The sequence below is a fragment of the Haliotis rufescens genome, unplaced genomic scaffold (genome assembly GCF_023055435.1).
Source record: "Haliotis rufescens isolate VD_foot unplaced genomic scaffold, xgHalRufe1.0.p SCAF_5, whole genome shotgun sequence".
NCBI lineage: Eukaryota > Metazoa > Mollusca > Gastropoda > Lepetellida > Haliotidae > Haliotis > Haliotis rufescens.
Genome location: NW_025964223.1, coordinates 28,505,387 through 28,577,475, shown reverse-complemented (window position 1 = coordinate 28,577,475; position 72,089 = coordinate 28,505,387). Strand labels below are relative to the sequence as shown.

At 38.4% G+C, this 72,089-nt stretch overlaps 1 protein-coding gene across 1 annotated transcript; it reads right to left on the bottom strand.

The window, feature by feature from the left end:
• Positions 1-23,770: 23,770 nt before the first annotated feature.
• On the bottom strand, positions 23,771-49,766 carry LOC124112682 (P2Y purinoceptor 1-like). Its single transcript, XM_046472815.2, has 3 exons — positions 49,677-49,766; positions 44,490-44,556; positions 23,771-25,838 (listed from the first exon to the last, which is right to left on the bottom strand). Exon 3 carries the CDS (start codon positions 25,828-25,830, stop codon positions 24,601-24,603), a length of 1,230 nt encoding a protein of 409 aa, XP_046328771.2. The 5' UTR covers positions 25,831-25,838; positions 44,490-44,556; positions 49,677-49,766; the 3' UTR covers positions 23,771-24,600.
• Positions 49,767-72,089: the final 22,323 nt, after the last annotated feature.

Below are 72,089 nucleotides of genomic sequence, written 5' to 3'. Positions count from 1 at the left end.
GTCCGACCAAGGCCGACAACTGCAGCTGAACTGCGTCAGCGTTCCTCAGAGTGTGGGCTCAAGCGCCTGTGGCCTTCATCAACCGCCTCATCCATTCTATGTATCGATGTTGCCCGGCACATGAGATAAGGACTTGTGATGCCACTTTCTCAGAGACTAGTGTTGTGTTCCACTTTAAGAACATTTGACACTTTAATTTCAACTTTGATTATCATTTTTGCCAAGTTTGATCTTTTTTAATGTGTCTCAAAGTATATGTACATGACTCCGGCGTGTATTTGAGGAAATACGGTATATCTCTCCCATTCAATATACCGACCCGCAAAAGAAACGTCACCATCATGGTGTCTAAAAAATATATGCCTCTGTCAGACGACGGGCACTAATGTTGTCATGTGTTCGGGATTAATAATGACCGTTTTACCCTTGTGTATGGTTCTAGAATTTGGGATTCGCCAAAGTTTGAACAGAACAGACGCCGGGCCTCCGCTACAAGCCCGTCTCTAATAGACGCCGGGTCAACGGCTTGCGCGAAATTAATACACACCCGAACGTCTAATAGTGGAAATACGGTAGTCATCATGGGTGAAACCACACAGAAACGTTCCAAATGTATCCATCGTCTGCACGCTTCGGACAAAACAGCAAGTGTGTGAAAGGTGCATTCTTCCCCTACAATTATTCTTCACCAAGACTATATGGATAATAATGTGCATGGACAGGTATACTGAGTCAAATTCAAAACTTCACATGTTTAAAAGTAATCCCATATATGATATACAACGGACAAATGTATCAGAGAAGGTAATATTTAATCATTAATGTCCAAAGAAGGATTTTAATTAACGATTGTAACCATCATTTGTTCCAAGCACCTACGATATTCGGTAATAACATCAACAGTTTAAATCATAAGTCCAAAGCACGAAAATCTGATGGCACACAAGTTCAGTAGCGTGTATGGCCACAATGTGCGTTGACAACTGCCACACAACGCCTCCGCATGGACCTTGTGATGCTTGTGAACACATGATTGGGAAGACGACTCCATTGTTGCTGCAAAATGGTGCCAAGATCTTGCAAATTCTGTGGTTGGTTCTGGAGAGTGCGCAGACTTCTGCCAAGAGCATCCCAGACGTGTTCGATGGGATTGAGGTCGGGAGACCTTGACGGCCAGTCCATGACGTTGACTCCCGCATTCTGAAGGAAATTCCTTGTCAAAATTGCTGTGTGGGGTCTGGCATTGTCGTGTTGGAAGATCAAACCGGGTCCATGTGCTGCCATAAAAGGCAGAAGTTCTGGTGCCAGTACCTGGTCGCGGTAAGCAGCAGCGTTGAGGTTGCAACGGATGACAAGAAGCCTGGAACGTGCATTGCCACAGAAAGCACCCCACACTATGACACTTCCGCCTCGAAATCTGTCAACTTCCTGTACACAACACTGGGCGTAACGTTCATGACGGCGCCTCCACACCCTCGCCCTACCATCAGCAAATCGAAGATTAAATCGGGATTTATCACTGAAGACGACTTGATTCCAATCAACGAGTCCATCGTTAGTGTCGCTGTGAAATTGAGTCAGAATCGGCCCGCAGTATGGCCGTCGTGCTTTAAGGTGAGCAGTTCTCAGACGGTTTCGAACAGTTTGCGCACTCAGTCAACCCCTAAACAGTTCATTTCTGGTTGATGTAGCCGTCAAAAATCGATAACGGAGGTGACGTAAGACAATCTAACGATCCTCTGCATGTGACGTCACACGTGGTCGACCTGGCCGAGGGCGATCAGCGGTGAGTACCCGTTTGCTGTAGACGCGTCTGTAAATCATAAACAGTCCGTCGACTACAACCAATTGTCCTTGCGACTTCAGCTACGGACGTTCCCGTCTGCAACATGCCGATGGCACGTTCACGTTGCACATTTGAAAGGCGTGGCATGACAAATGGCCGTAAAGACTTTTGTTTTCTTGTGTTTTGTTTGTTAATGACTGCTAACAAGTATGGCTGAAAACACGTGCGGTATTATGGCCACGTGACCAGTTGCACGTGAAAAACCACTTTTGCCACTATAGTGCTGTGCACATGATTTTGATCGATTCACCTGCACAACAACGGGTGTTATCTGAAGACAATACGTTGCCATTACTGTTTAAATACACAATAAGGGCCCACAATGATAACTGGTCAAAATGTTAAAATTTTAGGATTGTGAAGTTTTTAATTTTGTTCAGTATAATTATTTTGAAGACCGAACTGTAAACAATGAAAACAGTAATGTAACCAGTAATATTTTCAGTGTCAACATTCTTTTTCCTTGTTCAAATATCAAGAAGCCCTGTCTGTGGCTGACATTGTGCAATCTTAATTGACTCAAGCTAAGAACAATTCAATATACCACCAGGGGTGTATTGCAACCCCACACTGTCTTCTTTCTCCCTCATAATCTGAACAGATTATTTCTCAGATGGCTTCATGGTTGATTGGATTACAACAGGTTGATCATGAGTACTTAACATGTCACAACTTTTGAACAAATGATGAATAAATAAAAAACAACAACATTAAGACCATGGATATAAAATAATAGCTCACTGACTGTGTTACACAAACAATTTTCACACCTCCATGATCACATTCCGCCATCTGAAATAAGGGTTGCATCCTGATCAGTTGAATACCTAGTTGATCCGATCGGTCGAAAAAGACGCTTGTCTGCTTTTCTTCCCTATCCGTCTAATCGGTGTGGTCAGCCTTGCATGGTAGCCGCTTGGGATGCACTTATTTATGTATTTTGTTAGGTGTATGAGACAATATTGAATGGTGGTGTTTGGAGAGGTTGCCAAAGTCGGATTTTGTGAGATGGAGTTATCTTCATGTTTTTTCAGGTATGTTATTAAAGGACGTTATGCTAGTTTATTCTTTCATTTAGTTTGAGAATCAGTTTCCTGCAGTATAAACATATGCTGATTTTAACGTGAGATGCGAATATAGACAAGCAGTTTTATGCACTGTGCCATTGTATATACTGGTTATGTGTTGACATGTCTTATCTTTTTCAACCATATACGCACAATGGCTAATGCTGTGGTAGCATTTGCCATTCTTCCACGTTCCTGAGGTACGACATGTGGTTATCATGGACGATTTACGTTCACCAAGAATTGTTGTACACTGTTGAAAATGAAAGTTGGAAAGATATCGAGGCAAATGGTTGCCAGTGTACAAATGTACCTGTTATGAATATTTAAAATGAGTAGATCTTGCTTGCGGGTTTAATGGTTAAAGATTCCTTAGAACCCACCACGCGGTCATTTTGAAAGTAATTGCAGTAGGTAGTACATCATTAACGGGAAAAAGTGCCAAATAACGGCGAATGGAACAATCATGGACAGATTTATTCGATCACTGCGGTTCCTGTGATGCAGTATATATATATATGTACACGAGAAAGTAGCGTGTGCCTTGACTCCTTTATGCCTGAAGCTATGCTACATTCATTGATCTAAGTGGTAAAGAGGGTGTTTAATGGCTTTCAATTAGGCAAGAATACATATAACGCCGCATATGTCTGACTTCACATCCCTTGATGGAGAATTCTCCATATAGAACCAAACCAACATTCGTCCATTGCAGGAATGAGAAATATCGGTTGTATATGTTGTCGTTTAGTGCTGAAGGGTGATACAAATGTATCACATTTAATTACGTTAAGATTTCCTGGCCACTATTCGGAAATAGTTTGTTTCCAATTTTTATGGACTTTTAAAAACGTTTCGTTTCAAGCAACGTTTTATGTAGTGATATGTCTCTTTAGTGGTCCTGTTATCATCAGTAATATAAACGTATGATCCTTCCATTGTTGCTTAATTACAAATTCTTTGAAGTTTTTTTAATAGACTTAGCTTCCTATGTAACAATAAGTCCCAGTTATACAATACTCCACAATTCGCTGTGTAGAGCTAACTACTACGTAGATTGCAATGCGATGAATTATAATAAAATACTATTCCTTTGCTGGAAAACAAAGAAACATACATAAAGCCCTTAGGAAATCACAACGCGGACTTGAAAATTGTGATTGTGATATGTATGTACAACCTTACATTTATTCTACAGCAAATAGTCTCAATAATGAGAAAACATGCAAAAAAGCATATTACAAAACTCAATTGTTTGCAATGTATGTATGTTTAATCGTAGATAATTCACCAAAAATAGAACTTTACAATATTTTAGCATTATCTATTTTGATTTATCTATGATTTATATTATTAATATCATAAATATTATTTTTCTTCTTTCTGTAAGAAATACAATTCTGTTTAAAGACTTGTTCTTGATAATCAAAGAAAGTTTGATATTTCCCCCTGCGACCGAAATTAAAGGCTTTCTTAAAGACGATGAAGAAACAGAAGAAACTTTTACCAGAACTTATTAGCCTCGGAATTAAAATGTTTGCAAAAGCAACAAAGAAGGCTGCTTCCCTGTCATTATTCGGGTCAGCAGCCTTTTTTTACGTCTGGGTTTAACACTGCTGAAATTCATGATTTGGGGAAAAAGTCTGTTGATAAAATTCAAAATGCGAATTACATAACTACCATGTTGCTTTTTCTATGTCAGTATTTTCACGGTCAATTTCGTATATTTCAAATATTATACTTTCGATTTCCGATTGCAGAGCGTCTTTGTTTTGAACACGGTCAAAACCTGGCAATACTTCTGAAATGTTAATATAATTCGGATAAAGGCACGTTGATACGATCCCGCTTGTGTTTCGGAAATGTTATATAATACTCCTTAATTCTATTCCTCTTTCACAAATGGTTTGTTATATCTGTATGCATTAATGTCACACCATACTTGACCCTCCCTTATCTGACTCCCACCCAAACAGCAACAACTTTTGCAATGAACCATACCTCTTTCAACATTTTCAATGCTTAATTAATTTAAATGCCCACCTTTTTAAATTAATAGCGAGAAGTGCATGTTTCTCGTGATTTTCCATTTGACCATGACACCGACTACCATTGCTATTTACATGATTTTCTCAAATTGTGTAAGTAGGCAAGTCTCAGAGCTATCCCCTAGATGGGTCAAAAGACATGTTTACAGAATTATCACTCGCAATGTAGACGTGATACCAATTTATATTCAGACTACTATGGATCCAGTTGTTAGAACAGGTGTTCTCGTGCTTTCGGTTTCCAACTTCCAACGTGTACAATGTGAACGTTTGGATATTTGCTACAGCCATCAAAATCTGCAGCCGAGGTGGCTCCACTCAGGCTCCACCAAGAGATTCAACAACAAATCTTTTACCGTTTCAACGGTAACTGCAACAAGTGATGCTCTCTGCTTCCATTTGATGCGTGTACACTATCAAGCAATTGTTTGGAGAAATGCTCATACTGCCATACCTGTGCTTCCTGCCCCGTGGACATGGGTTTGGAAACATGGTGATTCAGGAATGCAGGCCATACTGATGCCATTGAGTCCAATGTCCGAAAGCAATGCAGGACACGTCGTTGCAAATGCCAGGTTACGATGCACAGCAGTCTGTGCATGCCAGCAACAGACTGATGATCAAACTCCTTGTATAAATACGGTCAAGTCAAACAAACAGTTTATTCTACACCAGACTAAATGGACACACGAATGCCGTTTAGAAAGTGGTCAAATGTAACAAATGTTGGGATAACACTTTCTTAGTAAAGTACAGATTCTCGTACTTTTGGGTTGAGGCTCATCCGTGTGTTATCCCAAGTATAACATTTGTTACAGTCTAAATGGGGTGCAAACGTGCACGAGGGGTAAATTGGTATCACTTCCCCGGCTGCCCAGATCAATCCACCTTCAAAATATATCACTTGATACACAAGGTATTACACGTATGATTAAAAATAAACAATGACCAGTGACAACATCCTAGATATGTATATCTTTTGCTGGTTGGATAAAATAACACGAACCATTCACTAAATGGCCATTGCGATAGCCGAAGACGCATTACAATTCCGATAGAGAACGACACATATTAAAAGAAATTACCGGCCTCCGGTGGGCAGCATAAGCATTTAATCAGGGGTAAAGAGGTTGTCAGACAAAGATCACCAGTAAGAAGGACAGTTCTTCAGCAGGTGTAAAAGAGCGTTCAGTTAGGGCTCACCAGTTATCAATACTCTTCTTCATCAGGTGTAAAAGAGCGTTCATTTAGGGATCACCAGTAAGAAGGACAGTTCTTCAGCAGGAGTAAAAGAGCGTTCAGATAGGGATCACCAGTAAGAAGGACAGTTCTTCAGCAGGTGTAAAGAGCGTTCAGTTAGGGATCACCAGTAAGAAGGACAGTTCTTCAGCAGGTGTAAAAGAGCATTCAGTTAGGGATCACCAGTAAGAAGGACAGTTCTTCAGCAGGAGTAAAAGAGCGTTCATTTAGGGATCACCAGTAAGAAGGACAGTTCTTCCGCAGGTGTAAAAGAGCGTTCAGTTAGGGATCACCAGTAAGAAGGACAGTTCTTCAGCAGGTGTAAAGAGCGTTCAGTTAGGGATCACCAGTAAGAAGGACAGTTCTTCAGCAGGTGTAAAGAGCGTTCAGTTAGGGATCACCAGTTATCAAAACACTTCTTCATCAGGTGTAAAGAACGCTGAGTTAAATTAATCACCAATACACATATTAAACATAAATATTAGAAAAGCAGTCTTTTTCTAAGGCGCTAGGCTGCATCTGTGCTAATGGTTTGGAATTGGCGGACTGAGTGATGTTTTTACAACTCACCGCAGTTTTTATTACAATTTTTTAAACAAAATATCACAATACAGCCCTTCTGCTTCTAAGTATGAATGATAACAATTGAGGAAATGGTTCGGATGTATTGATTCTTTTAATATGATGGTGTTCACAATTGATCATGTTAAAGTCGAACAAACACTGGAATTCTATTATCTTTGGAATCTGATTGAATGAGAGACGGATTACAGTTCACCGCAGTTTGATATGATGGCGTGCAGAACAAAGGTTGGCCTAATCGTTTATTTCAGTTAAGTTGTCAAAAGGGTAATCAGTTCAATTAAAATAATTCTCAAAGGTCATTAAGTTTACAAAAAGCACCAAAGACCACAACATTGATTGCGACAAAAACGGAATTTGGTATCTTTTTGGCATGTAGGCTAATCACATATCAATATCATCATGGTGTGATGAGTTTGTTTTGAATTGCTTGCATATTGAGTGTCCTTGGGTGCGAAAATGTTAACATTGACTTGCTAGACACTGTTGCGCACTATGTATTATCAGAGTAAACTTCCACATACACTGACGTTATGAGGGTAATATGCCCATTTCATTATTTGGCTGTGTAGTATGGTTTGTTTGATGTTGGAGAACATGAAGATATCAGCGGAATTTCAAATGTAAATGTAAATAAAGCGTAGCGCATACAGACATATTCCACCAAAACTATTCTTAGAAGCAAGCGTGTCGCAAAATCATCAAGAAGAATCATTAAGTGCAGATGATGATACCTGAAAGAAGCTTGAAACTTATGATGCTCAGTGCCAAATATTCAAACTTTCACCTGGATCATACCTGGCTTCATCTATTAGACTTCATGGTTGGTTTAAGTAGAAGCCTCGTCCCGTGCTGCATATCCCTCTGCATGCTTTATTTTAACCTGAAAGTTACTTGGGGGTCAATTGTCATTTCACGAGTCAGTTTTAGTGACACAAACGTGACAACAGTGGCTCACTGACGACACTGATGGTTGAGGAAAACTTGTGGAATGTGCAATTCCGGTTTCAAGCATCGTAATTGAAAGCAACCGCTCGTTTTCAGAAAAAAAATGTGGAATAACGTCTACGGGGCCGTCAACCTCTTGGTATCCGGATCAAACCACATATTGCAGCTGCCAATTGTTATCTTGATAATATATCGGCAAACCATCTTTTGCCTACTTCTCCTTGGCAGGCCGGTAAAAGACCTTACTCTTACTCAATTTAAAACATCTGACACAAATAAATTGGTTTATCAACATTAATACAATTGAGATCAAAGTATTATTGTCATTACGCAATATTTACAGAAAGATCAAAGGATGGTGGCAAAGTAGCAAGTGTCCCTGACACTGGATTCAACATTATATCTTTCAGAAATCCTGACAATACCACAAGTTTCATTGCTGAAGCAACAGCTAATCTAACAGCCTTTGCAATACATTCAACATCAGTCCAACAGTAAACATATTTTTCTGATTCCCACTCATGTCTTCAGGCACTGGGAGATGTATCTCTTAATCACCCATATTTACTTCACATTTTAGAATGGTACAATGCACTTTATACTGGCAAATGAGACAAAGTATTTTGTTGGTTTCCCAGCCATGTCGGCATAGTTGGCAATACAAAAGCTGACGAAGCAGCTAAGGTTGGTTTTAAAATGTCTGCTTCTCACATTCTGATTCCAAACTCTGATTATGTGTTGATTGGACTGTTTTAGTTTTTGAAATGGTTAGTTTTTAATCTACTATATGTGATAGTTTGCTGCCAAAACGTTTGTCCTTCGTGACTTATATTTATCTATGTAACTGTTCTCGTCACTCTTAGGCTGAAATACTGACAAAAAATCGATGGCAATTTTATTTTAATGTAATTTTTGGGATTTTCCCTCGCTGGTGTAGAATGCGTATTCTTATAAAACTGCAGCTATCTGCTCCTGAGAAAAATTAGTTACGGATTTATCAGATCCAGTCACTGCTTTTTGTGGTCCAGACATAATTATTGACTCTCAAATGCGAAGAAGCTAGAATAAAACTGACTGCTCCAAACAACATTCCCTCGCTCCCAACAAGAAGGCACGCATATGCTACTCTCTATAATGGCGGAATAGATTTGCCTAGAATGTTATATAACTACATTTGGAACCAACATGTCATAAATGTTCCGTTCCGTGTGAGTCCATTCTGTGAGCGGTTTACGATGTTGTACTTGTTCATCCCCAAGCGTTTATCTTAACATTTCTATCGACACGACAACTTATTCAATTAAATATGTCTTGCTGTTGACGTGCTTTTTCGTGGCTAGTTCATATGATTAGACGAGTCTACAAATCTACATTTAATGTCTTGGAACAAAATAAACCCTCATATATCAAAGAAATGACCGATGACCACTGGTGAGTCCCCACTGGTGCACATATTAAACTGAGAACATTCTGATAACGATTCGAATATAAACATAGTAAGAGGCGACTTTGGTTTATTATTACACAGTCAATGTTTTTAATAAAACATTTCCATACCTGTTCCAGGTAAACTCTTTTCCTTATAAATGTCTGATGTATTGCTTGTCAATCTGTTGTTAATGCTTACTTGTATTTGAGAATACATGCATGACGTGCTACTTTGACAAGACAAAGGTCATGAAATATATTGTGATCATAATCCACCATTATTTAATGAATGTTGCACTTTTTTAAGGGAATAGACCGTCTCCGTGGTCAAGTAGGTAGAATCTGCCCAGAGAACGGAAGCTCGGTGGTGCTATCCCCGGTCGCGCTTGTGGCTTCCCTTTTCGGCGCGCGACATTACAGGAATAAAACAATGTGTGGTCGGCAGTGAAACACACACACACACACACACAAACACACACACACACACACACACGCACACACACACACGCACACACGCACACACACACACACGCACACACACACACACACACACACACGTCTCTGTATAAGCGCAATAATGATGAACGCGAAGCGACCTCGTCTATTAAGCAAATGACATGTATCATGTTAAAGTGTGCATCTAATGACAGCTTTCCAGAGGATGGCCTATTCGTCTGGCAACACTCTGTGCAGCGCAGGGTGCTATGGTTGTGGCTTCGAATTCCTGAATTTTCTTTGCTAGTGATCCTGCTTTTTCAGCACAATGTCTGCACTAGTACATTTTACCAAAGTGGTCAACACCTGAGACCTGCATACCTCACACCAGTCGATACGCACAGATATAAATGGCACTCGTGAAGAGCAACCTCCCCGTGGTGAGTGCTGGGTAACGCTAAAAGCTCTTCCCCCGTGTGGAACCGGGGCAGAATGTTTCCACAGCACCCCCATTGCTGGTCGTATAAGGCGACCGAATTCGGCAACCTGTTTGCCGTGGGTTGCGCCCCTGTGTCGGCGGTGGAAGGGATTCTGGTAGTTGAGGGCACTGGTTCCAGGAACAGTGTTCTTTTGCCCAACACACTACTTTGACCCTTACTTTGCCTCGATGGGTGGTAGGATGGGCCCGGTTCTATCAATCGGCTGGTCATGTCTAGCCCTGTGCTGGAAAATTGTTTGTATAATCTACTACATTATATTGTATTTTGGCTTTGAATGTTAAACTTTTTGTAAATACGTTTGCCTAGAGTCCCATGCCAGAAGGCGGTGGCTCATGGGCCAATCTTGTAATGTCGACCTCTGAGTTCTATATGTCTCCAATTTCTTGTTATGAGCAGAACCAGCCTAGCATTATTATTAGTAGACAAATATAGCTATTCATGCCGTATTTACTGGAGTATATCACCCTTGTATCCCCAGTGTTTGCATGCCGGATCTCCGCTGCAGTGAAACACTGTCCTTGTTGACACTCCGTGGTTGGTGAGGAGCAGGGGTGCTGAATCTTACTACCTACATCATGTCGCTTACCTATTCTGGTTCCGTTAGAAATGACAAGAAAAGGAGCTTAGAGGCTGATCATCTCTCATATCATGAAGATGTTTCAGTTTCAAAACAAGAAACTTGGGCCAACTTTATAGTCATTGAATCTACAAATGGAGATCCACTTAAAATCAATCCTTTCGTTATCTCAAAGACAATCCAGTCTATCTGTGGTGAAGTTAAGAACGTTTCACGTCTCCGAGGCGGTTTGCTCCTTGTTGAGTGTGTTAGACGTCAACAATCTATAAATTTGCTAAAACAACATCAATTTGCAAACATCAGTGTCGCTGTTTCACGCACAAAACCCTAAACTCTAGTAGAGGCATTGTTAGAGACAGAGCCCGTTGTCTGGCGGACATGTCTGAGGAAGAAATAGTTGCCGAACTTAAAGACCAAAATGTCACTTCTGTTAAACGCTTCACTGTTAAGAAACCCAGAATTGAACCCAGCAACACCTACCTGTTTACATTTGCTTTGTCTACTGTACCCAAATCCATAAAAGCTGGCTATTTCAATATCGGGGTGGAGGTGTATATCCCCTCTCCACTCCGATGTTATACATGTCTAAAGTTTGGGCATGGTTCCAAATTCTGCCGTTTCTCTCATCGTTGTCACCGCTGCAGTGAGGATCATCAGGACTCTGATTGCACTTAAGATCCTAAATGTGCATATTGCAGTGGTGACCATCTGTCATCCTCTAAATCCTGCCCTGAGTGGCAGATTCAAACAAAAATCTTAAAATTAAAATATGAAACCAATATCCCTTACCATGAAGCTAAACAACCAATTCTGAGCCAGACTCCAGCAAAGTTATCTACTACTATCTCCTACTCATCTGCTGTCTCAAACAAACCCAAAACGGTTTCTATTTCGTGCCAAACGGATTTGACGTGGGTTACATCTGAACAACCAGTAAATAAAGATACTACACAATCTCAATCTCTCACTTTGGCAACATCTTCCTCCCAGACTGTGATTTGATCAAGCTGCTGTTGATATTGACGTACCTGTCGAAACGTTAAAAAAACAACGCAAACGCCCCAATCGTAAAAATGCAATCATCACAGAGCCCCTTTCCTTTAGAGGTTCCTGTAACTGTTGAGGTTCATAACTCATTTGACCCTCTGGAGATGGAGGTGACTCCGTCATCAGAACACAGACACAGGAATCCGTCTTCCTCACGTGGCCGTGAGAGATCCCCCATAGAACCTGCATGAACCAATCTCTTAATGTCATTCAGTGGAATTGTAGAGGACTTAGGAATAATTTCAATGAAGTACAGTTATTAGCACAAGTTTATAAACCATCAGCATTTAGTTTGCAGGAAAGCTATCTTAAGCAAACTGATAAATTTGAAATGCGTCAGTACAATTCATATAATTATTTTTCCCCACCAGGTGATAAAGCCACTGGGGGTGCTTTAATTTCGGTGAGGCAGGCATTATCCACGGCCCTGTTTCTCTTAACTGTAATCATCAGGCTGTTGCTGTCCGTCTTACCTTACACATAACCTTCACACTTTGTTCATTATATATTTCTCCATCCTCGAGTCTTCACCAGTCCGATCTTCAGGATTTATTTGACCAGCTCCCTAAGCCCTGTATCATCATGGGTGATCTTAATGGACATAACCCTCCATGGGGTAGTTCCAATACTAACAATAAAGGGAAAATCCTTGAAGATTTTATTTCTAATAATGACCTATGCATATTCAACGACGGCTCGAACGCATATTTACATCCTGCAACTGGTACGTATTCTGCATTAGATCTGTCAATCACAGATTCCAACATATATAATGAATTTGAATGGTCTGTCCATGATGACCTTTGTGGAAGTGATCATTTTCCGACGGTAATTACAACTGTTAATCCCACTGATGCTCCACCTTCAACACGATGGGATTTTTCAAAAGCCAACTGGCCATTATTTTAGACTATGTGTACTGACAAATTGAAACCAAACCTTTTCATGGATGTACCTGATCCATTTAAATCATTCTCTGACAAACTGAAGAACATAGCTGATGGAACTATTCCCAAGTCCTCCATGAACCCACATATTCGGAAACCATGGTTTAATGACGAATGCAAACAAGCTAGGAACGCAGGAAGAAGGCAGAGAAATATTTTCGACGCCATCCTACTGTACATCATCTAAACAATGTGAAAATAAATTCTGCCAAAGCTCGACGAACCTTTAAACAAAATAAACGTCAGTCTTGGAAGAATTATGTTTCTAAAATAAATTCACCCACGCCAATGTCAAAGGTATGGAACATGATCCAAAAAATCAAAGGCAAAGGTTCCAAAACTAGTATTCGTCATCTAAAAGATGACAATAATTTATTGACTGAAAAATCGGATATTGCAAACAAATTGGGCGAAACTTATATAAACTTATAGTTATAATCAAATAAACAACGACAAGAGAAGAAAAAAGTTAATTTTAATTCTGACAATGGCGAATACTATAATGAAGTTTTTTTCCACTACATGAACTACACACTGCTTTAGCACAAGCTCATGATACTGCAACTGGTGCTGATGATTTTCATTATCAGCTCTTAAAACACTTGCCTGAATCTTGTCTCACAACACTACTGAATATTTTTGATGATATTTGGACAACAGGACATTTTCCTCCTTCATGGAGAAATGCTATAATTGTACCCATACCAAAACCTGGCAGAGATCATACAGATCCATCAAATTATCGACCTATTTCATTAACTGGCTGTGTTTGTAAAACCATGGAGCGCATGGTAAATAATCGATTAGTTTGGTTTTTAGAAACCAATAATCTGATTAGTAACATCCAATGCGGTTTCCGTAAAAACCGAAGTACAATTGACCATTTGATTCGTTTAGAATCATTTATTAAAAATGCTTTTGTAAATAAACAGCATGCTGTATCTATCTTTTTCGCTCTTGAAAAAGCTTATGATACCACTTGGAAGCATGGGTTTTTAAAAGATTTACATGAATTTGGTCTGAGAGGCTGCTTGCCTCAATTTGTATCACAGTTTTTAACAGACAGACAATTTCAGGTTCGTGTTGGATCAACCCTGTCTGATCATTATAATCGGGATCAGGGTGTTCCACAGGGCAGTATTTTGTCTGTCACATTGTTTAGCATCAACATAAATAGTTTATCTAAAGTATTAAATGACTCAATAGATGGGTCATTGTTTGTGGATGATTTTAATATTTCATGCCGTGGTAAAAATATGCATACCATTGAAAGACAGTTACAATTGTGTCTTAATAAAATTCATAAATGGTGTTTTGAGAATGAATTTAAGTTTTCACAGACCAAAACAAATTGTATACATTTCTGTCGGAAACATAAACCCCATAAAGACCCAGAACTCTCTTTAGATGGCACTCCAATTAAGGTTGTAAAAGAAGCCAAATTTCTGGGATTAATTTTCGACCACCATTTGACGTTTTTGCCACATATCAAATATTTAAAGACTAAATGCCTGAAGGCCCTAGATTTATTGAAAGTTGTCTCAAATTCAAAGTGGGGAGGGGATCAGACAACCCTTCTTCACTTATATAGATCTCTAATTCGCTCTAAGCTGGACTATGGCTCCCTTGTGTATGCTGGAGCTTGCAAGAGTAATTTAAAAAGCTGGATTCAATCCACCATCAAGGATTAAGACTTTGTCATGGTGCTTTTAGAACTTCTCCTGTTGACAGCCTCTATGTCGAGGCTGTTGAACCCTCTTTGAAACAACGCCGTATTAAATTGTCTCTTCAATATATCACTAAATTACACTCGAACCCTTCTAATCCTGCTTATGACTCCGTTTTTCATCCCCTATATGAAGAGCTGTTTCAGAAACAAACAAAGCTGATTCCACCCCTTGGAATTCGGATGAAATCACATATTATTGCTGCAAATATAGATCTAGATATTATCTCACGATATCGTCTCTTGTCTACTCCTCCCTGGCAGCTGGTGAGGCCAGAAGTAGACGTTTCTCTAACCCGTTTTATTAAATCTGACACAAATCAACTTATATATCAACAGGAATATGTACAATTAAGAAATAATATGACACTCACCGTTCAATCTTTACTAATGAATCCAAGGACGGTGGCAAGGTGGCATGTGCCACTGTCATTGGATCAAAACATATATCATCTAGAATACCAGACAATAGCTCTATTTTCTATTGCTGAGGCCAATGCTATTCTTACAGCCTTAGTATACATTCAACGACAGTCTGCATATGAACAATTTATCATCTTTTCTGATTCTTTGTCTTTGTCGTCGGGCACTGAAAAAAGTCTCTTCTAATCATCCAATTATTTTAGATATTTTAGAACTTTATAATAATCTTTCAACTGGCCAATATGACATCGTCTTTTGTTGGTTGCCCAGTCATGTGGGCATAAAAGGCAACACAATGGCTGATGCTGCAGCAAAAGCAGCACTCAACAAATCTGTGACACCACTTTTCATTCCATACAGTGATTGTAAACCTGTGATCAGATGTTACATCCGAGATCTTTGCAAAAGAAGTGGGACACCCAAGTTGGTATCAATAAATTACATCAAATTAAGCCAACCATCGGTTACACCTACTTGGGTTGTCAGTCCAGGTTTGAAGAGGTCATAATGCGACGATGTCGTATTGGCCATAGCAGACATACACATGAACATACAATGTATACTGAAAGGTGAGGATCCTCCATTTTGTATCCCTTGTGATGAGAGAATCACGGTCAAGCATGTCCTGCTTGACTGTATTGATTTTGCCATCACAAGGGATAACTATTTCATATCATCATCTCTTAAGGATCGTTTTAATAGTATCAGTTGTCATTTAATTGTGGGATTTAAAAAAAAAATATAGAACTTATTGATAAATTTTGATTGTGTAGATAGTTGATTTAAAAAATATTGGTAGTGTTTAATGTGTAACTTAGATGGTTAATGGCTGTATCATCAAAGGGGGTTGAAGAAGTGTAAAAGTATTGTCCCCCTGAGAGGATATGTAAGACTTCATCCTGAAAGTACGTTTATTCCTACCACAGTTTTGAAACGTGGTATATTTGTTTCGTTTTAATTATGGCTTAATTGCGTACCATCGCCAGCAGCTGAAGGGATGGTGTAAATCCTGCTGGGGAGCCGTGCAGGTAGCAGAAGTATTGTGAGTCCCCACGATCCGCAGTATGGTGGCCTAACTTTGGTTGCTGGCGATCTGTAGCCCGTTTTTATGATGTATTGTTGAATAATATGTTATTCTTTTAATTGTTCTAAACTAGTTTTACTTATAAACTGTGATATGCTAGTTGTTATACTGTCCGCCGTTGACAGTTTTTTAAATTTTAATGTCAGTATTATAAATGTTCTCGTCATGATATGGCTGAAATATTGCCGATGTGACGTTAAATTTTAACTCACTCACTCAATCACAGATATAAATGAAATACTGCATTAGACAAAAAGCCCCAAAGGTAAGGGGGGTATATAGTTGTACCAAGGTTCCGTCCGTCAGTCCGTCCGAAAACTTTGTCCGCGCGATTTCTCTTAAACTCTTCAGTGGATTCATCTTAAACTTAGTACATATAATCTGTGTCATATGGAGGGGTGCAGTCGAAAGAAAAAAAATGTTTTGATTAATTTTCAATTTTTTAATGAATTTTTCAAACCCTACATCCGTCCGAAAACTTTGTCCGCGCGATTTCTCTTAAACTATTCAGTTGATTCATCTCAAACTTAGTACATATAATCTGTGTCATAGGGAGGGGTGCAGTCAAAAGAAAAAAATGGTTTTTATTAATTTTCCATTTTTTAATGAATTTTTTCAAATTTTTCAAACCCTAACATTAGCTATTTAATTTGAAACTACTGACCACAAGGCGGGTCGGGGGTATTAGTGAGCAACGCTCATTTTTTTCTTGTTTTAATAAAGCAAGGATGATAGTATCACGTGAAGGAAAGAAGAGGCACATATGGGTATTTCACTACTCGCGTGTTGATTAAGAGACGTACACCGACTGTTCCTTAAGAAATATTCTGCCATGGGGAAAAAACTGAAAAAGCTCAATCAGCCATCCCACACCGAAGAGATTCATTCTCTAAACAGAACACTGAAATCTACAAGACACCTTGTCAGAGAAATGAGGTGATAAATTCCAACATATTTCAGCATAATACTTGTAGCCCTACATCTTTAGAATCTGTATATCAGTCTGAATAATGTGAAAAGGTAAAATAAGACATTGGGAACCAACTTCATTTCTATAAACTAATTACCGCAGCTTTCCCCTGACATTGAGATTCGGTTTTGTGATGGGTGCCTAATTTCAAAGAAAGTATGTCTGAATCTAAGAATTTGTTTTAAAGGCAGAACATCAGATATAGTATTAAATGCAATGCACATCATTCTTGATGTCCACTACCATATACAGTATGCAGAGTTTTCAGACACTGATGCCTGTAACTAAAATGAATTTGACACGATGTTCAACAATGTGAGGCGTGATATCATATGACATGATTTTGCAATTCAAGTAGAACATAATAAAGTTTCCCGAATGAAGTAGGCAAAGAATCAGTATCCGTGTGATGATAAACATGCATCGTGGATTTCTAGGGCCATTTATCCCGGAGATAACAGCAGGGGTGTTAACACGGATTAGTCACTGAAACAAACATCCATGTTGATTCAATGAAATTGGAACACCCTCTTTAAGCCGAGATTGATCATTCTCCACATTACATGCCGCTTAAAAGCTTGTTTACCACCGTGCTGGCTCCAGCAAAAAATATCTTTGTCTGTACGTAGAGCGGACTTAAGCGAAGATTCTTGGTACCGTAGGCCGTTGCTAAAAGCGATTATTTACGAAAATGATTATTTATGACCAGCAATGTGGTTCAAGAAACCTATTCTAATATGTAAATAGCTGTCTGTCTTCCCATTCAAATAACACAAAATGTAAGAAAGAATTCATCTCACCGCTTTGTTTAGCATTTACCACAATTTGAAAACAAACTGTTGCTGTAATGTCTTCATCAGAATGAGATGCAAAGCGTTTGCCTGTCTCCATGTTGCCAGGTGAGCTCGAGAGGACACTTTCTTCATGTCGAGGCTCACGTACGTGAAAAGTCAACGTTAATAAATATAACGCGCTGCCGCTTCGATGTAAGGTGCGAATGTATCGACCAAATGTCTTTGGCCACGACGATTGAGTAAAATTTGGTCCAGTTGTACACTGATCTTAATCCTCTGGGCGTATTTTCTGATACTATGGGTGAGAAAAGATTTCATTTGTGTGATGTCTCTCTCTCTCTCTCTCTCTCTCTCTCTCTCTCTCTCTCTCTCTCTCTCTCTCTCTCACACACACACACACACACACACACACACACACTATTATATATATCGGATTTGAACCTCAAATATCGCCATTCAGATTGTCACGTTTTCAGAAAAAACGTCAGGAAAATGTATTTATGTGCAGTGTTCAGAAGAATGTCCGGAAGTGTGTAAAAGATAAAAGTGGCAATAATTTGCGTGTTTTTACCTGTCACGAATCTTGATACATGTCACGAATCTTCATAAAGGAAACGATACAATTATAGAAATAGAAAATCCCTTATATGTTTCCAGGTGCGATAGATGAGTCCCAACTTCGGTATGTATTTACTGTTATGTTTCGATGAAGAGATTACAAGTTCATCAAGCATGAGTTCAAGGTAAGACTAGACACATAGGGATGCTACAGTCAACACACCCTTATACTGTCTTGTAATTTCATAAAGTATTCCACCATCTAAAGCACTTTCCAAATATTATGTTCTCTTTAGCACAGAAACACAAAAACTGAAGAAAATATACTATAATTATAATGTTTACAGTGAATAAACTAGAATCCTTGATGGTGTTTGTGAATTCCTTATATGCATGTACGCAAATTAGTACACACAACTATATATCAATAATTTGATTATCTTAAAAAAGTGCCATACCCTCTACTTAAAAAGTAAAATACAAGATGTATGCGGTTTTATTGCTTAAACCTACAAGTTCAGCTGTCAGTGATTTGCAAAGTTAGTTGCGTTCATCATTCGCGTTCGATCTAACGTCTGCAAGGGGTTTAGATAAACAAGCCACATTGAAATTATGTAAACTAGTGCTGGATTGCCCTTAACGAGGATAGACTGACAAATGCATATTTGGCTTTGGGGTCTGATTATATCGCGAATCACAAGATGGTGATCAAATACATGTAGTCTGGGAGCTATGGCGGCAGGTGGTGACACATAAGCCTACGCATTGTTGATCCAATGTGACCTTTAGTGACCCATGTGAGCGTTTCATCAAGTTAGGGAGAAACTTGCTACCGTCTAGACATTGCCACAAGCGATTAAATCATGTAGGCCACATGCAGGGTCTGCCTCAAAGCTTACAATCATGTATTCCATACATGGTTTCTAATGGACATATTCTTGGTTTGGGTTTTGTCTTTTCACATTCAGTTTTCTGATTAAGGAGGAGACAGGTACACTTTTCTTTTAATCCACATCAGAAGGAAATCAGTTTCCAGCGATCACAACATTTAACATTGACTGACATTTTAACATTGACTGACATTATAACATTGACTTACAGTTTAGCAACATTATCTCGATAAGTAATTATAGGTTGTGAAAAATATTTTCCCGGGGCACAAAAGCAATTCCTATATGAACGCCGACATATTCAGCACATTCAGCTTGAATTTATTTTAAGCCCCAAAATAATACAAACAAATGTGATGTAATGATGTTAGAGACTACGTTGTCCATACTTCAATGATCAACGCCCACTATATATATCGGGGGCACGGCTTGCCCAGTCGTCCGAGGAGCCGTAATTCGCTGTGCATAGTTGCATTTCGTGGACACGCGAGAAAACATATGGTCGTTGGTTCGAATCCCGGTTCGCCCCGATTATGTTTTCAGGTTTGTCAGCACCATACCCGAATTCGCAAACGTCTGAGACCTGCATCACTTCGGGCTTTCCTCCCACATTAAACTGAGATTCCCATATAACCGGAATACTGTTCAGATCGGCGATAAACCCAACTGACTTACACTGTCTATATATCACAGAACTATGCGCGTAGGCCTTATGTGTGACAGTTTCACACTTTATCTGACTCTCTTAAGGTACTTACAAATTTACAGATATTATCAGGACAACTAACCGATGTCCGCAGGTACAATTTTATTGTATGTTACATTTCTTATGCCGAGGTTTCCAGCCTGTGAGAAATAATGTGCTGTTTTGCTCTGTTTTATTATGATAAAATAAAGCCTGTGACAAGTATCACGATTTATCTTCCCGTTCTTGCCTTATCAACGTCGGTTGACACCGATACTAATGGATCATATTTCATTCCAGAGGACTAACACAGCAAACTATTTAACCACTCTCCATAAGGTGCAAATATGGTATGTCTATTCAAGCCAAGTGAAGGAACTTAGATATGTCTTGTGGTGTATTGGAATCAAACTGTCCAATAAAACCTCATTTTACATTATAAAATCTCGACACCGTACTCTTATAGATTATATGCTATCAGATTGGCTTGATAATTGATCAGTGATTATGTTTGACAAAATACTATCAAAGTCACGCAATAAGACAAGGATGAAAGCGTATTATTTTATAAGAGAATGCTGTTTGAACGGTTATTTTTGTGTGTTCAGGCATTGAATGGTTGGCGAACTGATAGGCTGATAGAATTTGTATTTGCTACTTAAATCTTGAAACACTGTCTGAACATTTCTGAGCACCTCATCACACATAATCTTTGGTACAGGTGGGAGAGAAAACGTTTTCATTTCAATTGTGTACTACAATGTTTTCATGGCTTACAAGATGCAGTATGTACACGAATTGTGCAGGCTGATGCTTGTGTCTGATATATTTGTTGCTACACGTACATGCACTTGTCACGAAACTGCCTCAGATGTTCAGAGCTATCCGGTTCATTTTTTTCTGTTGACATAAACTATCAATGTGGATGAGAATGTTAGTTGGTGTGAGGCCATGGTGTCATATCCACTGTGGAGATCAGTCTGGCGCCATTATTGAACAAATGGAGGCGTGGAGGCGGCAATGTCAAGTCTTGGGTTTAGCTTCTTCCATCAATAGGTTCCTGACAATATGTTTGATTGATGGGTTCCGCACACGCATTTACTCTGCAAATATGAGACAAGAACATGTACAAATACTTGTGTATGGATCTGAAATAAGGGGTTATCATCATGATAAACTATTTAGAAAAGTCCATGTACAGTTTCTCAGAAAATTATTACCGGCAAGGAAAAGCACATATTTAACAATGCTCTATGAACCCCACTTTGTCTTGATGTTAAGTTTAGAATGTTAAATCGCTGGTCGAAGCTTATGTCAAACTATCACTTGTATTGTATTCAGTCTTCTACAGCGACTCAAATGTTAATTAACGAACTTATAAATGGTTGTCTTTCATTGAAAATATTCCGGATGAATGTTTGGAGATCATAGAGTTTTATATCATCTTCCTGGTTGAAATAATATGTCTCCAAAACTCTTTCTGGTACATACTAGCAATCTTGGAATGCGGATATTTCAAATTCTAGTAAATGCTCAAATATCGCATTTTTAAAATCGACATTAAAAACATATTTGATTAACATTCAATCCCCCTTATCCTTTAGATTACTATTCTCTAGGGCATCTTGTCCCCGCCTGCCAATAGAAACTGAACGATGGAATAGAATTCCGTTGAATGAACGTTTATACAAACTGTGTGTGTGATGATTATGTCATGATGGTGAATTTCACTATATTTTCAAATGTAAAAATTTCAATGAACAAAGCGAAATGTAGATTCAAAACCTGAAACAAGAACAAATATGTAACAACTCCAGCAAATATTTAATAGCCATTATATATCTAGATCTGTTCTAATGAAACTACATTTATGTAAATTTATTAACATTATCATGAAAATTGTAAAATATCCCAGTTTACTTCTGTCAGCCGCCAAGTAAAATACTGTTTGTACCTCATGTGCCGATACACTGAACTTGAGAGTCCAACAATCGAGTGACCCTGATCTTGATAGGAATTGTTATGTTTGTACACCACTATCCGTTGGGCCAAACTCATCGAAAACTTCCATTCCTTGATTCATTGGTCATATGTCAAAAAACATGCTGACATCTCTACCTTCAAAGTTTCAGGACAATGGTCAAAAATGAAAACAAATGTCATCTGAAGTTTACTGAGAAAACAGTATGTAAAATGCTGCACTTCCTCATATATAGGTTGGGCTAGGATATTTAGGCAAGAACCTACACCAATTGCACTCGGTCAGACAACGTGGCCATGTAATTATGTGCTAGCCCCTACTGGTAGTGTTCTTTCTTACCTCAGCGGCATGCATTGTTTCGCATATAATACTTTTCCAGATCACCATTAAATTGTCGACAGCCGTGTGATTAAAGGCAACCATTCGCTCATTTCTTTAACAAAACCGGAGATATTGAAAAAGAGCACATATTGAATATGTACATGTATATACCTCCTGTGCAGATTTTTTGTGGAATATGTGCCATTATTTAGGTGACATTAATCTTTTTAAAGTAACTTGTCACGAATACTATATCTGTATTTGTGGATGTGCAATGTTGTTTCACAATGAACACAGAACATCGAGTTCTCGATAATGAAATAACTCGAAATAGATGCACCTTTTAGTTACTTTAGTTAGCATATGAAGGGATATACGACCATACATGTATGCCCAGCAAACAAAATAACTTCCTTTTGGACTTCATCTCTAGAACAGTTTCAAGATTTATTTCGTAAACGATGCGACAGAAATACAAAGCCCTTTCTTATTTATTCCGCAGACCATCTGGTCGAGGGCAAGTTTTTTATGTACAATAGAATATTGTATTTCGATACTCAAGTAACCAACGTTAAAAATAACAATAATTGTTAAGTGAGGCAGAATTTGTAAAAGAATATATGCATATACAGAGTGGTTTCATGTTTCTAACAGATAAAACGATAAGCCATCATAAACAGGGAGTTAACAATGGCTGTAAAGTGATAAATCAAGGAACGATTCATGTTCATAAAGCTCGCAAAATGCTGACAACCACATTATTATTATTACTTAAGTGTCTTACAATACACTAAATGAAAGGAGTGAGTGAGTGAGTGAGTGAGTGAGTATGGTTTTACGCCGCTTTTAGCAATATTCCAGCAATATCACGGCGGGGGACACCAGAAATGGGCGTCACACATTGTAAAATGAAAGGATATACATGGACAAGTAGTATAAGAGTAATAAGATATGGTTACTCTGATGTTTGCTCAAGACTCGTAAACTGGTAACTGTAGCACATAAAAGGGTATTTGCGAATTAAAACTATTCTGTAGCAAATCGCAACAAATCACGGAGGAAAATGACTTTCAGATTGTGTATGCACTTTTTATAAATACCAGATCGGTGACTTGGTCTGAAAGAGAACTTATTACAGCCAACAGACATCTTACTGTAACACGCAAGTATTTATAGGCTCTTTAATCGTCTTTCTGATTAAAATTTACCTGGGGTTCTGGGATTTGTTTATGTCGTGCGGTACAAGTATGTCGTGTGATTTCACAAACATTGTTAACTATTTTAAGTGTCATACCATGTGTACGATAGGTGACATGTAAACGAGCAAAGTGTATTAATTTTCAATGGAGAGGACGTCGCCCAAAGACGAAACAGAAATATGGCATTACTGTATTCATAAAATCGTTTTCTTTTCAAATATATTGCTGTCGTGGAGCAGAGGGTACCATTAATTTCAACATCTAGGAGTGTAACTGTTAATTATTGCTGTAAGTCTTGTGTGCAAGATTGTGCGAGGTCTTGTGGTTCGAGTGTGGCAGGAATAACGGGCGATGAGAAACAAAAATACAGAACACGAACCGCAACGTTCCGTCTTGTAAGCATATGAATGACGATATGAAGAACTTTTGAAGACATTTTATTGCAGAAAGGACATGTATATAGTGACCTAACGAAATACAGTACCGACGTTTTGGGATATTCAAAGCATTTATTAAAAAGTCTGTTTTAATGAATATTTGCAGCCATATATGAAGCAACATAGCATCATCACTTGTCCTTCTCATGGCACTTCTCATCCATACAGTTGGGTAACTACTGATGATGTCAATGTGTCCTTGAATAAACATATGATATATACGTACTAAGGTAATAAATGCACTGTTGCTTCAATTGAAAGCTAGCTTATCTGTAGAATCAAACGCGCCATTCTACCATGACAAAACTAAACATGAATATATTGCGTGACGCGGCATGTGGGTTCTCTATATGAATGAAAGAATAATAGGCTTGAAACAAAGTATGGCGCTGTAAATACTCAGACATAAGAAAGTGATCGGTTTTAAAGCAATTATAATTTACTTGCAAATATGCCAGACATTCAAAGTATGCAGCAACGATGATTGAAAAAGATCTTTTCTATTCATATTCTATTAATTATTCCGCGGCGATACGGTCTTCTGACTCTGATTAGTCTCTGAGTAACCAATCAGAATCAAACAATATCCAAAATAATGGTAAAATAATGGTAAAACATTGATTTAATAGGTATGGTTAGACTATTGCCTTCTCTGAGGGGAGGAGATGAAGATATGACATAAGGCAACAGCGAGAATCGTATATGGACATGTAACGACATAGAATGTGTTCGTTTTATCATGAATATGTGATAATTCATATGTACACTTGGCTGAATATTGCTGAATCCCTGCATGGTGTTAGGTGACCAGCCATATGTTTCTGTTAAAAAAATATTTGGGACAAATGTGATATTAATATAGTTCTCCTTAAATATCTGACTGCATTAACCGGGATCGCATGATGGCCCCTCTTGACATAGAATCAAGATAGATTCTCTGAGGATCTGCCTCGTTTACTGAATGCTTCCTGTTACAAGCATCCTTCATTTTGTTGAAACCAGATCTTAACAATTCTCTAGTTCTTCGACGGAAACTTCCCGAGAAAACCAAATAAACAAAACATTTGATTCCAAAGTTTAGGATATAGAATACATAAAATAGATGATTCCATTTAGCTAATGTAGGATTTCTCACACCGTTTAATGTCATTGCTGTTCGCAGAATCATTACAGGGAAATTTCCGAGCACTGTCAAAATGATGACAGGAAATAGAATGTTGGTAACGCGGACTGATGATTGTGAAGACGGTACTCTGCTCCCATGTGATCCTGTCCAGAGTTCAACCGAAGCGGATATCCGGTAGTATTCGCAACCTCTTATGGCAATCAATATTGTTAGTAAAATAATGACACTATAGGGCAATATTGCGACCACGAAAGTATCAATTTTGCTCAAATTATGAAAATGAAATCGTAATTCCTTCCAAGGCATGCAGCGTAGCACATTTTGAAATTTATCTGGTCCAAAGAAATATACAACGTATGAATAACAGGCCACAGCGATGACCGACATGAAAAACATGACGAGCTTTGCTCGAAAAGGAGTACACATGGATGATTTTTTCAAAGGCCAATACACACCAATGAACTTCTCCACAACCATAGCAGCCAGGTACCATATCGACAGGAAAGTGAAAACGTAATTCAAGAAAGTCATGAATTGGCACAGTCCGTCTTGGACGATGATAGGCACTCTGTAATATCCGTATAAAGGTGTGAGGAAAAACGTCCACAGGAACCCAGTGTCCGTCACAGTCATTGCAGCCAGGTATTGGATAGACGAAACTTTCTTCAGGCGGGTGCGTGTAAATACCAGATAAGCCAAGATGTTCCCAAGAGATCCAACTGACAATATGACAGGATAGCAGTAGAAGCTGAATTTGTAAATTCCAATAATCATTGGATCAGGTTGGTACATCCTCCTTGGGATGTACAGTCTCCTGTTCGAAGTATTTTGGAAATTATAATTGATCACATTTCCTGTAAAATTGTAATCAGTATATTGATTCTCGACATCCATATCCATGGCTTCATCGGCCATCGCAGTCATTCTGGTAGAGTGGTAATGAGCAGACCTTGCAGTGTGGTACCATATCATTCATCCGTCTGCAAAGAAGAAAGATCGCAGAATGTTATACAGTAATAGGTTTGAAATTCATTGAACTGATATGAAATCATGTCAGATTCTATATGAAAGAAGTACGGCATAATACATATTCAACGTCTACATTTTATGATATTCATTTATTCAAAGTCGGTGAGAAGCAATGCTTTCGAAAGAAAGTCTCTCGCGGTTTTTATCTTACTTTTGTTGATTTATGACTCCCGTTTTAGTTGAGTGAACAACGCCTACTACATTTAAGCAATCCCCAATAACAATCAATGTCCGAGCATCAGTAATTATTCCGAAGAGTAACGCCAAATGCGCTAGAGGCCATCAAGCAGGTACCATAAGCACAGACGTTGCTGTTTATTCATTAACGTTAGCCTTAAAGTGCAAGTATCACGAAAAATAGCAATCGGTTTTTCTAACATCATAATGTAGCCAGCATCATGTACAATACGATGGCAGAAAAAAAAGTGTGTAAACGTAAACTTAGCGTTGGTGCACTTAATTAAAAGTACGTTTTTTGATACCTGTATTTGTAACAACCCAAACGAATCTTAAAAGCGCTAACGAGGAGGCGTGGCTTAATTTGCATGCAAGCTGATTGGGTATTACCACCAGGCGGGTACAGAATGCGCGATCGTTTCATAAGTTGTGGGGAGTCCTGTGTTGTATATATAATACCGGTATGTATTCCATGTAAGTCAACAGTATGGCTAGTGTGGGCGTGGTCAAGTAATCTTGGTTTAACGTGAATTATATGATTTTAAAATTGTAAGATATTTTCCTTTTCAATGATAGGTGCGCGGGTTCTATTGTAGTCTTTGATAGGCATTTAAAAGATGGAAGAACATGAATACATGACACTTTTTATGAATAATAACTTTTTTATTTTATTGTTTGTCACGACGTTTGAACAGAACTACTTCTTACATTCACATCCCATGATAACTCGAAAACTATTGTCACTGTCAAAGTTGTGATCAGGGTACCGCAAAAAGGAATGAAGTATTTTTTTAGTACGATCGATACTTCATCATTTATACACAGATCAGCGAACACAGATATTTTAAACACAGAAAAGCCTCACAACAAAATAAAATAAAGTACCGAAACACGAACATAACCGCAATTGTACAAATAGTATATTTGGCACATTGTTTTCTCACCGAATAGTGAATTCAAATGGTGATGTAAATGGCGTTTGTCACGTTTCCGTTGTGTAATGAAAGAGGAGTATATTTCAATCCTTTACTCCAACTCATACGAACGAACGTACAGTGTTCAAATGACCATTGCTTACTTGTCTAATAGTTAAAAAAGGTGAAGAAAGGGTTTGCTGTGCCGAGAACGTCTGCAGCCGACCATGACTGTGAACGGAGGCTTGCCTGCTAGAGTGCGAAGGGAGGGCGGGCTTGTCATGCGATTAAGCGAGTAATTTTGGAGGTAATTTCCTCCAAGACCTTATATGGAGCCTCTGTATGTAAAGGCTCCGCCTCCGCTGTATTTTCGTTTCAGCCTTTGAAATTGATAGACAGGATAAAAGTGCAAACGGACCTTATTTGAGCGCCGCTTTCGATGTTTTGAATACGATATTTGCATATATATACGATATTACAATGTATCCAAATGTTATTCATTCCTATGAGACTTGCACTTTAGGAGATTAGACGTATTTCAGATTTACGTATCCAGTAAAGAATATCATAAAATAAAATATTCGCGAAGGAGGACCGTCTTATACATATAGTATTTGATATCGGGGCGACATGCACGTTTATATCCGGTATGTCTAAGTGCAAAGTAAATGAACACCAGTCAGCCTCAAGGAAATGTGGATCATCTGGAAAAAACATACGTTAGTTTCAAAGACACTGCGAATCAATACCACCAGCATAGCTGCAGGGTTCCACGCCGCACGCAACAATAATCCAGCTGGACCGAGTCTGGACAAAACAATCAAATGAGCATGGATCCACGCAAATTCAGCGAGTCTGACCACCCGATAACAAGCATAAGAGGCCTTTACTGCAAGCATGGGTTGCTGAAGACCTATTCTACCCCGGATCTTCTCAGGCACTTGTAAAGGATACCTGTAAAATGGACCTCTATTAGTTTGGGTCAAGTGGATTACCCTTATGTTTAATTATTGTTTTTTTAATTATTTTATTTAAGCATCTTTTATTGTGACTTTTCGTTATAATACCTGTTAACTAGGACTGAGGCAGACAATACCAGACAACAAGATAATCCTTACAAATGGGTAATATTATTCCAATGCTATCAATATAACATATGTATTCCTTTTCAACATAGTCTAAACCAGGGGACTTTTGCGACTTGTAGTATTTAATCTATTGTCATAGTACTAGTTGTCAAGTTTCTTTAAATAATGAAAAAATATTTTTTATACATTTTATTTTGCTCAGTTTGCGTATTAAAGTGTTTCCAGACTTTATATGGCGAATGCCTTTTTTTCTTTTTTGAAAAAAGTTATTTAAGTGTTTTTTTAATAAATTTCAAATAATTGTGTCTGCGGTTTGATATGCCTTCGACAAGAGATAAACACGTTGGTGACATTAGAATGGAATCAATAAAGCTTTTATCCTAGCAGGTTGTTAATTTACCAATCAACATAACCTTGCCTAATCTACTGTTAAATATCATCACATTTATATCTTTACAAATATCAACTAACTTCAGGCATAAATTGTTATCTTTATCAGTGACTTAAGAATCTCTCACAAGTATGAGATTAAGGTGACATTTTCACTTTCAGACATTGCTCTCATTTAATATGGATCGTTCAAATATAGTGAAATGAATTTCAGGTTTTATATACGATAACTGGTGATAGGCTTTTAATGCAACATATATGTGCATGTACACGTCTTGATCAATTTCAAATGGTCATGTCACAAGAACGGACGAAGGACAATGATACTATTGATTTGGAAGATTTTTTGCCTTTCCTTCATTGAACCACTTGGATTGCACAAAGTTAGAACAAGATTATACTCTGTGTCGTCGAAAGAAATCAAACGACTCCAGTAGTTTTTACTGATGGATTTGTCTACAAACAACAAGAGACCACTTTATCGACTGGAGAGTATAGTTCTTTATATTGCTTTGAAACGAATGGTCAAACCAGAAACAGGCTACACTACAACATACCCCCCCCCCCCCCCCTCCCCTGAAGTTCCTGAAATTGAACTGCAATCAATGGAATTAATACCTTTAATGTAAGTAACATTCTCAGTCAATAATTAGTTTCCCAAAACGTCTCTATTTTCATTTTTCAGGACCCACTAACATTTCTATTTTTCAACACGAAACGAATTTCACCTAAATTGTGCAATTATAGGAACGTGTTGCAGAACCTGGACTCCGGATGTCCGTTTCACTGCTTGTAGCTGCAAAGGCTCATCATACTGCTATCAACCAGCTTTTCACATAACCACAGGCGTCTTGAGTGTTTTCGGTCAGTGTGTTATGTAATTTGTAGAATGTCTGTTATTCATATATGTACGAAATTATCGTGGGCAGCCTTCATCCAATTGGGGGCGGTCGGGAAGCCTAGTGGTTAAAGTTTTCGCTCGTCACGCCGAAGACCCGGGTTCGATTCCCGACATGGGTACAATGTGTAACGCCCACTTCTGGTGTCCCCCGCCGTCATATTGCTGGAATATTGCTAAAAGCGGCGTAAAAGCATACTCACTTACTCACTCACTCACTTCATCCAATTGGATTTGAAACCATTATGGATGACGTGCAGCATGTGCCAAAATTAAGACGAAAAAGAACATAAATCTGTTGAACGTCGTTCAGGGTGGGTTAAGTCATGGAGATTATCACGCGAGTGTGTTAGGGGTGGTAACTATCCTGTGTTAGGAATGAACATTGTATTTAGCGAGCCTTGGTGAACTAAATATATAGTGTTTATTCGTAATACAGGATATTTACCATCCCCAAGTGCACAAGCGTGATAACCTCTTTACCATATAATGTCATTCTTTCATTTTGTGATCGCAAAATCTCTTCTTATGTCTCACAAACATTACCTAAACATTGGAAGTTTTCCAAGAATGTGCGCTTTAATATATATTACGTCAGAAGGTCAGTGATGTGTCAATCGGACAATGACAACAATCAATATAGTTCCAACTGAAACCTGTTTCTTAGACAGTGGCGTAACTACATATAGGCAAAACAACAATTGCCTACACATTTTCTTCTACTAGCCTTTTGTGACAATCCATCGCTCTGTCCGCTAGACTCTAGTCTACGAGACGTCACGTCTGCCTGTCCTGTCATAACGTTGCGAACTGCAGTCAGATGCACACACAGCTACAAAACGAAACAACGTTACAATTCCGACAAATTTCGAACAAATCAAACTGTTTTAATTTTGGGAAACGGTTCCAAGCCGCAAAGGTCTGCAAGCACAGACATGGAACCTGATCTAGCTAGCCTAGTGTCCTCGCCATATTGTTTCGAAATTTATATCTACAAAGATGCCAAAACTTGTATAATGCCTAAGCTACGTCGCCCATTATAAACCCGTTTATGATAAAGTGCGTTAATAGCATTCAAATGGTTTTATGGTGGACACGTGGAGGCCAAGTCCAAATTTGACGCACCAATGACAAGAAATGATGTCCTATCCAATTTTCATTTTTGAATTGCACAATGTGCTTCCATGTTTTATCTCAGATGAACAGTTGATTTGCCTGTGCATGTGTTTGTGGGGTAGGATACCCCCACCTTTTCGTAGCCACCTGTATCAACACAATGTGACAGCGATTCATAAATACCTGTTCACATCAGTTTAGGATACATTTTATGATAGGCGTTTACCGATGACAGTGGTTAATGGTATTTTTGTAGCGTTCCCATCAGCAATAGTTGCATATTAAACGAATATTGAAACAAATTAGATGGGCAGGAGTGTAACCAAAGTGTTCTTAGTCCGCCATGAAGCCGCAGAACGAGAGCACACAAACAAACGTGACTGAGACTTCAACGAAAGCATGGATGTCCAATGACAGACAGTCCAGGGATTAAGCTTACTCATCAACCTAGACTCTCAAGAATTAATAAATACCAACTGGTTGGGGTTCAAATATGACCATAATGAATGTGACGAAGTTCGTATGGATATAAAGGAATTTCATGCAAATGTTTAATCTATTGTATGAATAAAGACGTGCATGTACGGGAACAATATTTATAATCCAAACCTGGCTTCCACAGGAGACGTGACTTGGGTGAGATCAAGCTAGGAATATCTCCTAGGAGATATCGCTGTAATGAAATTGCATCACAATGCTTTACAGACCATCGTTACCATGACGTCACAATCAAATGGCATCACTAATCTCTCTGCTACTGAAGCTGGTTAGCTTTACTGTTTATTACTGTTTACAAACTTTAACTCTTTATAAATGGAATCTCAACCTCGTGTCTTTTGGTATTGGCAAGCCTGAGTTTTATTTTTTTATTGACTCTTCCCTATCTATTTGATATAAAAAGACAGTCGGGTGAGTTTTCTTTTATTTACAGAGTTTACCCCGAACATGCATATCTCTCTTTGTACTTTAACAATTGGCTTTCCATTAAAGCATTGCAGATGACACATAACGTAAGTTTGTAATAATGCTCATCAGCACTCTTTTGCCGTTTACGGCCAATGGAATCTGTTTCGGCAGACTATTATTCTCTGGCGTTGACGTATTTGATATATCACAATATCCAAGCTTTAAACACGTCGACAAACAGCATCATTGAAATATGCAGTCGAAATTTGTAGCTCCGATTCAATGTAACCATGACCCTACATATCAAATGTATTATATATACGTATGCAATTTCACTTGTAAATCACTTCGCCATTTCACTGACATTATTCATGTGATTTAGGAGAAAGACATGCTGTGAGAGATAGGTTACCAGTTGATTTAACAGCTATAAATTGAATTTGCAACAGAATAAATACGCCTAGCATATGGTTTCAGATTTTAAGTCTGAAGACAGTGGATATCTAAGGCAAATATGGATGGATAGTTCTATCAAATATGGTATTAGGATAGCCCTTATTAAAGTAACGTTTAATAATCAAATCGCTTGATTTGAAATGAGTTAAATTTCAGTCGTGAATGGACTTGAATTAAATCAAAACTGCTGATGGAATTCATCCAAGTTTAAATTATAAACACTTCATATATAATCAGATTAAGTTATATTAATCAGATAAACGAAAATACATTGTATTTTCTTATTACAGAAAACTTACCGAGTACATGTGAAAAATACTTTTGATGGTACCTCATGAAAGATATTTGATAACTGGTCTAAAGCAGTTGGGTAATCACAAGCACTGCAAATAACTAACTCTCCAATTACTTCAATACTTGCTCAGAGATATCTGTTCGGTCCTGCAAAATGAATCTAACATTCATCCTGGAATCATAGTATAAATATACCATCGATTCTGTAAATAACGTCAATATATTAATATTCTTCCAAGAAGTATCTGATGTCAAACACATTAATGCACATTACACAACAAAGATTAAACCTATCTAATCTGTTTTGGCTTGATTAGAAATAAGATATGATATTGTCGTATGAGCGTTACACTCACTATTTTATTGATTGAACGAAACCCGAAACTGATTATGGCTGTTAAAACCTTACAAACAAAGAAAGGCCAATTCAGGAGGAAAGAAGGTCCGAGATGACGGGGTTTCACTTCACTACTCTTTTGTAGCCATGACCATTTCTGAATCAGATAGGAAAATACTTCGGAAGTAAAGTGAAATAATCATTATAACAAGCGTTAAAAAACCCAAAACGAATGCAACACACTGAAGCCCCAAATGAGGTCACATCTTATGAAAAATTGAGGCAACCATATTTGATATGTAAATGGAAAATGGGTGAGATATTCCACTTCTTTATTCGGATGTCTTTATAGAGTAGAATCGCTGTCAACGATGGGCGGCAGATGAATTACCAAACAAGTTTTACAAATACATGTACGTCCTTGGCAATGTTTACATTAAATACTGGTTTTGAAATGTGTGAGGTTCCCAGGCTTGAATAACAAGCAACTGAAATCAATCAATACGAACACAATTCCTGAAGATCTTGAACGAATGGCTTATACGATACACCAAGGAGTACGATATAAAGAGTATGATATACGAACACACGGAGATCACTCTAGCTTCCCCTATGTTACGTGTTAAATCACCTGAATTTTGTTTTGAAATATAAGTTTGGGGATGGGTTATGGAGACAGAATTGTCGCGGAATGTGTACAACAATAATCTTAATTTAGGATTTTAAGAGAAAGTACCGATGATGTCAACATACACTGGTCAATTGACATGCAGCCTGATGCTAGTAGGATCACTAAATAGAGATTATTATACGAGCATGTGTGTCGTACTGGTTTTTCGAAATGCGTGTCAGACGTATTGTATTTCCCTAGCGAGAGCGATAGTAAGACAAAAATTCTAACACGAGTGTAATAATTTCTTCTTCACTTTACAAAAAGTGCACTGACCACCGCCGCTGTTCTATAAAAACCACAATAAGTTGAATGACGTCAACAATCTTCAGCTATGACGTCGTTTCTAGTGTGACGTCATTCCGTCACAGTGAGATTTGAATGAAGTCAACAATGCCGTCCGGATGACGGAAACAATGCACTGGGGCCAGAGTAGTGATATTTGCACTTGTGCTCATACGACTTTTATCAACTCGGTTATTTTTAACTCTGTGGGTAATAAATAATTGACTTTTACTTTGTGTGCATTCATTGGAGTAAATGCCAAACTGTATCAACGTCAGAACACACACACAAAATGAATGTCAATTGTTATATATAATTTCAATATGCCTATTTGGTACCTCGAAAGAGGTAGTACGTGTGACTTTATGTTTACACCGACAGCCATACAGCAACCTTCTGTATCGCCGAAAGAAATAGTTCCTCAAATCGAGTGATGACATGAACGTGTGTATGCTCAAATTGTTCTGCAGTAGAATTTTGTAGTTTGGTCACAAAAGATTCAGTTAAATAATATAGTTATTAGATGAGAAATGTCTGTTCTGAACTACGCCTAAGTGGATCACTGTGAAGTTTGTCGTAATTCTCAGCACAGGACTTCTAAATGGACAACACGATCAACGTGACGAGTGTCGTTAATAAACCTGTGGCGATTAGGTGTTTGTCATCAATGATCAACTGGACGATCATTCAGAGGTGATTATAAATGATTTGCTAATAGATATTGAAGTAAATTCATAGATTTCTGTAGAATGATGATTCAGTCTAGGCACGGAACGAGTCCATAGGTTTGAGGTGCATTTCTTCGTTGTCTTCACAACAATGAGTCGCGGTGAGGAGATCCGTGAAGTGGCATACAGCCAAACGCTCTGACTTTTCCCGGAGTATGCTAAAAGGTTGAGTTCAAGATGAATGGGTGAACATGATCAGAAACATTCAATCTGTATTTATAAACGTCAACGTCAAAATGTAAGGATTTACCATAGGATGGAACGTTGACATGCAGACAATCATTTTCTTTGGTTAAAATGTATAAAAGATATTACTTCACATGGTGTGGATAAATAAGCAGCCTTAACATAATTTCTGTCATATCACACCCTAGCGGTCGCATATTGTCTCAGGTCGTGGACGTTAATGCCTTGGCGATATCCAAAAGACGGGTATGCGTTAATAGATATGTAGCGACGAGTTGCTAATTTCCTGGTTCAATTATCCCGGGTTATCCAAAACGACAAATCAATGGATTTTTTATTTGCTTCTGGGTTCCCTATCTAAAGTACTGTCGGTAATACTACAAAAATGCTGTTCTGGCTTCATTTAATATATACGAGTCATAGGGCTGTTACATAGCATAAATCAAAATAAGGCAAATCGACCGAATCTAGCCTATCCTAACTGACACTGTGAAAAGCCTTAAAATGTACTTTTACAAGTAGAATGATGACAAAACTAGCAAAAATTCGTGTGCTTTCATGCATGTATGAAACTGCCAAAAACCTGAGGTAATTATGTAACACCTGTCCCGCGCTGATGACATCTCACATCTGCAAATGTCACCTGAGTTGGTGGAGGTCTCAAAATATGGCAGTTATTATACTTAAGTAAGATATGCGTTGATGGTGTAGCAATTTAGGCTATGCACTGCATTATATTTGCTTGGAAAAATAATGGAATAGTTAAATGCTATGAAACGGTGTGAACATTGGAAGGTTGCGGTTTTGGAATCAAGAAGTACATGTGTATGTTTTCTTCTATAGATGATTTCTTTAGGTAGCATCTGACTCCGCTGGTGACGTATGTGAATCTGTATCTGGTTATCTAGCAAAGGCTGTGATGATCCTCCCATTGACATGTGTGAGTTTGAATGTTGTGTTGTGTCGTGCCACGAACCCTTTATAGTTAGCCAGTCACAATGTCTGACTGGCGTACGTAGGACAACGTGACCGTGTTGTGCCGCCAGCACATATGTTTTGTACTTTACTGGTTTCTTTACTGAGGTCGATATTGCAAGAGTAATATATTCCTGCATGGTCGCCTTCAGACTGCCCATGGTTGGCATGACAGCAGCTTGTTCCCGACGTCATATCAACTGGCGTTATCCATGACAATGACGCTGAGGTTTAACTTGTGCAATAGCTGATGTTCCAACCAGTCTATGAACACATCACCGCCTATCATTTCCTTATTAATATAACCAGTTTTCTTTATCGCCTCGAACACTAGCTCACGTCAGTCAATAAGCCCCAGATCACGGGTTGCGACGTGGAAAACAATGACACAATTACCTTTACCTGATGATACCATGTTTTTTGTCCATCTTGGCCCCATGTAGTTAGCGGAATGATTCTTAACTATTTATCCAGGTTTCAGCAAGGTAAGTGACCTCGAAGCCCTGACTGCGATAGTTATGAATGGTGCGGAGATAATGCGTCTATATAAAAAGGGATGGACTATTTTCCCCTGAAAACTGCGTAGTCATCGCCAAGGGCAGTGTATCGAAATCCCATCTCGTGGAGAGCAATATGAAATGCAGTGCGGACAACATTAATTGTGTCTTTAATATCCTCTCGAATGTTGCTACAAGTCGGGGGTACCTTCTGCTAATAGAGCTTGTACACTATGCGCCTAATCACCCCGAATCAAAGCTGTCGAATATCCTTTCACGTCCCGCTTTTGTTTTTGAGACCAGATTAGATGTTTTATGAAGACTACAGTATTGTCATTATAATGGAGTCACGTGTGCATATTTCAATAGTCCGTTTAAAATTGTTCATAGGAAAAGTGCCTGAAATACTTCAAACCCCTGGTAGGTCGATCGGTAGTGTATCGATATTTCAATATCAACAGTCTGTGAAAAATTCTATTTTTTTTAACGGACAAAAAACATTTTTCTAGCATTTCCGACAGTACTTTATACTCTATGCGTATGGGAGTCCGCTTATCTGGACTAAGGTAGTCCCTCCTACTTCAGCCCCGACGGTATGTGCAGGAGGTACAAGGTCAGCATGGCACGGGCACGTTTACCATAGTCCCTAAGCCAACTCACAGAAGATGATCTCTCATTAACTTTACGTGTCACCTCATATTGTAGATAGGCTTCGGCTGCAATGCTTTAGTTTAAATCCAAACACTAGGGCTACTAAACCAGATGAGTTCCGAGATTTAAGAGAAAATATAGATGGAGAGTGGGAGAGCTCTACACTTTCTATTCTGGTCGGTGTCTGTCTTAAAACTGACGTAACTTCAATCCTTTATGTTGGTCATCTGAACTTTTTACTGGTGACATAGTGACACTGTCACTCTACTAAGACTATCACTGAAGCTATAGCGTCTATGAATACCTGTACCGTCCCTCTGTATGAGCTAACAAATCGCACGAATATCAAATGGTGGTTAAGTCATCTTTTTTGTTATTTTCCCTGACAGTTCTTTTACTATCCTAGATCCAATTTACCTCTAACGTCCAATGCCGCGCCCCCTTCAGCCTCAATCCTTCTACATAACCAACTTCAGCCAATTAAGCCAATTATTAGTAGTTGCAGGATACTTTTGGCGGTCTGCCAAGAAATAAACCTCTCACCAACATCAACACTCTCCGTACTGATCGTAAACTCTTATTACAACTCCCACTATTACCCAATAACTATTTCCCTAATTTTGCAATTACCTGCCACTATACAATGACTAATAAAATAGATGCTACGTTTTTTCATGCACTGAATGTATTTTATAAACGCAGTCTGTGCGTTCTTTCCTGATGCACGTAGCTCCCAAAGATGACGTTATTCACGAATCTCGAAACTAGCCAGTTTACTTTATTTCTCAGAAAGATCCACCAACCATGGTACATGAAAAACATCAATATATAAGATAAATCCATAATATAATATAATAGAAATATCAATATCAAGATGACAGGAGAATTGTGCAAATACATATAGGGATCAAAGGTTACAATAAAATATGACAGAAAAAAGTAACAAGAATCTCATACACGTTTTCTAATAGCCTCAACATCTCTAAAGATGGTATAGATGAATTTGGACAAGTTTTTCACATCTTTTACTCTAATGATGGATGAACATTTTATTTTCAATTTATACATATCAGGCCATTCAGAGAGATCTTTAGGTTTTAGGACCGCCATTGGAGAAGAGCTTCACATCATAACAGGTAATGAAACTCGTTACCAACGGCGGGCGAACGACATAAATTACACAAATTTTCCACTCTTGGGATATCAGACCAACGTCAGTTTCAATTGGTAAGCTATGGTTTGTGGTTTTTAATTGTAAGATTGGGTGATAAACGTTATTAGGCAGATCAAGATATTTGTCAAAGGTTATATTTTCTTTAAACATTTTATTGTACACACCTTTAGAACTATCAGTAATAGAACTGTGCCAACTCTGCAGGAACTTGTCTTTCAATATTTCTTCAACCTTTAACGCTAGCTATGTAAAATGTAAAATAGTTCACCGATTCACAGTCGTTGTCCATGAAAGTTTATCAGAGATTCCAGAGTATTTATGAGTGATAAATGTATAAATGATATTTGTTAATTTTGGAGTTTGATTATAGATTGCCATTTTATGCCAGAATAGAATTTTGATATAGAGGGATTCCCTTCCGAGCACCCCATAAATCATATAGTTTGGTGTTGCATTTCGAAGACCTGTTGCCAGTTTCAGAAATTTTAAGTGAACTTTTTCGTTAGTTCAATGTTTTCAAACGCCCAGATTCCACAACAGCACATTAGAAACGGGGAAATCAAAGTGTCAAATGCGGATATTAAACAATCAAATGGCAAATAAATAAAATGTGCTTTTTTAGTAATGAGAACATAGCACAAGCGCAGGTACCTACTGTATACTATTTTCTTTTATTCCCAAATACGCCAGAGTCATTGTAAAGAATTAGAAGGATCCCCACATGTAATCACATCGTCAGTATATACATTTACCTGCATTCAATTAGGTATGTACAGGAACAACTAGGTTAGAATATAGCCGAGCAAAAGGAAAATATGAATTCTTAGATCTAACTCAACTGTCTGCACCAAGGCTTCTATTGCTGGTAAGAGGTGAGATCATTGGGACAGTTATTAAAGACAATCTTGGGATCAGCATGTGATTGTATGTCAGTAAAGTGAATTGAGCATGCCAGCTGCATGGACTACATGATCCTTTAACATTTACAATACAATGTAAGATCGTGTCAAGTGCTTGTTGTTAGTGGCGAAGTATTGGATCGGGGGATCAGACTTCGCTGATTGTGTGTCCTCACTGACCCCGAGGACGTGGCACGTTCAATACGCTAAATAAAAAATCAAACAGTGGTGTATCTATTCAAGGTTCGACACATGTCATCTGGCTGGAATAATGCTGACTGTGGCGATAAACAATATTTATTCACTCATTGATATCATAAGTAACTATAAACATTTCTATGTCCAGCCTTTCATGTCTATTTTATTCATTTGTTACGGTTATGTGACGTCACTTGTTTTAAAAACTAGTTATATAATGGTATGTAAGCTATTAATAGCACAATTTTATGATTGCACTTGTTCATGTCAGATATCAAATGGTATCTGGTGATGGTCTCAACAACATCTATCATTCAACCTGTCTTCATCCTTTGATCTCGCATTCAACGACAATATGATGTTTCAAATTCTTGCACTCACAGTCCCTTAAGCGTTATAAAAATGCATTGACCGCTTTGATCATCGGCATGAAAGGTTGATCACATCTAAATGGAAGAAACTGTCGAAGTGATTATTTTGGACCTTGAAAATATCATACACAGAACGCTTTTGTGTGTTAGAATGTGTAGGAAACACCTTGTCCTTGATTGTTACGCGTACAATACATGAGCGCGGACAGAGATTGAAATGGGCATTTGTCTGCATAAATATCGAGCTTTCTGATGATTCAAACCGTTTACAGCAGTAATGCTTTCTGATGATTCACAGCACACATTACACACGTCAATCGTGGAAAAGATACAAATACACTAATTACAATATTTCACGCATTTAATCTTTAGGTTTTTGAATTCAGGGTGTTTTAAAGATCGCGGAATCGACCGTTGTAATTTTAAAATTATTCTTCATATAGTTATAAAGTTTCTTATAATGAAAGGTGCAACGTATACACTCGCGGCACCAAGATCCATAGGCCAAAGATTAATGATATATGTATTTGCACACCAACAATGATTAAACGGAAACACTTTTCGACAAAATATGCCGTGGGCTACAGAGGAGGATTATTAGATCGTAATCACATAACACTTATTTATCTTAAATCACTGCTGCTGGCAATGCAATTGTTTGTCAAAATTGTCATTAAGCTACGCCTTTCCACAACGCATGGGGCAATGTAGCTGATCCTTTCAAATCTGTAGGGCCAGACTCATTTAGATAGCGCAATTCGATTTATCAATCGAATAAGACATCAAGTAGTATATGCCACAACCTATAGATTCCAAACGTCAAACGTCATGGGTGCCCAATACCCGGATCATGTATTTTTTTTCAAAATGCTTTCGGTATGCATGGCCATAAGTTTTGGCAAAGAAATGAACATTTCCTTTCATCAAATTTGGACGTCTTCATTATTCGATTGTTCAAATAGATTATTAAAAGCCAACTACCGAGAAATATGATAAATATTAAAGTTGTATAAATCCAAATAACTACCATGGTTAGGTATCGACTAGGTTTAACTGAAATGGATTTTAATATTGGACGAAGACAGTCACTACCGAAACATAAAAGAAAATGTTACTTCTGTACTGACATAAAGATTATGAACTGTTTTATGAGTCTATTTTCATCAGATAAAGACACCAATTTAAACCGTCCGTGTATATGTACTACTAAATACACCTGTTGTGAATAAACCTGTTGACCTCAAAGATATGTATTATACAATTCTACATATGCATGGTTGTTTAAAATTTCTTGTATATGGACCGGAAGCCTTGAATACGGTCGGGGCGGTCGGGTAGCCTAGTGGTTAAAGCGTTCGCTCGTCACGCCGAAAACCCGGGTTCGATTCCCGACATGGGTACATTGTGTGAAGCCCATTTCTGGTGTCCCCCGCCGTGATATTGCTGATATATGTTATATGTTTTTAACTTCTAAAATAGTAACAGTTATATACAAAAGAACATCGTAGATTTAAGTCGAAATATGTGCACATGTTCTATCTTCTAGAAGGAAATTGAGACATGTATTAACATTTCATCTTTAAATGGATCACTGCATTCTAGTGGTAGAGTGAGTTAGTGAGTATTGTTTATGCCGCCTTTTACGGCGGAGGACACAAGGAATAGGCTACATACATTGTGCCCATGAGGGAAATCGAGACAGAGAGGTAGAGAAGCATTGTAAGCGATATGAAAAATACTTTCCAATAGCAGTTGTGTTGAGGATAAATGACTTTACGGATTGAGTCCTTGGATGTATTATGCATCAATCGTATACAGCGTGACAACATATACACTCATGCAGTGTCCACATTGACATTATTTGAAAATAACTTGAACATAAAAAGTCATCGGTTGCCTGACTTTTTCAGACTGTCGGTATTATTGCACGACAGCAATGAATGTGTTAACAACGGTTTCCTGTAAAATAGCTTCAGATGCTTTGAATAATAATAATAATAATAATGATGATGATGATGATGATGATGATGATAATAATAATAATGATAATAGAAGAATTGAAGAAAAGTATTTTGTAAAGTCACATTGCATAAAATTATATTCAATCCCAATTATGCACTGTTCCATAAACACGACTGCAACTACCGTGTAGCATTCACTGACATTGTGCTACATAATGCATAAATACATTAAGGTTGATGCTTATTGTTAAATGGTAGGCATGAATACGCAACTTATTTCTCAAGACGTTTTATTAACGTTGCTCCTGGGGGCATTAGAAAAACTAAATGTGGCTCCTGCCTCCCATTTCCCAAATGGCCCCGAGACCGCTCATTAATGAACGTATCCAAAAGGCCTGGGTTTTTCGGTTACAATTACTATTCCTCATTGTCTACACGAGGACGGGAATACATTCTCCGGAAATTGGAAAATGCTGCAAAAAATGATATGTCTAGAATTTTTGTTTGCGAAGTAGCCTTCGGGGTTTTGAGAGTGTACAAACGGAATATTGGCTTATTTATATGACCCTGCGCACAAATGAAGTATTCATGATTTTACATGTCACCCTAATACATGCGAACATAACATGATTATACTGGTATACAAGATGATACGAATTGAAACCTCTTCATTATCACGGCGCGTTTCAGGACAACTTTTCTTTCAGTGCGAGTTTATTAATAAGACTTATTATTAATGCTACATTATAATAATAATATAAAAAAATGCGACAAATCCATTTCATAATCATAAGATATCTCTCCTAAAACAGAGTATATTGTACGATTCCGACCATGGCATAATAAATGACCAGTCCCTAAATAATGTTCAAACATATATCAATTCTTTTGTACTCGAAATAAATAAAACGGTGTCATTTGTACATACCCCAGCCACATAGTTGTAATAAATTCGGGCGTCCCCCATCTTTGGCTGAGTCACTTTGTTCATGACCCGTCCCTTAACACCTCTCACCTTCCTGTAATAAATGACTAGTTCCTAAACGTCATACAAAGCAGGTGTAGTAGTTCAACTCCCACACTTTAACACTGGGCTTCTTCTACCGTCACAGTTCTAAGACTGCTTCGGGTCCAACAATCGGGTAACAGAGTCAATAACATTGGCAATACTCATATCATTGTGTATGTTATACTAGTGAAAAGAGAAAAAAGCTAAAGAAGTTGTAGTTTATAAGCAAGGCGCCGTTAAAAATACAACCTTATATCGAATCTTATAAAGTGCGCGGCTATCACTCTTCTTGAAAACAGAAATCCATCGTAAATCACTACATATATGTTAAGAATATTCTCTGGTGCATATAACCAGCAACTACGCCAAACACAGCGTTAATGTTATGTATAAATTGCAACCAACCAAATTTACTTACATTCTAGATTACTTCATGTGACATTACTCATGGCATGTATTCAGTGTCTATATAAGACTGGCCGTTGTTATGACTAATAGGATCCGTTATATCATAGTACTTGAGATACACCTTTATCTTGAGTGATGCACACTTTGAGAAACAATAAAACACTTGATAGGTGATTTGTGAACGGGGTCTAAGGAAACAATACTTATTGTACCCATGGAATAACGCGTCCTCGTGGTCTTGTAAAAACTTCAAACGTACTTCTAAAAGGCTAGCATTTTAAATGACTAGGAAATACATTTGCAAAATAATACTGAGGAAGAGAATATATGGATGACAACTTCTTAATCATGAGGATCACAACGTTTCGAAGTATATGCTTACTCAGATGAATGCCTTTCAAAGACTTAAAACAATACGAGTATCTCTACGGATCCACAAGATAATCGTAATCGAGTGGCGAGATACCGAATCCGTACGCAGCACGTGTATTCCCATGAATAGTCATGCTTGAATCTTTTCATAGAGGAAACATCACGAGACTACTTCCAGATTTACACATTATTCAACCAAACAACCACATCACCCCCTTCAATTTCTCTGTGCATTCTATTTTTATTCATGTCGTAACGTAGACCTACAACAATGCTTTATACAATCGAGCCATGTGCCATGTTCCTAAATTGTTTGGACGATTAGATCAGTCGAACAGAACATATCCGGTGTAAGTCAAACCAAAGTCTTTGTACGATATGAGTCAGTTAAACTTTAATGTCACGTCGGCAATATTTCGGCCATAGTGTGACTTGAACAAGTTTCCATAAAAAAATATGTTGTAAAATATGTCGTCAAAGGTCAGAGTAATCACTAATATGATATTACACATTTACTTCCAACTAGTTGGGAAACATTAAAACAGATTTTAAGACAAGGATACAAAATATGAATCAGGCTGTGGATCGCCGGGGACCTAAGTTTGGCCACCATCCCAGGGACCATGGGGGACTTCGGTACTTCTGTTACCTGCATGACATCCCAGCAGTATTTACACAACCATAACAATTGCTGGCGATTATCAGAAACTTTAGCCGATAATGAAACAACTTTTCTACAACTTTAACCATGGAAGGAACAAACTACTTTGAATGATATATTCTTACATAACCTCTCAGGGGGGCAATTTTTTTACGCTGCTTTAACTCCCTTGTCAGTTTATTATATCAATTTAGAAGCGATCATTTATTTATTGCAAAACATATGTTTAAAGTCAAAGAATACAATTTCTCTTAAAAAACAAATTATTCAATGAGTAGGAATACACAGTGTCATCTAGGAAATGGTCAAATGTAACAAATGTTATATTTGGCATAACACTTTCTTAGTGAAGTACAGATTCTAGTACTCTTTTGGGGTTGAGTCCAATCCTGGATGCGAACCCACACTCCCAGAGTGAGGCATCCGAGATTCGAACTCACGCTCCCAGAGTGAGGCACTAAAAAGTACTAGAATCTGTACTTCACTAAGAAAGTATTATTCCAAATTTAACATTTGTTAAATATTCCTGTGTATATCTCGAATGGCCAATTCAATATCGTCGCATAATGCCCTCTTTACATCTGGACTTGCAACCCAAGTAGGTGTAACCGACAATTGGTTTAATTTTATGTAACTTATTGATCTTCAGCATTATATCTCGGATGTAGGATCCAATCACAGACTTATGATCGCTGTTTGAGATCAGAAGTGATATAGCAGATTTGTTGAGTGGTTCTTTTGCAGCAGCATCGACCATCCACTGTGTTACCGATGATTCCAGCATGGACGATGTCATATTGACTAGTACGAACATTATTATATAAATTTCAATTAGAAGTGGATGTTTCCAACTACTTAATAGACTTCAAAGGGAGTATGAAAATATAGCATACTATTTATGTTTCGACTATGTAGTAACATCCTTCAGTGCTTTTGATATGGCATTTGATTCTATCGTAAAATAGAACAGTTATCAAATACCTTGAAGATGTTGTTCTGGATCCAATGATGGTGGTGCTGGCAACTGCGTCACCATCTTAGAATCCATCTGTAAATATAGTTTTGTATGTATTGTATAAGCTTGACTATATACGTGTTTATGAATTAGTTCATTTGTTTAAGATTTCTTGAGTTTAGTTAATGCTAGGTCCACCTCTGGCTTTACCAAATGGCATGGAGGACAAGACAGATAAATATCAGATGTATGCAAAAAGAAAGAGTGTAGACAATTTTGGAAACTGATAAGAAATAGTGCAGGGCGTCAGTTCGTCACTGTGACGGCGATGATATTTTTTGAAGTGAAATAACTTTAGAAGAAATAATTGGAGCTGTAAATAAGCTTAAATTTGGAATGTCACCCGGAAACGGCGGTATCCTCCAGACGCTATCAAAGAATCATGTGACATTTTATAACCGAATCTTTATGTTTTGTTCAATAGCATACTTGTTCGAGGGGAATTCCCGCAGTAATGTAATTGATTGACACTACAGCTGGTGTCCGTCAGGGGTGCAAGTTATCACCCCTTCTATTTTTTATGAATATTGACGAGCTGGTAGTAGAAGAAGACGTTTATTCACGAATGAAGGCCACATGGTCCAGAGTTCATTTACAGGAATAATATATGCTGTGCACTTGCACAATTTTTCTGACAACAAACGTTCATAATTGTTACATTTGTATTTACATAGGTAAATGTCTTTTTTAAATATATGGGCAGGTTTTTAATAACACAATCATTTATGGTAGTTAGAAGACTCATACATTTTGGAACAGATGTTTGTATATGGTAACATTTTGGAATGAAATTGTCTCTACTACTTTTATGAAATGGACAAATTAACAAAAAAATGGCATTCATTTTCTATTTCATAGCGGTTACGTGTCATACATAAACTAAACGATGACTCTGTGGTTGTTTAAATCGAGTTTCTGTACATTTAGATTATGGCTTAAACAACGGAATTTGCATAAAACTCTAAGAAGATCTTTTTCACAAACTAAAGTAGACAGATATTTTTTTCTAGTTCGAGTAGTGATTTATAAGATGAATAAACATGGAGGAAAGAAGAATTTGTGATTTTGTAATGCCAGTTTTGGAATTCTACATCTTTGCATCGTTGTTTGAATATAACCATGAAGCATTTCATATAGCCGCAATTCTGAGACAACCACATGTACACATATGAAAACCCAGTTTGGAACAAAAATTGTCTTTTATAAGAAACCCAGTTAGTTTCACCATTTTCGTCAAATGCTTTTAAGTAAGGATAAGAATTAATGGATGAACAACTTCTTTATTACAATTAAGAGCGACGTTTCGGTGTAGGTTCTAACACCGTTATAAAGCAAGTGAAAGACAGAGTGTGCTTGACAAGTATATATACAAGTAGATGGCAATGTTTATACAGTAGAGTAGATATTGTTATACTGGAGTAGAGAAGTCTGTTATTTATACACAAGGGTAGTAATGACAATCATTGGTGAAGTCAGTGACATAAACAAAGGATGAAGCCAGTAATATAAACAACGGGATTATGGCTGTTTGGGGTCGACTGTAATAGTGTCATTACAGTCATGTTCTTCCCAGCTCTCCTAGAATTGCATTTGTTGATGTTCTTTTACCAACGGAAAAAAACACTTTTAAAGGAATTACTCTGAACCTTTTCAATGCTTTTTCTATAATTTTTCCCAAATTTCTGAGCCATATAGAAGAACAGGAGCAATCTTTGAATCAAATATTTTAGCAACAGTAGAATATGGGAGAGATGGGAATATTGACGAGTTCGTGTGAATTATAAAAGACAATGATGAACATGGTTCATGTATATTTATAATTTGTAATTTTGTGAATTTTTTTTATTACCGTTTGCGGACGATGTTATGTTTGGAGAGCATCATTTAAAAACTAAAACAGATATATTGATCAGATATTGCCAGAAATGGAAATGATCAGTTAATATGAATAAAACAAAAAATAAGAAATGGTTTATTTATGGTTGTAATGTTGAAGTAGTGTCTTATTATAAATATTTGAGAATAAGGATTTCCCGTGGAAATATTTTCACTCAGGCTTATACCACATCAGCTTAACAACCAGATAAAGCATTATAATGAAATTTTCGTTGTGTTCATTGACATTCCTATATTCTGATTAGCTGAATTGGTCACGTGTTATTGCATTCATTTCCCAATGAATGTAAAAACAATAAGCCACGCCCACCGAAGCGGACTACTTTAATTACTGCGGAATGTCGGGGAATCCCAATATTACAGTCGAGGGAATTTCCGGCTAATTTGTATCGTCATCCACAGGACATTTAGTGAAATTCCTGCATATTCTTTGTCCAAACAACTCTTTGAGACCGAATGCCGAGGAGGAATGAAACAGCAAACGTGCAGGCTCGCTCGCCTGTTTTCTCCCGTTCCACAACTTTCATGTCCTCGCGTTTTATCTCTAATTAGCATTTTTCCAACTGTGTCTTCCCGTTCTCAGGGAACCAATGTTTGAGTCTGGCGGTAACTGACCACGTCATTTGAAACAGCCGCCTTCTCCCGGACATATTTGTTCCGGTTCGTTACAGTCTAACTGTTGCTGTTCTTCTCGCCTCTCGCCTTGAGTGATAGGTCCTATCAACTTTGTTTTTATCATACTCTCCGTTGATTGGCTACTGACTTTGTGGGCGTGTCAAGTTATGTGCGTAAATTAACCTATCACTTGATTCATGTCACGCCATAGCATGTATTCCTACACTCGGAATGTTCATCAATCTCGCCATTGGTTTTGTCTGCTTTGATATATACGACTGTTATGGTTAAACTATTGTAGATAAAACATGTTTTCGTTGTTCAATTTATTTATAAGCATTGACTGTGTATTTTTATCGGGTCATTGAGGTATGAATGGAAAACCGATGTGCAAACTTTTGTAAGAATTCGCTACGCTCTATATGGACTGATGAACGCTCTGTACAGTTGAAGGAGGGCTTTCTTATTAATTAAAACATTCAATAAACTTATTTAACTTAATGCTAAATAATGTGGAAACCGGATACTGCCCTATGGGACATCCTGATCCTGATCCTGATTATAATGGTCAAACAGGGTCGAACCCGTACGAGCTTCAAATTGTCCGTTTGAAAAGGACTTGGGGAAAAATTGAAACAAAAAAACTCTCAATTCAAATTCAGTTAAATCTTTTAAAATTCCATGTTTCCATGAAGTGCTATGTGCTTTTTCTAGATCGATAAAGATGGAAACTGCATGTTAATTATTAATAGTTGCTTTTTCAAAAAATAATCTAACAGGACTAAATGGTCAACAGTACTTCGAGTTCTCCGAAAACCACACTGAATATTTGTGATAAGATGATGAAAACTATGGTTGACCATGGGACCATGGTTTTGCAAACACAGCTAGTCAATCAAATTGGCCTAATATTTCAAGGACCAGTATGATCTCGTCTTGAATATGGTTTGGTAACAACTACCTCATCAAATATTAACAGAAGGTTCCCTGGGTTACACCGTTTCCCACCAAAACTGAAGAAACTCCGGTTATGATGTGATTAGATGTTTCAAAAACATTACTGTTGTCAACCTGTTTTATACATAGGCATTAATAAAGGGTTCCTACTGCTGTGCAAACTAGACAGTGGCCTGAAATACACCATCAGATTATGTTATGAAGACTAACTTTCACTAACGGTTGTATAGTATATAGTAGTTTTGAAATTCATCGTTCGATTTCCTGACTGTATTCACTGAATTTCAATCCTCTCCTCACCATTTGGAAGAAAATAAAAAATAGTGGTCGTCAAAGACGTTCATTAATATTGTTCCACTCTGTTGGTTTTCACTTTTTCGGTACAAATTCGACCATGGTGGTGCAAAGGGTGTTCTGTAACAGGAAGATGCATCAAAGGAGGCTCGAGCTCGGTCTTTGAGATGGGAATTAGTACCCATAGGGTCTGGTAGTATTGTAGACAGCTTTATAAGTGTTTTAAAAACTGGACGGACGGCTACAACTATAAACCAATGTATCTGCCGCAACTGTAGGCTTCACAGGCACACCTGTACAATATTGCTCATTCGTGTCGCGTCCATAGCAACATACCCTTACGTCCCTTAGCATTACACGTGGAACAAGATCGGATATTGCGAATGTACTCTAAGTCGCAAACAAACCAATAACAGAGCTGTGGTGTATAAAAGTTATTGTTAATTGAATAACCGTTTTCGAAAAAAAGCTTGAATGTTTTTCAAGATGGCTGGTCCACCTTACTTTTCCATAAACTGATTGACAGGAACGAAATGCTGCACATGGTTCAGTTTAATGATGACGACGAGCCCCAGGACTTTGGACACGTGGAGACGACCCTATTGAAAGAGTTATCCAGTGTAGACAGTAACTGACATATTCACAGACTGTCACAGACGAAGGTAACGAGGGGTAAACGGAAGTTATAGAGTAAGTGTACTTAATATGTCCGTCAATAATCCGTGACAGTTAATATCCATCAGTAGCTATTCAGGTTTACAGTACGCAAACTGATCGAATACGATGCAGGATTAGGACGTACCTCAACAGAGGCATACTTTTCCATACGCGTACACGTGCAAGACTTTGTTTAAAACAACGTGGGATGCCAGGAAAGGGGAAGGTGATCATTATACAAAGTAATACGTTGATTACACTATTTACACGTGATAGTGTCTGCTGTGGAATTATTAGTCTTTGTCAGTATTGGCAATATCGATTGTTTCGTAATGAAAATATTCTTTTATTTGTTGAGGATGGTACATGTACTACCCTTCATGAGAGTGATATGGCGGCATGTTATTATGTTCTTAACCATACATTGCAGTTTTCATTATCAAAACATTTATGTTATGAAAGTAACCGAAACAATTATATACAGAATTGTATGGGGTAGTAAACGAATATTTATTTCTAAACACATGAATAACAAATCAAATATATCGCTATACATCAGACATAAGAGGGGAATCACACTGATACATGTTACAAGCACCTCCAAATTAACATCCCTTTTATTTCCATTATTTTCGAATTAAGGTGAATCAGCTACATGCAGCAGTCATGAAATTATAATATATCCATGATTGGTTAGACTTGATATACTACGTAAACATAGAAAAATTGTATACCTTGCCGTCGATGTTGCCCAAGCCACATCATGAACTATTATCCCCTTCTTCAAACATCTGTCAGCAAGAAGGCACGAGCTGCTGAGTGCAACTCCGTGCTGGCCGACTGAACGCTGTCATACCACTAACACGAGTGTGCGATGCTATCTGCCTGAGCAGCGATGTATCCCGTGAATACGGACATGTGATCGATAGTAGTCTCGAAACAGATGTAGTTTTACGGTGGCCAAACATTCGAAAAAGGAAGACAGTTCATTCACTGATAATCGAACAAAAGATATATTTTCTTGACACAAATTAGAAATGTTCTTGGCACATTTGAATTACCGTTTGATTTTTGAATTACACGATGAAATTTTCAAATCTAATATTCGTTTTGGGTTTTGTGTTGTGATCGAACCATGTGGTTATAGGACATGTGTTACTGAGGCACAAAATCACCCTTCAAACGATCTTTTATGTTTGTTTTCGGTCATGTTATATCGGTGCTTTTAAGAATTATACTCATGACTATTTCGAGAGAAAGAGATACATGATACTAAAATGAATGCTCCTCATCTGGATCGATAGGAACAATTAGGAGATAAATATATTTGTCATTGTGTAGGTTTTGAGGGTTTATTCGATTCTTGTTAATAGCATGCGAAACCGAACGCGTTGACCAAAAAATGACATAATAATATTAGTCCCAGGGAGGATACGTGGTGCCTGGAGTTAGATTATGTACTCATCTCTTCCAGTACATGTATATAAGCACCGTCATGTCATCGATGTTACTCGAAACAATTTTTCGAAATATTCATGAAACAAATAAACTCAAATATGCCAGACCACTTTTTCAAGCCGATGATTTACATTGATTGTGTAATTTAGTATGATCATTGTGCAATTGTAATTGAGGAAAGGAAGTCTTTCATATGCTGCTTAACTTTCCGTCTTTTCTAATGCGCATTTCGTTGTCATTACCACTTTATTGCCAGCGCATGTAAGTATGCTGCCAGTGCAACAATGTTTGATATGGTGTCTGTTCGTGGACATGAATACATGAAAACTTAAAAACATGTCACTCAGACTGCATTAGGGACACATGACATTAGAAGATGTATTTTTATTTAAATTAAAGATGAGAGAAGACATCATCTATGTCTGACGGACTCTATATCTTAATGGAGCCTATCATCAGAAGTATAGCTTGATAAGGCTAAGGAAGTTAATAGTCCCCGTTTTTGTTCAAGATATTTCTTCAATGGCACTTAGGCGGTCACATTCTGTCTGGCGTCATGTCAGTACAGATGCGTTGAACTGTGCGCTATTGATTGGCGGATCGATAATGGGCATTCGTTTACGAAATTGCGATGATCAACATGGATGACAATCAGGTAGACATTCACTGGTACCCACTCATCATATGGCAGCCGCTATATATATCAGCAAATCGAAGAAATAACAGAATTCGATTAATAGAAGCTGTTTCTACACAGATATGAGGAATCCCGATATAAACTGAATGTCATTTTCGCGTACAAATGTCATATCGTGTTTGCTTTATTACGAGGAGGTGGCTGAAAATGTCTTAGCCAGCAGCGAAGGATGTACAATACATCCTCAAGAATGTGCATGTGCTAAGGACAATTATATTATCCATACGTACAAGCTGTATTCGAACCAAATACACAAACAGGGAGAATACTTCTGCGGGCATGCAACCGACAAGTAGTCTTGTTAATGACCTATGGACACAATTGGCTACTGCGCTGTTACCAAGTATCTCCAACTGAAAGTGTTATCTACTACAGCCACCCGTGTCAACTTTAGGGGATGATACGCCTTCGTGTTAACGTTGCCACTGTACAGAAGTGGGCAGCGGGCTTTCAGGGCGGAATGAGAGAGCCTCGACGTTAACCCAAGATCAGGAAGACCTCAAACTCCCACCACTAAGGAACAATACATGAAATGATTATGGATGCTCGACGACTCAACGCACGGCACATAGCCAAAGCAGTTACCACCTCTCAAGAGAGCGTTGAGGACATTCTGAGGAATGAACTCGGCAAAAGTTTCAGCATGATGGCTTCGAGAGATCCTGACTTCTGATCAGTAACGCGCCATGGTTCATCAACTCTCGTGAAAACTTACGTCATTTTGAAGCAGACCAAGCTGCTTTTGTTGAGCGATTTGTAATCATGGATGAGTCGTGGGTTCCCTCTCGAAAGATAAAACCATGAATGGCGAATATTATTTTGATCTGCTTTGGGATTTGCGTGAGAGTATCAAGACTTTTAAAACTCACTAAAGGTGTGTTGTACCACTAGGACAATACTCCTGTTTACAAGTTTGTGGTCACCATGGCTGCAATGCATGACTGTGGCTTTGAACTCATTTAACATCCTCAGTATTAATCAGATGTGGCACCGTCAGATTTCCGACCCTCAACAAAGTAAACGAAAGATCGTCCACCCTATATGCAAATGATAATGACGTCATTTATGTCGTGCAGAACATTTTACAAAACCAAGAAGAGACCTTCTGCGCCAGTTGGATCCAGGTACTCCAGCATTGTTTGCTGAAGTGTGGGGACCCCAGTGAGGATCATGTTAAGAAATAATTAGCAACCAAAACCTTCGCAATAAAAGCGACAAATGCATACGATATTGTATGATTCTGATAATATCATAAACACGTGTTTATGAATCACAATCAAATATTTATAATTCCAGGTCCATCCTTGAATATACTGACACATAACAAGAAATGTTTTATACAGCCGTATATATTCTTCGAGGCAGTCATATGTTAATAGGTATATTCGATTTACAAACTCCTTGTTGATAAATACGGTTGTTTGAAGTTATCACGTATGATGCATGTATGCATTTTGGGTTCCATGTGAGCTTAATAAAGTATCTAATTACGTGCCAGTTTGATATGTGAGGAAAGCCCTAAGCGCGTCAGACCTTCTTTGATTATCCACGATTCAAATCCACGATCAGCCAGCGATTGCTGTATCTTGTCCAATTAGTCCCTCGCGTCTCCCTCGTGTCAAGAGAAGTACAACCTTTTAATATCGTCAAGGATGGACACTGATGGGCATGTGCTACCTCACAAGCTACAGCTTTTCTGTCAATTAATTTTAGTATCATAATGTACGCGTACTTTATAACTTGAAGTTTACGGCTCGGTAGCCTTGTGATTGAAGCGTTTGCTAGTGAATCGAATTTAAAGAACCAGGTAGTATTCACACTCAAGAGTGAATCGTCACTGTTTAGTTTATGTTGAGCTCCTATATAATATTGAAACACTTGATTGACGTAGGACTGGACACGGTAGACACAATTTATAAATAACAACTTCTTTAATAACTGTGACGGCGACGTTTCGGTACAGATCTTTATACCGTTGTCAAACAAGACTAAAGGGTGAACAAGGTACAGAATATATAAAGTAGGTGGATGATGAACAGAAGATGATTAACAGTAACAACAATTGCATACAAAAGTGGGATAACATGAGTAGGTTAAGTGATGACAACAGAAGCCAAAGAGACATGAAGCCAATTAAACAGGATAAGTTTACATAGGTGTGGTGATTATTGCTTAATGAGTTCATAATAGGCGGATGGGATGGAATAGCCTTGATCTCTGTTGATTGATTAATGCTATTTCATCCCATTCGTCTACTATGAAACAGAAGCAGTCCACATTTGCCGCCACAAGCCATCAGTCAACAGAGATCAGGGTTATTTTCATCCCATTCGCCTTCCATGATCTCATTAAGCAATAATCACCACACCTATGTAAACGTATCCTGTTTAATTGGCTTCTTGTCTCATTGGCTTCAACCTCTGTCCAACACATGTTTCGTAACTGGTACTTTAATTACAGAAATGAAATATTATTTCATTGTTCTTATAACCCATATTTCATATTGAGTTCAATTGATGGCAACCATTGTTGTTATCGATCAGTTAACTGGCATGAATGCTTATTTTAAGACCGTCCTAATAACAGTATCAGTGAATCAGATTTAGCGCTTTGCTTCGTGGTGGACATTTTGAATCGCAAGATAGAGTAGTTATTATAGACCAGTGGCGATCTCCTGCAAGCTTGCAAAATAAAGTATTTAGGTCTACCAGAAGAATAGCAAAGATGCATTTGAATCTCTAGTTTTCCAAAACTAATTTTGCCAGACTTGAAAGTGTCAGGCAACATGTCGTTTTGAGGCGTTTCCATGGTAACAATGCTAGTTTGAAAACACACACACTATTACTACATATAAGTGGATAAACATGCACAATGAATAGATATTTTTTTAAATTTGTGAATGTAAGTGTTCATCCTGACAATGCTCCTTCGAATTTCAAGAAAGAATAGGTACAATTCCGATTGGTGAGACCTTGACCTTTGACCTTAACCTCGGTTCGTTACATGAATCGATACATGCGTAAAAGTAGGAGTTTCGTACAACGTCTGATGTACATGTGAGTCTGCCCGATGCATCTATACATTGGTGAATCGTGAAATCCCCACACAACTGTGTATTAGAATAATGGATTTTTCGTAATAAAAACACGTTTATATGTTCCTGTTTAATAAATTTCTTCTCTTATTTCCTTTGTTTAAACGACTAATTCATCTCTCTCGGAACCTTTGCTGATACCTAGACGCAGTGTGCGTTTTATGAAAAGAATTGTCTATACTCATGTATAAGGATATTTTCAATTGAATGAAAACGTTTGAGACCCTAGCATAGTTTTCGCATATACACACATATATTTTTATTAGGTTTGGTATTGATTTGTGCATTTATTTATCCACACATGATTGATACGATTTGCAGCATTATCGGGAACAGCGTACTTTCAAAAATAAATCTCAAGGGTCTTTTTACGCAATATCACTGTGCATTAATAATAATTATAACATGTATCAATAGTCTGGTAACATCACTAAAATAGACTTCTTACTTGAATATCCGGGGAAAAAAAATTACACGTAATATTTGCCATGATGATCACTATATTAGACATAAATCATTGTTTGACAGTTAGTATCAAATAGTCATTATTATTTAACCACTCTAAAACGTTTTGCTTCATGGCTGCATGTTCACTTGCCATACAAGGTAGACATGCTGCAAAGAGCATGTCGATAAAGTGTGGTCATTATACGAGTATAACGTTTTCATATCAAAATAGATGAAGCTATTGCTTGTAAAATATATTACATATTTAATCAAACTTATTGTCAGATTTCGTTGAGGATATGGCCACTGATCATGACCCGTTAACGGAGGATAGCCCTATATCAACATCGAACATTTTGCTAACTCCGAAGAAAAGCCTTCAGTCCACATAAACATTGACGCGTTTGGTAATATTTCAAACAAAACCATATATTTAGGAGAAAAATGAAATGTTTTGAAATCAGCGGTAGTGTAAGATAATTATAACAGTTGTAAAGTTCACCTAAAACTGCCGATTTAGACCCTACAGGATATTTTTCTTAAAAAACGTAGCTACAAATGAGTACTACCTTCAAAGTTAACGGTCAGGCATTATCATCACAATTCCAACCTGATAGGTATATTAATACCTTCCCATTCAGAATGGTTGAGCGAAAATTGAAAATCCACCTTCCAGTTGAAGAACTGAATGCACGTCTAAGGCACCTTTACGCGGAAGTCTGTACTGCAGGTATTATTCAAAATCATCATTTGTTGGTTTGAGAGCGGTGATACAACGTCACATTCGCGCTCAACCGTATGAGTATATCTCGGCATGTTGAGGGAACTAAAACAACTCGGCCTTGACAACGCATCCCACAATGAGGCCATTTCTCATAGGGATATATCCAAAATTAGGGAATGTCGGTCTGTAGATTCACCAGTCAATCTTTAGCTCAAAGTATGATTTGACATCACTTTAGGGTTTGGTCACCGATGTTCCTGAAATCAGAAAGAATTATCTCTGACTTCGTTTCCCGTTGAAACAGACAATGTCGGGATGGATTACATCACAATGACACACTCGGAGGCTACAAATGATCACCCACGGGGCTCACAGAATAATGGACAGGTAAAACCACGCATGCATGCCACCGGTACCCCCTCATGCCCTGTTGCATCCTTCCAGAAATATCATTCGAAATTACACCCCCAGATCCAGCTTTCTCTCAACAGCCTCGCAAACATGCCGGTGAATCCGATTCCATTTGGTACACCTTGAAACCACCAGGTCACAACACACTTTCAAAAAATGGTGAAAACCATATCCACTGAATCACTGTTGAGCACAATTTACACCAATCACTGTGTAAGAGCCACTACAGTGACCCTTCTGTCGAACGCGGGCTTTGAGGCGCGTGAAATCATTGTTGACGGGGCACAAAATTCAACAGTCTCTAATTTTGTACAACACCGACACCTCATCAGATCAACAGCGCCTCTCCTCTTCCATTTTGCAAGGTGCCAGTAATTGGGTGTCCACTACTGCCAGCTCTGTCATACAATCAAGCTAATATTTCACAAACTGTCAAGCTTGCTTCGGGTTCATCTTTTCAGATGCAGTGCAATGGTAAACAATTACTTCTGAGATTGAATTATATAGGTTAACAATTACTTCTAAAAATAGGTCAAGGTCATGAGGCCGGGTTCATTATTCGGGTGGGCAAAGGGTCTACGTTGGAAACTCAAAACGTAAACGAAGATATTTGATCTGATTCGTTATATCTTTGAAATTATCAGGCGAATACAGTGAATAATAAAGAATTTAGCCTGTGTTAGTTATTGTCCGTTTAACAACCCGTCACCCCTTCACGGACGAAGTCACTTGAGAATGGAATGGAGGCCTCATCACGTACTGAGACCTAAGCTATGAAAGAGTTCCAACTAAACTTGTTAATACAATAGTCATGGTAGACGCGTTCGGTTTTGAATTAAATTTAGAGCTAGTATAAATCCAATATACTACCTCTGATTTCAAAATACAGTAGGTTTATCCCCTAATCATCTAGATTTGTTTCAACCCGTTTCCGACAGATGTTAGAAAATCAAAATCTATAACTGTATAACTATATATATGACTATATACGCATATATGATTGAATATATATACCTACTAGAATATCAAAGATAATGTATTTAACAAATAAAGAGTGCTCATCTATTGTGGAATTTGCAGGATGCCAAATTTTAAAAAAAGCGCCAACGCGAAAGGTTAGTGCAGGTACAGTGCTGTAAGGGGTCTCATGTGGATCAGTTTTAGTGCATCCTCCAGTCTGTCCCTTGCCCCCAGTGTGTCCCCTAGTCTGTGCCTCAGCTCCTGTGCGTCCTCCGGTCTGTTCCTAACCTCCAGTGCGTCCTCCTGTCTGTTCCTAACCTCCAGTACGTCCCCCGGACTGTGCCTTCCCTCAAGTGCGTCCATCGGTCTGTTCCTAACCTCCAGTGCGTCCTCCGGTCTGTTTCTAACCTCAAGTGCGTCCTCCGGTCTGTGCCTCAGCTCCTGTGCGTCCTCCGGTCTGTACCGAACCTCCAGTGCGTCCTCCGGTCTGTTTCTAACCTCCAGTGCGTCCTCCGGTCTGTTTCTAACCTCCAGTGCGTCCTCCGGTCTGTGCTTCAGCTCCTGTGCGTCCTCCGGACTGTGCCTTTCCTCAAGTGCGTCCTCCGGTCTGTTCCTAACCTCCAGTTCGTCCTCCGGCACAAACAGTGCACAATGTTTACTTCTTGCAATCCAGAAGAGAGGTCACATTCAGAACAAGATGTATATGTACATTTTCTTTTGCAGAACAAGCCGTACATGTTTTTCTCTTGCACAGATGGCAATTTCGCGTGTTTATAAGATATGTTATTATTTGGAGAAATGTGAGATAACGAAACCGAGATCTAATGTTCAGGGAGCACTGAAACTAGAAAAAAAGACATCCGAACCCTGAATACTCCAAACTAACACATTTTCGCGAAAAACCTATGTTTCTTAAACTTCTCGGCGTAATGGATCGCCCGTGGCAAGAGCTCAGTGTTACATTCCATTGAAGCAAGAGGTTTGTGCACAGCTACAACAACATTTGCCCGTGATGGTGTCGTATGTCTGGTGACCTCGATTTCGGACTATACGATTCACCCCAGACATAGTTTTCTAACGAGTTCATTTAAACCACACATCTAGCAAAACAGGTAAAGTATGTTTCGATTTTTGTCCAGAAACATTTCTAGAAACTAGTGCGAAGTATTTTCTAAACTAAATGATAGCAACCTAGTTTGTGGACATCTACAATGATGAAAGAACTGCAAACGCTTTAATGTACTTCAGTAGACCACACAAAATATACTGAATTGCATTGAAAACGCACCAGCAATAAATCTTGAAATATTACAAAAACAACTTGAGCAATGACCGATTTTAATTAGAACAGACATAGACGGATTATTAAGAAAGACGACAAAGGAAACAGAAATACCACACAGTAATTACAATTACGTCATCAGTGTAAGGAAGACACTTAGGGTTAAAATTAAAAGTCAATATCTGGTATGTCCGCCATTGACAGCAACAGAGGCCATGCAACGTCTTCTCATTGATCGAATAAGTCTGCGAATAGTGTTCTGGGGCATTCCACTCTTGACGTAGTGTAGCTTCAAGTTCTCTCAGGTTCTGTACTGGGGACGACGTGAGAGGCGTTGACCCAGGTAATCCCATAGATGTTCAATTGGCGATAGATCGGGTGACAGGGCTGGCCATGGAAGCAGAGGCACATTATTGTTCGCTAGGTACTCTGTTGAAACACGTGCTGTGTGCGCTCTTGCATTATCTTGCTGGAAGGTGTGTATACCTGGTGCTGATTACAGAATGGGATGACGTGATTTGCCAATATGTTATTCCTGTAGTAAAGGGCATTAACTCTTCCACGACAAACATGGAGATCTGTTCGATGGTTATGACCGATGCCGCCCCACACCATGACACTCCCTCCCCCCCATCGATCTGTCTGTACAACGCAGCCATTGTGGTAACGTTCTCCACGTCGACGCCACACTCGCAGTCGACCGTCAGCATTCCGTAAATGAAAATGGGACTCATCAGAGAACAGCACACCATGCCACTGCCGCAATCTCCAATGACGATGCCTTTTGGCCCAACGCAGACGTGCATTTCGATGTCGATCAGTGAGTATGGGTCCAACATATGGACGTCGAGCACGTAGCCCTGCTCAGCACTGATCAATTCCGTCGGCCTTGTACGGTTGCTGCAGTCCTGGTAGCCGGAAGTGTACGATCACGAAGATGCCGACGAACAATATGGCGATCCTGACGTGGTGTAGTTACACGACGTTGACCCAGACGTGGTCTATCTCTGGTGGTTCTTGTCTGCTGGTGTCTGCTCAGTAGCATGAAGACTGTTGAATGATGGCATTGAAACCGTTGTGCAACGACTCTACTTGCCGTACCAACTTGAAGCATGCCCAAGGCACGTTCACGTACCTCTGCTGTTAATCTTGGCATTTTTTGTGTCAGTACCCTTTACGTAGTGATGTGGCTTTTAAAAGTCTGTCTTTTATAGCCCTATTCTGCATGCTTCCCGTGAAAGAAAACACGTTTTCCATGATGTGCACGCAATTTGTTGCGTTTTGGCGATTTCGCTCATAAAATATTTAGGAATGTGTTTTGACGATCCGCGAGCTGTTCTTCTTCATGCTTCGTCCAGAACGTCGTATATTACTCATTCACTTATATATTTTCATATGACTTAAGCCCGGATAAAAATACATCCATTTTCATCTTGGTGCGTTTTCAATACTGTTCAGTATATATTCAAGCATTTGTTTGCCATGAACCATAAGAAGTTTGGCGATAATTTTATCTGTGCCTATCCATTGACGCAAAATTACAATTTGTATATACTAACAGTTTTCTCCTCATGGCAATCAACGCATCTATAACGTTGCCGTGGAACCAGTAGTAATGAAATTTTAAGATGAAGGGCGGGAATAAAAACGTTGCTAACGTCCCGATTGCGTGATTATTGAAGCTGTGAGCAAATAAATGTGCAAATTTCTGAATTTCACATACGTCTATTAAAAGTGAGGATTTCGCTTGAATTGATTTAGCATGGAAAGACAGTGGTCATAAGTTTGAAATGTTTAACAGCTATGTAACATCGAATGGATCATGACATATATCTGCAATGGCTAGGTCCTGTGCTGTACTAAAAAAGGCCACGACAAGTTTGTTCATACATTGACTACACCCTAAGTATATCACTTTGGTTAATCTTCTTAAAATCCGTTCAGACCTATATCAAACTCATTCTGAGGATAAAACTAAAATGGTTTACAAGTGATTGTGAGTGGGATTCCTAGACGCGCATTTAAAGACTTGTAGGTTGGAGGAGTGCTTTGTCCTACGCGCTGTCCTGTTAATTAATTGTATGCAGTGATTTCAATACTAATGGGAAATCACATGATCGTCAATTTAATATCAAGCAAACGAAATTCACTTGGGACATAAAAAGTGTTGCCACATATGTAACTTTGAAGGGGAAACATTAATTTATAGTTTTGTTCCTTGTACAGCTACAGTGAGAAAGGTCGAGGTTCCAAAATTCGGTGAGATAACCACAACGGACAAAATAACCGATGTCATTGTGCTGTGAAGCTGAACAACAAAATTTTATGTTGGCATATGTTGTTTTGAAAGGCTACATTAGTGTTGCATCAATGCGGTTAGTTAAATCATATCATAATTGAGAAAACTGCATCATTTGATGACAATATCATATTTTATCTCGCATTACATTAAAATACTAGCTTCTGATTGGTTAAGACAATTGTTTTCTATGTAGTTTGTTCGTGTACCCCGCTGAAAAATCAATCGTAACACCGTAGGTAACATTCTTAACTCGCATAAGCATCGTTGAGCTGATATGAATCGATGTTTTTGCGAAAGGAACTAGTTTGTCTTTGTCGTCTGCTCGCTGTTAAAATGGCTGAAACAAAGCGTTTTCTTCTGTGAAACTTCGGACATATCCTCCGTATCTGTATGGATGAATGTCGGTGGAAAAATTCGTTGTCAACCGATCCCTCTTGGCATATGGTGTGATGTACCCTGACGGCTCGGGGTACATAGACGATGATATATACTGAATGAATAAAATGGTAATTCTCTTACGTCTTCAGTGGTATACGTAATAGGATCACTGAAAAATTCTCTTTGAGTAATTGCCTACGCGACTGCCGGCAAGAAACCATGATACCATAATGGTGGAACCATGTTACATATGGTAATCATCTTGCCATAATCGGAATGTCAGATACAACAATACTCCATCTGCAGCTGCTTTTGTTATTTTTTCCCCCAATGTTCCAGATCAGGCCTGGTGGCATATAAATTGAAGTGAGGAATGAGTCAAAATACTTCCGTAAGTTTCACAGAAATTGGATGAAGTAATTCCGTCATCTCTGTAACAATTTCCAAATAGGGACATACAGATCACACTAAAATTTCCGGGTTTTTAGGGTTGGCAACATTATTTATGTTCTGTGTATCCAACAACCACATACACAATCAAGTGCTGAACTAAATGTGTCATGACAAATACTGTCAAGATAGGATCAAATTCAGATAAATCTAACAATGCTAATTACATAATGATGAAACCAAAATGATCCTGGATTTGCATTAAAATAACTGAATTCTCTGTGTTGTCACACCCAGCAAAAATGGCTAAACATGCTTCTTTGGGCAATATAGGGAACAGAATGGATATATTCAAATGTCTAGTATTTTCTTTGACTAGGTTTGTCACTTTTCGACTGAGAGTGAGTTGTCTCTACCATCTTCCTGCATTCAGGTGATAAATTCTAAAAGGAAGTCAATGAAATTGTAGGACTTGTCAAGTGACAACTCCTTAACCCTGTAAAACCACTGACCTTGTTGATACTTCTTGCTGATGAATTTCTCAATCTGATAATATTGTGGCTTATTGTCAGAGTTCCTCTTTGGCACATTTGCGGCTGTTTTCAGAACAGTGTAGTCTAAAACATCATCAATAGGTAGTGGCTTGCTTGTCTTTCACAGTACTGCTTATGCCAGGCGCGAGATTATGGGGCTGGACCACATCCTCCATCTTCCCGAGGCAAGGGAGTTAACTGACTATAAAAGTCCAGTTTCCGCCCTTGCCGAGCTAGGCTGGTATTATGGAGTTACAATTGGGCTGGACTAACGAGTCTATGCATAGTCCAATCAAAATCGCGCACTAAAATCGAAATCCAGTTCGTAAACTGTCGTGCAGATTTCGACCGATTGCAGGATTTGCACAGCATGTGCACCGCCAACTCGTTGTCAACAGATATTTGCCAAACCTTTTCACGATTTTAATCAAGGGACTCTCGTGATTTGATGCACATCGCGATGTAAGACCCGTTTTCCCACAATATAGATCCTGATTGTCGATCAGCTCGTCTTGACTGGGCGCCGCCATTTTGTTTGAATCAAATGCAAGTGATACGAGAGGTGGGATCTAGAAGGCATAGAAGGGACTTAACTCGAAACAGCCACTGGTGGTGCTACGATCGAGCCCAGGAATTCCAGCCTAGTTCGGTAAGGGTGGAAACTGGACTTTTAAAGTCAGTTAACTCTCTTGCCTCGGAGAGATGCACATCGTCCGACAGGATAGCAGGTGGCAAACTCATCTGAAATACAAAGTAGATACTATTTATGAATAACAACTTCTTTAATACTGTAAAGGCGACGTTTCAGAATAGATTATTATACCGTTGTCAAGCAAGACTGAATGAGGAAACATTGTACAGTATATATATAGTTGGTCGGGGATTAACAGAAGAGGATTAACAGTAACAACAATTGCATACATAAGTGGGATAACATGAGGGACACTCCTGAGGGGAAAGTGAAGGCTATTCATTCAGCATGCCGCGGTTAGGCTGAATGAAGCTCATGGTTTTAGGGATTTGGTCGCGAGTTGAATCTAACGTGTTAAACGTGAATTGCATAATCAAGTCAACCGAGAATCCATTTATAAACAAAATTCTGTAATCAGTGGGCGTTCAGTTAATTTTAGAAAGTCTACCATTAGCTCCACTCGGCTGCTCATATTTTTGAGAAAGCAAAACTTGCTGCGCTTTGTGCAGAAAAGGCCATGCTACATTCGATGACACAGGCACAGACATCGATGCATGAAACGCAGTTGAAGACGAAAGAACTTGAGCTTGAGATCGCCAAGACCAGAGCAAGAGAACAGATATTCGAGTTAAAGTCTATAACAGAGGTGAAGGTACAGACCACAGTGAGATAAATCAGATCTTTCCTTTCATATCCGAAATTAAACATTTCAATCCATAGAATCACTGCTCTGTCCGGCCATCTCGGCAAATGTTTAATTCTACTGAAACTTGTTCCAATCCTGTACATTACAACACTGACCAGTCCTCGCAGTCAAGGTTATATTCTAATGCAAATGACTTTCTGCCAGAAAATAGAACTACTTCTATTGTTCAAAGGAGACCCAACTGAATTGTTGGTGTTCGATGCTCGGATTGTTCCAAACATGCAGACTTATGCTGATAGGCTTTACTACCTAGATCAACAGTTGCAAGGAGAGGCAAAGGATTTTGTTTCTTGATGTCTCTACATTATGTAAATACTGGCTACAGCAAGGCAAGAGATTTATTGATAAAAGAATATGGTGACCCATACAAAGGTTCTACACCATACTTGAACAATATTCTTTCATGGCCCGTAATGAAACTTTGTGGGACTTATACAGTTCTCTTTTCTTCTGATTAAATGTTGTCATGTAATGCAAAACATTTCACACATTGTTCTTGGTTATGCTCCACATATGCAAGCAATTGTCTTAAAGCTCCCACAGTATCTGCAGATCAAGTGGAGGGATCGTGTAACCGAACAAGGATTTGAAACCATGCTATTGACTTTCCAGCCCTGGTAGACTTCATAGACTTTGCAGCCAAGTCGAACCAACGAACCAACGTTGGGTAAGCAAGTTTTGACCAACTTACACGAAGCATCAGCCTATTCTTTCCGTCAACTTTAAACAGAAGGGAAGTAAGGCCACATGCATTTGAATCCTGATCAGATGCATGTGCTTGCCTTGGATGAACCACTATACACACTTGCTAAAACAATCCAGTGGAACTGTCCTGAATTATATGATGAACTTCCTTATCATGTTTGGTAGATTTGCATATTGAAATAGTTGCTTACAGGATTCTCAGAAACTGTCCCGAAGGAAGTAGATGGAAAACTGCAGTCTGTGCTGCTGGAATTGCCTCAGGCAGATTTGCTGATTCCTTCATCATGTGTACCCACCTTACCAACATCAGACATATGTGCGATATAAGGAAACAGAAGCGAACACAGAAGAACCTTTCAGAAACTGGTGTGCACCGAAGTAAGCTGCTCAGCCCGTTTCACTACTGGCCCCTTGTTCTTGAACAAGAACTTTGCATATTGTGCTTTTAACCCAAAGTGCACAATTTTAGCCTTAACCGCCCAACTATTACAACCGATAGAAGTTTTTCCACCACTAGGTGAAGGACATTTTGCAGTACTTTATGGTTGGAGAATTAATGGCCCAATACAGCTCAAACACAATCTTTCCAACAACACATTAGTTTGTAATAAAAATGTTCTGCAAGAAGTGTTGAAGTCAAAAGTATGCATTGCTCCTGAAACAAGTTTGGAAATTGTTTGAGTTAGATTTCAATTAGCACGATCTTGGATCGACTCCAAACGAACGAGGTTTTTCTGTTGAAGATCACCGTTTAATGAATGACACTGAACAAAATCTCAAATTCGTTAATAGCCATTTTGAAATTCCTTTTCCATTTAGAGACGAGTCTTCAATTCCATGTAACAAGGACCAACATTCTCTTAAACAAGCTCTCTGCAAAGGCCAAGACTGTTCTAGTAATCCAAACAACTGATTTGAATAATGATGACATTCCAATTAAACGAGCACTTGATATGCAATGATATACAAAGTCAACTAGGACTGGTATCACCAGTTTTGCTACCTGCAAATAAGATTTTTGAAAACTTATGTAAAGACAAGTCGTTGGGCTTGGATGATGAAGTTAGCGCTGAGCACAAACAGGGATGAAAACAATGGCTTCAAGAGTTGTTATCGTTAAGAAGCTTAACAGTTAAACGCTGCCTCAATCCTTTCCAAACAATTGCGCATCTTTTCTGATGCTAGTACTACTGGGTATGGACGTTCAGCTTACCTTAGACTTTGTGATGACAAAGATAACATACACACTGCTCTGTTACTAGGCAAAGCCAGGCTAGCCCCTATCAAAACTCTAAGCATCCCAAGACTTGAAATGACAGCAGCTACAGCTTCAGTTAAACTGGTGAGTTTTTGTTGCATGAGACATTGGTATTGATAAAGTCACTTATTACACCAACTCCACAACCGTCCTTCACTATATCAGCAATGAGTCGAACCGATCTCCAGTTTCTGTAGCAAAACCGTATGAAGATATTCAGAGACTACAGTGAGCCTCAGTAATGGAAATACATCAATCATAATTCTCATGATATTGTCTTAAAAGAGCTGTTGCAATTTACCAGATTTATATGTGCTTATCTTTAGGTCAAGAAGTCCTCCAGTCCAAGAGCTTGCATCAGCTTAAAGAACCACTCTTAAATTTGTCCAATTGAAAGCTTACAAGTATGAAATAGTATTTCGTGAGAGACCAGCAAAGGAAAGAGGCCGAGCACATGTCAAATTACCACAGACCAGTTCCATTCAAAAGCTAAATCCTTTTGTCAACGATGGTTTACTGCAAGTTGGTGGTCGTTTAAGCAAAGCAAATGTGCCTGATCTTGTCAAACATCCAATTATACTGCTCCATAAAGTCATATAGCTACCTTGATCTTTCAACAGATCCATGATAAACTTGGCTATGCAGGTCGTAATCATGTGTTGTCTGCCTTGAGAGAAACGTATTGGATTACAAACGGAAACTCTGCTGTAAGGTCAGTTCACAACAAATGTGTTGTTTGCAGGAGATATAAAATGCCTACAAGTGTGCAACTAATGTATGAAATTTCAATCCACCCTCAGCAAGCCATATGGGCGGAGTGTGGGAAAGGATGTTCCGATCTGTCCGCACTGTCCTGAATCCTTTATTTCATGAGTTTTGTCAGCAACTGGAGGGTGAAATGAACAGAATGTGAGGTAGAAGCAATTGTGAAATCTAGACCTCTTGTTCAAGTTTATAGTGATTCTGTCGATCTTGTTCCACTCACGACAAATCACCTTCTCATGATGAAATAAACGTTTTCATCCACACACATGGTGATTTTCAGCTCAGCGATGTTAATGCGCATCAACGCTGGAGACACATTCAACATCTGGCAAATGTCTTATGGTCACGTTGGAAAAGAGAGTATCTTGTAACGCTACAACAACAACAAAAATGGAACACTCCAAACTGCAATTTCCAAATGAACAATATCGAGCTCGTGAAAAATGATACACTTCCCCGAAACACTTGGTCTATGGGTCGTGTGACTGGAATTGAGCCCGATGAAAGTGGATATGTAAGGAGTGCCTTATTGAAAGCAAAAGACTGAACTGTGAAGACCTATTCACAAACTCGTTTTACACCTTCCCTCAAACAATTGATTAATGAGTGTTTGTCGTCCTGTTAATAACATTGTCATCTCGCATTTTTTAGGTTTGTTTTTTGCTGTTAAACACATCGTGAATATATTTAAGAGGCCGAATGTGTACATGCAAGATTTCCTAATGTGAAATTGTATGAAATTAAGCTAAAATTATTGCAATTGGTTCCATTGTGGTCCAGTGATTAAGACACTTCGTTATTAATCTAATGTTCTAAAGTTCAATTTCCACATGATATTTATCAATTCTAAGATCCGTGTATACAATATTTACATGTTCTCATTATCTCAGTAACTTTTGACTACCTTTTGACCTTAACCTTCGTGTGTAATGTCAAAGCTCTTCAAAGCTCATGCATGTCGAAGCATATGCTCACCAGTCTGTGTGTTGGACCTCCATGCTGGCAGGTTCTCACCTTGCTGGCTGGTATATTTGAACTATGTAAAGAGACATATGAGTACCTTTGCCTTTCTTTGTTAGGTTTTATGTTTATTTCCGAACACCCTGAAATTGTATATATGCCAAAATATTAATTAAGTGCAAAATTGTTAAGATATTTCACACAACTGTTATATTATAATTGCAAATGTATGGTTGTTAATTTTGCATAATTGCAATGTCGATAATGTGTTTATTGCTTCATTTGGATATAATTTTGAATGTGCTAAATACTAGGAAAATAAGTAAACATGTTCTCAATTTTACAGAAAGCTATTGTTAATTGTAGGTTTTCTTAACCTCATCAACTTGTCAGCACTTCAACTTCATCTCGTTACCAACTCGTCACCATCTCGTCTAAAAGCCATTGTTCTTGCTATAAACTGTATTTCTAATGTCAAACTTCACATAATAAACCCTGTTGATGCGAGTATTAGTGTTTTGTGTCCTTGCATCCACAGTTACTGAGGCCCAGGAATGCTCTCAGATCCTTTATTAAAGTTGGAACCGGGTAGTAGCAGATAATTTGTTAGGGTCTGGACTGATTCCTTCTTGTGTGACATGTCCCAAATACGTTATGCTTTGCTGATCGAAGAAACAATTGGATGGTGATAGTTTTAGATTAGAGGTAAGCAGTCTGTCGAAGATTTCTAGGATAGGGCCAAATGTTGATCTATACAATTGGAATTAGTGATCACATCATTCAGATATATGAGGCATGATTTCCAAGCTAAACCTTTCAAGACAGCTCCCATCACTTACTGGAGTTCTTTAGACCAATTGGAAGTCGGCAGAACTGGAACAATCCAAGATGACATTTGAAGTTTGGATTCAAAATCTTTCAGCAGTTGGTAAAACCAACTTTGCAGGACTAAAGATGTGAAATATTTGGTTGACATTGTCCAAGGCTTTCAAGGCATTCATCTGTGAGCATCAAATTCAATTCCTGTTGTCGACAACAAGTCGGTATGAGTCGTTGTTTCCTAGTTATGAGAAATTATGGACTGCCGCAAGGACTAGTGAAACTCTCGATGATAGTTTGGTCCTTCATCTGAGTGATGTAAGTTTCATAAGCTGTTTTCTGTTGTGGACCCAGGGGTGATATCATCTCAGGGGTGCATGGTCCGGCTTGATTCTTATCTGATGGGTAATAAGGTCACATGATCCAACCATACCACCAAGCGAATACACATCTGAATATTGATCATGCCTCTGTTTTGGGGTGATGTTGTGGAGGTAGGTTTACATGCATTGCAGCTTTATTGTCATTGTGAGATTTAGTTGGCTAAGCCGTTTCAGATATTTCATAAGTTGTTTCACTTACGAAAAAGGATTCCTCGACCTCTTCCCACCCCAAAGAACACGAACTGTCATCTTTACTGAGACACACATAATTTCAGCTGGTTGAAATCACATATTCACAAAGCAGTGCAAAACAATTTTTTCATGTAAGTGTCACAAAACCTTTGCACAAAGAAGGTTTTCTGCATTGGCACAATTTCCCCCTTCAGCAATGCCTTTGACAGCATTCGGTAAAGGCTGATCCTTTCCGACTGTGTCTGCTGTTAAAGTATGTCGCCTGGGATCGATGGCTAGTGCTTTCTGACCAACGTCTATGTTAACGTTGTGGGCATGGAGAATGAAATCAGTGTTAAGTCTGGGTACCAGATAAAAGTTAACTTTCACCTTGGCCTTTGCTATTTGTATGTTCAGATAAACAATGCCCTGAATTGGTAACTTCTACTTGTTTGCAGTGATAGTAAAGCGTTTGTATATGAATGGTATATTGTATCAAACTTAGGAAGGTGTTCCCGTATTGTCTCTAGTCAATTAGTGCATACCTTTTCTTATTAGCATCTGTAATAGGCACAACGTTTTTGAGTAGAGGACAAGTTAAGGTGAGATGTCTTATGTTTTACTGTGACATGTGTCATTTAGTCCATTTGGTCCACTTAGTACCCCATCGTACTGGAAGGCCGTTTTTAATTTAGAGTTTCAGCTTGGGTACATGGACACTTCCGACATATGACCTCTGACATCAACTTCGGACAGCCTTCATAACACAATAGCACTTGGTTGGTTCTGAATTTTGAGGGGAGGAAATAGGATTGACTGGTACAGATGTCTCCTTAGTTTTCATGGATCCGAGTTGGTCAATACTTTGTTCTTGCCTGATTCTCATTTATTAAGTTTGGTCGAGGCCTGACCAGGTGCTGATTTTGTAGTGTCATCACCACCATAGGCGAGGCGACTGAATCGATTCTTGGCAGGTTTTTGCCTGTTGTTGTATCACAAATGTGCGGAGATGAGGGAAAGGCCTCGAACAAAACCCCTCATCGTCTCAGCATCTGGCTTGTCGAAATTGCTGCACATGGCGTATAACATAAAAACTGCAGTTACCCCCCTTGTCTGACAAACATTAAAAACCCAGTATTTTAGGTGCACACAATCTTTACATTTAAGGTTATTTGACGGATGTGTACAACCGTCACGCTTGCCTTTCAACTGACAATAAACATGCAGCGTTGTCAGGACACGAAGTTTGGTAGTATAGGTAATGGGGGTTCTGACGCAACTCCACTGGAGCCAGATTTATATACCTATACCGCTACTACAGATGGAATTTTGTATGTGTAAATGACGATGCGATTTAACGATATTCCGGGACTGGAATATTACCATGCCGGGTCCAAGCCATATTGTTTTAAACATGTCTTTCTAAATATTTCGAATATATCAGCGAGTAACAGCACATACGTTTTTAAGTACAGATCGTGATAATCGCCTAAATTCTTACAACCTAATTTATCCCACACCGTCAGAGCATGTTCATAATCGGCATCTGTTATTTTTGATTCTGTTAAGTTACTATAGAATGATTCAAGAGGCGGTAATTTAGTTTCGTCGAATCTAGACCAATCATCCATTTATTCATAAGGATATACACCTTTTCTCAGCAACAAATGACGGCACCGATTGGTATATTGATTTGTTATCGCAAAGTCATCGGGATTGTTCGCATTAGCTAAATTGTCCAGGGAAGATAACAGAAACTGTACAAAGTCTATAAATCTAAGCCCATTACTTTGCTTTATTCTGGCTTTCCCATCCTTGTCCGTATAATGTATAGTTTCAGTCAAAGAGAATGATATGTATTTTTCCATATTATTAGGAATGCATGTTAAGCCGCCGTCGGTCTTTGAGATAAGCTTGCATAATGAGATGAGAATCGTATCCTCTAAGGTTATGAAACACAATGGGGATGGGTATGGTTTGAGAATTCATTTTTATTTTCAAGTTACACTCGTTATCCTCGATAATTACCCGTGATGTGGCAATGATCTCTTACAGAATCCCCATTCAGGGGTTTATTACAAACATGACACTTGTTGACTTCTTATAGGCCCTCCAATCATCCCTCGTCATACACCTGGGTTTCTAAAGCGATAAATTTTCCCTGATTATTCTCTCTTCGTTTTGTAGATATTCTAGGAACTTTCCCGCTGCATCGGGACCTCTGTAAATCACAGGCGAGTTTGTTTTCCCATCATACCTTACAACTATATATCCAAACCCACAAGGAATATGTTCTTGAGTTTTGTACGTAAAACTACTATCTTGATTATTGCGTTCAGTATTTTCTATTGGTTTGATAAGCGCTTTGAAGTCGGCGTAAATTACGTACGGTACTGTCATTTTATTAAAATAATGTTCAAATTTTAATATATTTTTCCCCTCTTTAGGCATATCAATCCTGATAGCATTCTGTCCAACACCTCTGCAGTCTTCTTTATGCGCTTCTAATAGATCTTGTCTGCTGTACCCATGTAGGCATCTTTCACAGAAATATTTCTTTTCCTTATGGGTTGTTTGATCGTATAATAGTCTGCTTAAACTCTTTATCCATGTATAATGATATTTTTCATCTTTTTCGATCAGAAATGAATTGATTCTGGGAATATGTTCTGGAGCGGAGCTTATCCTGTGTACAACAATTCCTTTAGAATGTCCGAAAACATTTATAGCTAAATTATTTTGCTTTTCCACCTTATCAATTTGTGATATTGGTGTAGGTTCGTCTATGCCATCGTTTTGAGGATAGCTAGAAGGTCTATTTGCAATTTTAGAATCTACGGGGAACAATGCATATCTGATCATCATTCTTAAACAGTCATGGGATTTATTTTTTACATTAATTATGGCTTTTTTCTTTTTATAATACGTGGGTAAATCTATATAAAATCCACCTTTGAAGGGCATATAATTTGCTATATCTAAATATAAACTATTGATTTTATCCACACCCCAACCCGAACCTCTATTAGTCCAGCATTCTAAAGTTTCCTGTATCCTCTGAATTGATGTATCTAATGATGCGTTTATAGTATCGGATTCGGTTATAACTTCTTGATTGCTTCGGAAATATGGTTCGGTATATTCAGTGCTATCGTCTGCACTACTTTTACTCAATGACATTTTAATCGTCACTTGGTATTTTATACTATGTAAATCATCTAATTCCTCGTTAATTTTGCTCAAGATGAGGGGCTTAACATCATTAACATCCATGTTGGAATTAATATTCATCTTCCAACCTCTTAGATATTTACCAATGCCGGCAGATGTGTGTACAAATTTTAATTCTTGTTGTTTTTTATCAACATCATCTTGTTGTTTTTTATCAACATCATTATTATCTAGTAAAGCGATCAATTCAGCTTTTCTCATTCGAGAATAACCTCTCAGCCCACTGTTTTTTGCTTGAGCTTTGAGTTCTCTAACAGCCTGGGGTTTGTTGTATTCCAAACCGAGTAAATCGATCAATTCAGTTTTTCTCATTCGAGAATATCCACATAGACCACGTTGCTTTGCCAAAGCTTTCAGCTCTCTGACAACATTAGTCATTGTGATATATAAATACATGTGAACTAATGTCTGATTGGTTTGAATTCTACCCAATCTATTTTTCTCATTTCGGTAAGCCTTTTCCCTCTCATAAATAATTTGAAACCATTTCTTGTCAGCACCATGACACTTACATAAACAGTAACTACCTTTGACCCCAATCCCACATACAGAACACGAATAATTAATGTGCCCTTTTCTAATTGCAATGCAATGGATTCCAAAAAAATCCGACATACAGCTCTTTCAACAAATTTGTGATAGGCCCAAGCGTATGAATTTACATCTTGATGTGCCTCTCGCCATTGTGATAAATATACACTTCTAGTATCATTTGTCTAAATGCATGCCAAGCCTAACATAAGCAGTCAGCCAGTCATCGCTATTTATAGATAAGCATTCAG

What these genes read in the sequence shown, in the direction of transcription:
- LOC124112682 (XM_046472815.2), bottom strand. Translation starts at nt 25,830, where the DNA reads ATGATATGGTACCACACTGCAAGGTCTGCTCATTACCACTCTACCAGA.